Source organism: Phyllobates terribilis, unplaced genomic scaffold, assembly GCF_046119375.1.
Source record: "Phyllobates terribilis strain yellow unplaced genomic scaffold, ASM4611937v1 Scaffold_1__5_contigs__length_1240528914, whole genome shotgun sequence".
Taxonomy (NCBI): Eukaryota; Metazoa; Chordata; class Amphibia; order Anura; family Dendrobatidae; genus Phyllobates; species Phyllobates terribilis.
Window position 1 is genome coordinate 837,620,652 of NW_027362761.1, and position 72,089 is coordinate 837,692,740.

Sequence of the window (72,089 nt, forward strand, 5' to 3'; positions counted from 1 at the left end):
AAGAACAGACACAGCAGCAAGATACAGGAGCGGGTCTAGGTATGCGGCCCCTAGAAGGCGGAACGAACAGGCTAGGAGCGTGTTCAGACAGGAACAGGCAAGATACAGGAGCGTGTCTAGGTATGCGGCCCCTAGAAGGCGGAAAGAACAGGCAGGAGCGTGTTCACCATGGCCTGGAAATACAACCGGCTAGGAGATAGTTCAGACAGGACCTGGCACATTAAGTCAAGGAGCACACTGAATGATAGAGTTGCTCAGGCACCAGCTTGTATGTGGAGCTGGTTTAAATATCCAATGACTGACAGAAATAGGCTGAGGATGCATTAGGGGTGTGCCTACAGCAGCTACAAGAAACAGGAAGTGACAGGGCTGCCGCCCTAGGAAGCCAGAACAGAGGCAAGCAGACAGCATGGAAAGAAGCCAGGCTAGCAGACTGGACCGATGATCAAGTTTGCGATCTTGCATAGTGGGAGATGGTGCCCTATGCAAGAACGCCGCCAGGTATCTTACAAAGAAGCGGGATGGAGATACTAATTATGGCGTCATCGCCGCTCACCATCTTTGTGGAGTCCTCAAAGTTTTGGAGGATGGTTCATATGTCTGACATCCATGTCCACTTTTGAGGTATTATGTGTGGAGTCTGAACTGAATACCGACGGCATTGTTGATGCTGGCACTCAACAACTGCCCTATTCTGCTCACAAATCCTTCCCAACATCTGCAGTGTAGAGTTGCAACACGTGGGGACATCACACACCAGTCTGTGAGCCGGAAGCTGCAGACGCTGCTGAAACACGGCAAGGGCGGTGGAAGATGTAGCTGATTTTCTAAAATGGGCACACAGGAGGCGTACTTTTACAAGCAGATCCTGCAGCTCCGGGTAGGATTTGAGAAACCGCTGAACCACGAGGTTAGGCACATGGGCCGGGCATGGTACATGTGTGAGCTCGCCTCGCCTCAGAGCCACCTCCAGGTTCCGGCCATTGCCACACACGACCATGCCTGGCTGTAGGTTCAGCGGTGTGAGCCACAGATCTGCCTGCTCTTTCAGAGCTGTCCACAACTCTTCAACATTGTGCAGTTTGTCACCTAAGCATATTAGCTTCAGCACAGCCTGTTGCCGCTTGGCGGAGGCAGTGCTGCAGTGCTTCCAGCTTGTGACTGATGTGGTCATTTCGGAGATGGAGGCTGAAGAGGAGGAGGAGGATGAGGTGCAGGAGCTGTAGATCGTGGGGGAAACCCTGATTGACCTAGGGCCGGCAATCCTCAACGTCGGGAAGAAGTGTTCCGTCCCAATCTCAGACTGGGTCCCGGCTTCTACTATGTTAACCCAGTGTGCTGTCAGCGAGATGTACCGTCCCTGCCCACAAGCACTTGTCCACGTGTCCGTAGATAGGTGGACTTTCCTGATAACTGCGTTGTTGAGGGCACGGCTAATGTTTTGGGACACGTGCTTGTGTAATGCAGGGACGGCACACCGGGAGAAATAGTGGCGGCTGGAGATCGTGTACCGAGGGACGGCCACCGCCATCAGGTTGCGGAATGCTTCCGTCTCCACAAGGCTATAAGGCAACATTTCGAGCGCAAGCAGTCGTGAAATGTGGGAATTTAGTAGTGTAGCCTGTGGGGTGTTGGCTGCGTATTTGCACTTGCAATCCAAAGACTGGGGTAAGGACAACTTAAAGTTGCTCTGGGAAAAGGACATGGACGTGCTTCCTGATGCTGCTACTTGAGAGTGCGCAACGACCTGTGCAGGGCAGAAGGCAACTTTGCTTGGACCATGGACAGAGGATTGGCTTGCATGCACAACAGCGGAAGAAGCAATGGTGCCACCTGCAGACACTGTTCCTGGATCCTAGAGTTCGGCCCACAAAGTCCGGTGCTTTGCTGCCATGTGCCTGTTCATGCTGGTGGTGGTCAGGCTGGTCGTTTTGCCACCCCTGCTAATGCTGGCCTGGCAGGTGGTGCAAATGACCTTTTTGGGCTTATCGGCAGAGTCTTTAAAAAGCAACCAGACTCGGGAAGACCTAAGAGTAGTACTGGCAACTTCCTTCGTGTTGGTGTTACGGGGAATGGTTACCTCCCTTCTGTCTGTGGCCACCACACTGCTTCTTCCTGACTGTTGGGGTGCTCTGCCTCCCTCCCTCTGTATGCTGCTGTCGTCGCTCTGCATGTCCTCCTGCCAGGTTGGGTCAGTTTCTATATCATCCACCACATCATCTCCCACTTCCGCACCCTGGTCATCCTCCTGACTTTCTGGCAATTGTGTCTCATCATTGTTCACCTCTTGTTACACTTTCCCACCATCTCCTTCGTGTGACTGTGGCTTATCAAATATTTGGGCATCACTACACGTGATCTCCTCTTGCCCTGCATCAAGTGGACCAGGCGAGAGGCCCGAATTTATAAATGGATAAGTGAACTTCTCTTCAGAGTGTCCAAGTGTGGGATCTGTTGTCTCTGGGCACTCGGCATGGTGGGAGGAAGGAGGATCAGGGTGAGGAATATGCGGTCCAGACTCACGGCTACTGAGACTTGACCGCGTGGAAGACAGGGTGGTGGTGGTGGTGGCTAATTGACTGGAAGCATTATCCTCTATCCAACCAACAACCTTTTGACACTGCTCTGGGTTCAATAGTGGTGTGCTGCGGTCCCCTAGGTTTAGGACAGGAAGGTCAGGCGAGAAGATGTGGGTGTTTGTTGTGGCACAATTTCAGCTTGCCCACGGCCTTGTCCTCTGCCTCTGCATGCAACATCACCATCACGTCCAGTTCCCCGTCCTTTGCCATGTGCCTTGCCCATTTTAAATGGAGGACAGTATCTTCCATGCTCACTACAAATGACTGAGTTTGGAGCGAACTTATATGTGATCCGTGTGATGGAGAAAACAGAGTTTTAAATACCTCGCCTGTAGGTAAGTAGTTTGAACATCAAACTGGTGTGAATTGCTTCACTGACACACTGAAAGAAATTTTTAATGGAGGCCAGAAATGGCAGTATATTCTGACAACGTATATGTGATCCGTGTGACGGAGAAAACAGAGTTTTAACCCCTTTACCTCCGAGGGTGGTTTGCACGTTAAGGACCAGGCCAATTTTTACAATTCTGACCACTGTCAATTTATGAGGTAAATACTCTGGAACGCTTCAACGGATCTGCCTGATTCTGAGATTTTTTTTTCATGACATATTGTACTTCATGATAGTGGTATGACTTGCGTTTATTTGTAAAAAAATCGGAAATTTGGTGAAAATTTTGAAAATTTAGCAATTTTCAAAATTTGATTTTTTATGCCCTTAAATTAAGAGATATGTCACACAAAGTAAATAATAAATAACATTTCCCACATGTCTACTTTACATCAGTACAATTTTGGAACAAAACTTTTTTTTAGTAGGGAGCTATAAGGGTTAAAATTGACCAGCGATTTCTCATTTTAACAACAAAATTTACAAAACCATTTTTTTAGAAACCACATCACATTTGATGTGACTTTGAGGGGCCTTTATGACAGAAATACCCAAAAGGGACACCATTCTAAAAACTGCACCCCTCAAGGTGCTCAAAACCACATTTAAGAAGTTTATTAACCCTTCAGGTGCTTCACAGGAATTTTTGGAATGTGGAAGAAAAAAATGAACATTTAACTTTTCTCACAAAAATTTTATTTAGACCCAAATTTTTCTATTTTCGCAGGGGTAACAGGAAAAAATGGACCCCAAAATTTGTTGTGCAATTTCTCCAGAGCACGCAGATACCCCATATGTGAGGAAAAACCACTGTTTAGGCAAAGGGCAGGGTTTGGAAGGGAAGGAGCGCCATTTGACTTTTTGAATGTAAAATTTGCTTGAATAATTAGCGGACACCATGTTGCGTTTGGGGAGCCCCTGATGTGCCTAAACAGTGGAAATGACGCGCCCCCTGGGCCGTGGGGTTCCCGGAGTCGGGCCGGTAGACGCTGGGGGTTGTAGTCGCTTTAGCGGTGACCCGGTCCGTGACCCAGGTGGTCAATCCAAGGGTAGTAGAAGTATATAGGTTATATAATGTCCGACTACTCCACCTGAGGAGTGCGGTTAATAGAGACCGCTGCTGCGGAACAGTCCTCTGAAGCCGCTGGTATAGCAGCAAAGGTGGTATAACTCCCCACAGGAAGAGTTAGCTTCAGGGCAGTGTGTGTGGATGATGGTGGTTGTGCATGGTGCCGCGGAGCAGAAAAAAACACAGAGTCCGTGCAGTGCAGTCCCAGGGTCTTTACAAGGCCCGTATGTCTGGCAGCTCGGGCCTTGTGGATGCTTCGCTCCTCCGTGGTGGTACTGGTCCCTCTGTGCTGCTGAGCCTCTGGACGTCTGAAGGGGGCCAGGGGACCTGCAATCTCCTGCCCTGCGGTATCTGCTGCTGGGCCTGAAGTGTCCCACAGCCTCGGACTCCGGTGTCCGGTTCTTTGTGTGCTCCAGCTAGGATGAGCTATCTCCAGCTGCAGTCCCTAGCTTCTCTCTCCTCCATGTCCTGAACTCAACTCCCTGCACTAAGCTAAACTAACCCCGCCTACAGATCCAGTTGCCAAGGGGAGGGTCCTCCCCTGGCTGGTCTGGAGCCAGGTAGTGTTGCTTGTATTGTGTACCTGGCTAAAAGAACTCCTGCTTGCTTCCAGGTATGGCATCACCTCTTTTGAGGGAGGCAATGCCACTGTGGCAACCAGACCCTTGGGTGCCACAGAAATCCCCCACAAGTGACACAACTTTGGAAACTAGACCCCTTAGGGAACTTATCTAGATGCATGGTGTGCACCTTGAACCCCCAGTTGCTTCACAGAAGTTTATAACATTGAGCCGTAAAAATAAAATTTTCACATTTTTCCAACAAAAATGTATTTAAGCCCCCAATTTTGCAATTTCATAAGGGTAACAGGAGAAATTGCACCATGCAGTTTGTTGAGCAATTTCTCCTGAGTAAGCCGATACCCCATATATGGGGGAAAACCACTGTTTGGGTGCACGGCAGGGTTCGGAAGGGAAGGAGCGTCATTTGACTTTTTGAATGTAAAATTTGCTTGAATAATTAGCGGACGCCATGTTGCGTTTGGGGAGCCCCTGATGTGCCTGAACAGTGGAAACCCCCCACAAGTGACACCGTTTTGGAAACTAGACCCCTTAGGGAACTTATCTAGATGTGTGGTGTGCACCTTGAACCCCCAGGTGCTTCACAGAAGTTTATAACATTGAGCCGTAAAAATAAAATTTTCACATTTTTCCAACAAAAATGTTTTCAGCCCCCAATTTTGCATTTTCATAAGGGTAACAGGAGAAATTGCACCATGCTGTTTGTTATGTTATTTCTCCTGAGTAAGTCGATACCCCATATGTTTGGAACAACCACTGTTTGGACGCACGGCAGAGTTCGGAAGGGTAGGAGCACCATTTGACTTTTTGAATGTAAAATTAGCTTGAATAATTAGCGGATGTGCCCCAGATGTGCCTAAAAAAAACATTCGGGGATCGCTTGTGCATGGCAGGCAATCCTCGCAAGTTTTTTTTATAACAGCTGCAAAACATTTGGGGAGGAGACTCGAGCATGTCACTCGAGCACCCGCCATACTCAGTGCATACCCAAGCACCCGATGAAAACTCAAGTAGTGAGTACTTGTGCTCACTAGTCGCCATATCGTCGTCATTTTTTTTTTCTTTACTTCTGAAAAAATTCCAACCCCAACCCGAACCTTAGCCCAATCCTAACCCTAGCCTAACCCTAACCTTAGCCTAAACCTAGCCCAACCCTATCCCTAGCCCAACCCTAACCCCAGCCGTAGCCCAACCCTAACCCCAACCCTAACCCAAACCTAACCCTAGCCCAAAGTTAACCCAAACCCTAGCATAACCCTAGCCCAACTCTAACCCTAAAGTTTATTTTTTACGCCTTTCCTCGTGTGGTATAAGTGTTTAGATGATGTTATTCTTCGGGTCGGTGCAATTACAGCGATGCCAGATTCATATCGGGTTTTTATGATTGACAGCTGTCACACACTAAAAGACTAATTTTTTTGCAAAGACTAGTTTTTGCATCGCTATATTTTGAGATCTATAATTTTTCCATATTTCGGCCGAGTCACGTGATGGCTTGTTTTTTGCGGGACAAGTTGACGTTTTTATCGGTTTCATTTTCGGGCAAATTTAATTTTTTGATCGCTTTCTATTCCGATTTTTGGGAAGCAGAATAAACAAAAGCCAACAATTCATGAATTTTTTTTTTTTTTTTTTATGCCGTTCTGCGTGGGGTAAAATTGATAAGGTAGCTTTATTCTTCGGATCAGTACGTTTACAGCGGTACCGCATTTTTATTTTTTTTTTATATTTTAGCGCTTTTACCTAATAAAAACTATTTTATAGAAAAAAGAATTGTTTTTCCATCAGTTAATTCTGAGAGCTACAACTTTTTTATTTTTCTGTTGTTGAAGCTGTATTGCAGCTTGATTTTTGCGGGACAAGATGATGTTTTCAGCGGTACTATTTTTATTTACATTCGTCTTTTTGATCGCGTTTTATTCCATTTTTTGTTTTGGCTGTATGATGATAAAACATCGTTTTATGTTTGGTGTTTTTTTTTTTTTTTTTTTTTTTACCGTGTTCACTAAAGGGGTTAACTAGTGGGACAGTTTTATAGGTCAGGTCGTTCCGGACGCGGCGATACCAAATATTTGTACTTTTATAGGTTTATTTTTTTTTTTCATAAGATTATTTATTTATGGGTACAATATATATATTTTTTTATTATTATTTTTTTCATTTTTTTAAAAAATATTTTTACAATTTTTTTTCATTTATTTTTTTCGCTTTCTGACATTTTTATGACTTTTACACATTGTCCCACTATGGGACTTTCACTTTTTGCGGCCTGATCGCCTGCATGGCATAGAGAGCAGCAGCTCCCTATGCCATGCAGCCTGTCAGCACTGCACAGGGAGAAGTTACTTTGCTCATGCACTGCGCCTGACCAAAGCAACTTCCTGCCTCCTGGTGACCCGGATGTTGTCATGATGATGTTGGGTCACCATGGCAACATCCAGGACCGGATTCAGACGCCGCTGGACGCCGGCAGAGAAGGTAAATATAGTGCTTACCTCCTCTTGCCACCGGAATACTGCGATCGATTTCGATCGCAGAACACCGGTTGTCAGCTGTGACCATCAGCTGACACCCGGTGGCGATCTCGCCCGCACAGCTTGTGTGCGAGCGAAATCACCAGGGTGTATTAATACGTATCAGGCCCATAAGGCCCACGGCACAGATATGTACTAATAAGCCCTGGGTCAGAAAGGGGTTAAATACCTGTCCTGTAGGTAAGTAGTTTGAACAGCAAACTGGTGTAAATTGCTCCACTGACAACGTATACTGTATGTGATCCATTTGACAGAGAAAACACAGTTTTAAATAGCTGGATTTCTAGCGCTGTAATATGGAAAGGACCTGGCTGTATTCTGCAGTGCCAACAAGCAAATGACACAGAAAAACGCTGTTCTCTGGATCGCTTTTTAAGTAAATAATGAGGATTAAGATCCATAAAAAGTATTCCTGGCCCCTGAGACCTGGGCCTTTGTATTGAAATATCTAACAGCAGCAGAAGGCAGAATTGGAATGGAGCCTCTTGTGCTATATGCACTGCAGTCTGCTATATACACGGCCTGCCTGCCTACACACACTGCCTGACTGATATCTCGGCAGATGGATTAGTCCTCAAAAGGACTGTTTGTTGAGATGGATATGTGTAATGTACGGTTTTTCTCCCTACACTACCTAATACACAAGCAATTCTCTCCCTGACGCAGCAGCACCTCTCACTACTCTGCCTGATTCCAGAGTGACTGTGACGACCACAGCGGCGCAAGGTCTGATATAGACCTGATGACGCTGTGCGGCCAGCCAATCACTGTAATGCCACAACCAACATGGCTACGGCATTACAGTGAGTGGCAGGCAATACCTGCATGTTGATTGGCACTCTAAAGAGCGTCAAACATGCAGGGAGGGGTCCCGAGCTCCCACCGAGCAACCACAGAAATACTCGGCGAGCGCCGAGCATCTTGAGCAGTGAGATGCTAAGGCGAGCACCGAGCAGTAGCGAGCATGCTCCCTCATCACTAATGGATATATATCTTGCTGTAGAATACCTATATCTAACTATTAAACGACCAATTCTGTCCCTAGCTCAGCAGCATCTCTCCCTACTCTGCCTGTTTCCTGAGTTAGACTGTGACGAGCATATTGGCACCAGGTCTTATATAGACCTCATGACACTGTGCAGTCAGCCAATCACTGTAATGCCACAACCAACATGGCTACGGCATTACAGTGCATGGTAGTCAATCCCTACATGTTCATTGGCTCTCTAAAGAGTGCCAAACATGCAGGGTGGGTATCTGAGCTCCCGCCCTAGCAACTCGGAAATACTTGCCGAGTGCCGATCATGTTGAGCACAGTGATAATCGGGCGAGTACCGAGCAGTGGCAAGCAGGCTCGCTCATCACTATTGCCTATAAATTACATAACAGCACATATATTGTGAACAATACATGGACAGCCTGAAAATATAAAAAAAAATTGCTCAAACAGAAGATTTCAGAAAAACAGTACGTGAAAGGAAAATTTCAAGGGATATTCTCATGATCAGCAGCTCAAATTACATAACAAACACCCAAAAGTGTTCAGGAAGCAAAATTTTCGTTGCCCAATGGATCTTAGAGCTCCACTTACCCCTTATGGATAATCCTGACTGACGGATATTCCTTTGATTCATTATTGCTTCAAATCTTTTGACTACTATGGTCATATTAAAGAAAATATATACATATATATATATATATATATATATATATATATATATATACACTGCTCAAAAAAATAAAGGGAACACTCAAATAACACATCCTAGATCTGAATGAATGAAATATTCTCATTGAAAACTTTGTTCTGTACAAAGTTGAATGTGCTGACAACAAAATCACACAAAAATCATCAATGAAAATCAAATTTATTAACCAATGGAGGCCTGGATTTGGAGTCACCCCCAAAATTAAAGTGGAAAAACACACTACAGGCTGATCCAACTTTGATTTAAGTCCTTAAAACAAGTCAAAATGAGGCTCAGTATTGTGTGTGGCCTCCACGTCCCTGTATGACCTCCCTACAATGCCTGGGCATGCTCCTGATGAGGTTGCGGATGGTCTCCTGTGGGATCTCCTCCCAGATCTGGACTAAAGCATCCATCAACTCCTGGACAGTCTGTGGTGCAACGTGACCTTGGTGGATGGAGCAAGACTTGATGTCCCAGATGTGCTCAATCAGATTCGGGTCTGGGGATTGGGCGGGCCTGTCCATAGTTTCAATGTCTTCATCTTGCAGGAACTTCTGACACACTCCAGCCACATGAGGTCTGTAATTGTCCTGCATTAGGAGGAACCCAGGGCCAACAGCACCAGCATATGGTCTCACAAGGGGTCTGAGAATCTTATCTCGGTATCTAATAGCAGTCAGGCTACCTCTGGCGAGCACATGGAGGGCTGTGCTGCCCTCCAAAGAAATGCCACCCCACACTATTACTGACCCACTGCCAAACAGGTCATGCTGAAGGATGTTGCAGGCAGCAGATCGCTCTCCACGGCGTCTCCAGAATCCATCACGTCTGTCATATGTGCTCAGTTTGAACCTGCTTTCATCTGTGAAGAGCACAGGGCGTGAGTGGCGACTTTGCCAATCCTGGTGTTCTGTGGCAAATGGCAAGTGTCCTGCACGGTGTTGGGCAGTGAGCACAACCCCCATCTGTTGACGTCGGACCCTCATACCACCCTCATGGAGTTGGTTTCTAACCTTTTGTGAAGACACATGCACATTTGTGGGCTGCTGAAGGTCATTTTACAGGGCTCTGTGCAAGGAGGAACAGGAGGAGCACTGCCAAAGGCAGAGGTAGCAGTCCTGCTACTGGGTTGTTGCCCTCCTACGGCCCCATCCACATCTCCTGGTGTACTGGCCTGTCTCCTGGTAGAGCCTCCAGCCTCTAGACACTATGCTGACAGACACAGCAAACCTTCTTGCCACAGCTCGCATTGATGTGCCATCCTGGATGAGCTGCACTACTGTGGGTTGTAGAGTCCGTCTCATTCTACCACGAGTGTGAAAGCACAATCAACTTTCAAAAGTGGCCAAAACATCAGCCAGAAAGCATTAGTACCAAGATGTGGTCTGTGGTCCCCACCTGCAGAACCACTACTTTATTGAGTGTGTCTTGATAATTGCCAATAATTTCCATCTATTGTCTATTCCATTTGCACAACAGCATGTGAAATTGATTGTCAATCAGTGTTGCTTCCTAAGTGGACAGTTTGATTTCACAGAAGTTTGATTTACTTGGAGTTATATTCTGTTGTTTAAGTGTTCCCTTAATTTTTTTGAGCAGTGTATATCCCAGCTTGGGATATTCCTATTGTTACTTCTTTGTATTTTATGTTCACTATTTACAGTGTATGTTTGATAAAGGTCTGCTTGACTGAAACGTCACTGACTGTTACACTGATTTTGGACCACGGTATTAAAAGGAACTTCTTTACAACATGCCAATTTGAGTGCCGGATTCTTTATTCTATACTTTCAGGTGAATGTTAAATCTGCATGGATTGCAGAGGCATCTGCTGGTTAGTCGTGCGGGCAGCAAGCGTTTGCAGAGCAAGTAACAAAGCTTATCCTGAAAGTAAGTAAATTTGGACCTTTTTTAGAAGCTGGAAAAATTCCCCCATTTTGCTTTTATAGCAAGGGTCTAAAAGTGTAGCTATCCAATAGATACCCCTTTGCTGTATTGCTGTATGTTAACAATACACCTATCCCACTACAAAAATTGCAGCATATAGCACATAAGAAAAAAGAAAAAAGTACTTTTTTCTTATGTGCTATACTTTAGACTGATCTTTGAGCCGTGCACACCTTGTTTACATATTTATGTGGAGATACTCTTCAGGGATAAACTATTGCTATGGTGTGATCCTGTTTTGAGATCTCAGTGTACATATAATTAATTTATTTGTGGGTCAGCTTGTGACTGCCAATCCTGGACAATTATGTCTGACCATACTAAGGATAGAGCCCGCAAGGCGGCTCAGGTTTTTTCTAATTCTCCTGCAATTGAACCTATGTCCAATGCCATGATGGACATTTTGAGAAAACTGGAGAAACACACTATTTCAGAGATGAAAATCTAGTGAGATAAGACTATTCTCATTAAGTATGTGGATAAGGACATGATCCCAAGAAGACTGAGAATCAAAAAGATTCCTACAGCAATAGTATATAGCATATAGTACAATGTATAGATGCCAGATTATAGAACTTTTGACTGATACATCTATTTATACTAGTATCATGAATAGCCTTAGTCTCACCTTTGAACTAGAAACCAATCAATTGATACATGATGGGTTTTCATTGGGTATTTTCAATGAAAAAGAAAGAGATTATTTATTCGTGGATTATGCCTTACCAAAAATACATAAGGCTAGCCTACAAATCCCCCCCGACAATGAGACCCATCATTTCGGGAGTAGGGTCCATTACAGAGCGTCTTAGTGAGTGGTTAGATGCAGCTTTATAACCATTGGTAAGCAGAACTTATGAATTCCTCCCATGTATTAAAGCTGTCAAACAGTTGCAAATCATGCACACGGGAGTGATTCAAACATATCACCGAGCATCTGTAAATACTCGGCGCTCGCCCGAGTATACTCGGCGAAAGTGTTAACAAAACATACTCGCTCATCACTAATTATTAATTGTTCACTGTGTCAGAAATAGTGATGAGCGAGCATGCCTGGCCAGGTATTTAAAACTCTCTTTTCTCCGGATCACATATACGTTGTCAGAAAATACTGCCATTTCTGGCCTCCATTATAAATTTCTTTCAGTGTGTCAGTGAAGCAATTCACAGCAGTTTGCTGTTCAAACTACTTACCTACAGGCCAGGTATTTAAAACTCTCTTTTCTCCGTCACACGAATCACATATACGTTGTCAGATACTGTCCTCTATTTAAAATGGGCAAGGCACGTGGCAAGGGATGGGGAACTGGACGTAATGGTGATGGTGCATGCAGAGGCCGAGGACAAGGCCGTGAGCAAGCTGAAATTGTGCCACAACAAACACCCACATCTTCTCGCCTGACCTTCCTGTCCCAATTCCTAGGAGACCACAGCACACCACTATTGAACCCAGAGCAGTGTCAAAAGGTTGATGGTTGGATAGTGGATAATGCTTCCAGTCACTTAGCCACCACCACCACCAGCACCCTGTCTTCCACACGGTCAAGTCTCAGTAGCCGTGAGTCTGGACCGCATATTCCTCACCCTGATCCTCCATCCTCCCACCATGCCAAGTGCCCAGAGACAACTGATCCCACACTTTGATACTCTGAAGAGCTATTCACTTTTCCATTTATAGATTCAGGCCTCTCACCCGGTCCACTTGAAGCAGGGCAAGAGGAGATTGTGTGTAGTGATGCCCAAATTTTTGAGCAGCCACGGTCACACAATGGCGGCTGTGGGAAAGTGTCAGAAGAGGTGGCTGATGATGAGACACAATTGCCAGAAAGTCAGGAGGAGGACCAGGGTGCGGAAGTGGAAGACGATGTGGTGGATGATATAGTAACTGACCCAACCTGGCAGGAGGACATGCAGAGCGAGGACAGCAGCACATAGGGGGAGGGAGGCAGAGCACCCCAACAGGCAGGAAGAAGAAATGTGGTGGCTGCAGAGAGAAGGCAGGCAACTGTTCCCGATAAGACCAACACGAAGGAAGTTGCCAGTACTACTGTTAGGTCTTCCCGAGTCTGGTTGTTTTTGAAAGACTCTGCCGATAACCACAAAAAGACCATTTGCACCACCTGCCAGGCCAGCATCAGCAGTGGTGGCAAAACGACCAGCCTGACCACCACTAGCATGATCAGGCACATGGCAGCAAAGCACACGACTTTGTGGGCCGAACCTCAGGGTCCAGGAACAGTGTCTGCAGGTGGCACCATTGCTTCTTCCACTGTTGTGCATGCAAGCCAATCCCCTGTCCATGGTGCATGCGAAGATGCCTCCTGCCCTGCATTTCTCACTGTGCACTCTCAAGTAGCAGCATCAGGAAGCACGTCCATGTCCTTGTCTCAGTGCAGTGTTCAGTTGTCCATACCCCAGTTCTTGGAACCCAAACGCAAATATGCAGCCAACGCCCCACAAGCCACACTACTAAATTCTCACATTTCACGACTGCTTGCGCTCAAAATGTTTCCTTTTAGGCTTGTGGAGACGGAAGCATTCCGCAACCTGATAGCGGCGGCCGTCCCTTGGTACTTGGTCCCCAGCCGCCACTATTTCTCCCGCTGTGCCGTCCCCGCATTACACAAGCACGTGTCCCAAAACATTAGCCGTGCCCTCAACAACGCAATGACTGGGAATGTTCACCTAACCACGGACACGTGGACAATTCCTTGTGGGTAGGAATGGTATATCTCGCTGACGACACACTGGGTTAACATAGTGGAAGTCGGGACCCAATCGGACCTTGGGACGGAATACATCCTCCCGACGCCAAGGATTGCGGGCCCTAGGTCAATCAGGGTTGCCCCCACGGTCTACAGCTCCTGCACCTCATCCTCCTCAGCCTCCACCTCCTCTTCAGCCTCCATCTCCAAAATGACCACATCAGTCACAAGCTGGAAGCACTGCAGCACTGCCTTGGCCAAGCGGCAACAGGCTGTGCTGACAAACCGCATAATGCTGAAAAGATGTTGACAACTCTGAAAGAGCAGGCAGATTTGTTCCTCACACCGCTGAACCTACAGCCAGGCATGGTCGTGTGTGGCAAAGTCCGAAACCTGTTGGCGGCTCTGTGGCGAGGCGAGCTCACACATGTACCATGCATGGCCCATATGCTTAACCTCGTGGTTCAGCGGTTTCTCAAATCCTACCTGGAGCTGCAGGATCTGCTTGTTAAAGTACGCCTCCTGTGTGCCCATTTTAGACAGTCAGCTACAGCTTCTGTCGCCCTTGCCGTGTTTCAGCAGCATTTGCAGCTTCCAACTCACAGACTGGTGTGTCATGTCCCCACGCATTGGAACTCTACACTGCAGATATTGGGAAGGATTTTTGAGCAGAAGAGGGAAGTTGTTGAGTACCAGCATCCACAACGCCGTCGGTATTCAGTTCAGATTCCACACATAAGACCTTAGGAGTGGACATGGATGTCAGACATATGTACCATCTTCCAAAACTTTGAGGACTCCACCAAGATGGTGAGCGGCGATGACGCCATAATTATCGTCACCATCCCCCTTCTCTGTCTTCTGAAACGCTTTCTGCTCACAATCAAAGAGAATGCATTGCAGGCAGAGCACGATGAGATGGAGCAAGGAACCATACAGGGTGATTACACACTGCCAAGCCTCATCTCATACCAATGTGTATTGGGTGACAATGAGGAAGAGGAGGAGGAGGAAGGACAGGAGCTAGTTTCTTGCACTATAGACGGTAGTACCTGCACAGCTGTTATACCGTCTGTTCAGCGTGGATGGCCTGAGGACAGAGAAGAGGAGGAGGAGAAGGAGGAGGAGAGCATGGTCAGTCATTCTCTTGGTGAGGACTGTTAGTAGTCTGGCAGGCATCGCTGAGTTTATGTTACGCTGCCTTTCCCATGACCCTCACGTTCTCAAAATTTTGGGTCACAGACATTACTGGGTGGTGACACTTCTAGACCCATGCTACAAGGAGAACTTTATATCTCTTATTCCTGAGGCGAACAAATCTACAAAAATTGGGCTGTACCAGAAGGCCCTTGTTGCGGAACTATTAAAAAAATTCCCATTTGAAAATGCTGGCGGCAGAGGGCACTCTTCGTTGGACAACCAAGGAGTACAGGTGAGAGAGACACAACTTCAATCCAGCAGAGGCAGGGGAACACTGTCAAATTTCTGTGAGAGTTTTCTCAGACCCTCCCATCGCACAGGCCCTGAGGCGCGGGGTACTCTCACGAGGAGTGCAAAGTTTTGGAAGATGCTGAGGAAGTACCTTGCCGATCGCACCAACGTCCTCCGTGATTCCTATGTGCCTTATAATTATTGGGTATCCAAGCTTGATACGTGGATTGAACTGGCTCTCTATGCCTTGGAGGTCCTGGCCTGCCCTTCCGCCAGCGTTTTATTAAAGCGGGTTTTTGGTGCCGCTGGTGGAACTATGACTGATAAGTGCATCCGCCTGTCAACTGAAAATGCTGACAGGCTGACTCTTATAAAAATGAACATGGGCTGGATTGGGCCAAACTTCTCAACACAACTGAATGATAGCAGCGTAACATAAAATCAGATCCATTGTCCTTTCTTGGGAGGTGTATTCCCATGCACCTTTTCACACCCACTCATGGGTATACGCTTCCTTATTTTGGCTATTTGCTCTTGTCCTCCTCCTTCTCCTCATCCTCCACCACCATATCTCCAGGGTGACCGTGGTCCGTGATGTAACACCCACATAATTTTTTTAAAGGGTGTTTATAATGCCCATAAAGAAATATTTTTATACAGTATGTTCACGTATACCCCCCAGGGGTAAATGTTTGTCAGCCCATATACTTGTGCATGGGCATTACAAATATAGGAGGCCCGCTCCTTTCTAATGGGAACATTTTATTATGAGGCCCTTCTCCACGTCTCTTCCAAGGGGCATTGAAGTGCCTCCAAATTTTTGCAGCCCTTGCATTCACTGCATAGGTGTTATGCACACGCCCGGACTGACTGGCGTGTGCGGGAGTAGTGGTTCCACTGGACCGTGCCGGAGAGTGAATGCCTGGAGGGGCGTAACTAGGTATTCACCCGATCCAACCAGGGTCGCACGACGGCATACGACGCCAGTGCACCAAGGAGGAACCGAGCAGAGGGACCAGGTGCTACTCCAGGACAGACCCCGGACACGGCTGTTGACCCACACAGGGGAATGCAGGAACAGGCTGGTTAGGCTGGCGCACAGACTGGTGGGTATAGGCAGGCACGACTGGCATGCAGGCAGGCGGGTATGCAGGCAGGGGGGTACAGGCAAGCACAGCTAGAGTGCAGACAGGGAGGCACTAGCAGGTAGGAACACAGGCGGGATAGGACCCAGTACACACTGGGACTCAGGAACAATACAGGCAGAGGGGTACAGGCAAGCACAGCTAGAGTGCAGACAGGGAGGCACTAGCAGGTAGGAACACTGGCGGGATAGGATCCAGTACACACTGGGACTCAGGAACAGAACCACAGATGTGGCGGACAAACACAGCAGAGTGAGGCCGCCCAGAGAGGTGAGCGAGAACAGGGCAGGACAAGACCGCCTGGAGCGGTGAGCAAGAGTAGAGCAGGACAAGGCCGCCAGGAGCGGTGAGCAAAGGGTCAGAGCTGAGCGAGACTGCCGGAGCAGTGAGCAAGAGTAAAGCAGGACGAGACCGCCTGGAGCGGTGAGCAAGAGAGGAGCAAGACTGCCGGAGCAGTAAGCAAAAGGATAAGAGCGGAGCGAGACTGCCGGAGCAGTGAGCAAAAGGGTAAGAGCGGAGCGAGACTGCCGGAGCAGCGAGCAAAGGAGTCAGAGCAGGCTAGAACCGCCGGAGCTGTGAGCAAAGGAGTCAGAGAAGGCTAGAACCGCCGGAGCGGTGAGCAGAGGAGTCAGAGCAGGCTAGAACCGCCGGAGCGGTGAGCAAAGGAGTCAGAGCAGGCTAGAACCGCCGGAGCGGTGAGCAAAGGAGTCGGAGCAGGCTAGAACCGCCGGAGCGGTGAGCAAAGGAGCCAGAGCAGGCTAGAACCGCCGGAGCGGTGAGCAAAGGAGTCGGAGCAGGGAGGACAGGGCTCTGTTCACACGGAACAGACAGGAAGAGAAAGGCAGAGCCAGATACCCACAGGGTACTTGCAGTGAAGTAGCGAGTGGACCACAAACTCACAAACGGGAGTACAGAGACAACAAGCAGGAGTAGGTACGAGTTCAGACTCTGCAGAAAAATGAAGGGAACGGACATAGAGGCAAAACAGGTAAAGGATAGGAGAGAGTTCAGACTGGAACTGAGTGTACGGAGGAGACCGACACTGCAGAGGGATACAGGAGCGGGTCTGGGAATACGGCCCCCAGAGAGGCGGGACGAACAGGCAAGGAGCGTGTTCAGACAGGACAGACAAGATACAGGAGCGGGTCTAGGTAATCGACCCCTAGAAGGCGGGAGGAACAGGCTAAGAGCGTGTTCAGACAGGACAGACAAGATACAGAAACGGATCTAGGTAATCGGCTCCTAGAAGGCGGGAGGAACAGGCTAGGAGCGTGTTCAGACAGGCCTGGAAATACAGCCTCCAGGATAGGCAGACAACAGAACACAGACAGGACTCAGTTCAGACACGGGAACTGATACCGCAAGGCAGGAGACATAGACAGGACTCAGTTCAGACACGGGAACTGATACCGCAAGGCAGGAGACATAGACAGGACTCAGTTCAGACACGGGAACTGATACCGCAAAGCAGGAGACAAAGAACGGGACCTGGCACCTTCAGAGTGCAAGCACACACTGAATGAAACACTATGCTCAGGCAGGGATAGATGGGAGCAGCTGAGCTATATACCAGGTGACAGACAGCAATAGGCTGGGGACGCACAAGGGGTGTGACCCACAGCAGGTACAAAAAGCAGGAAGTGATCGGGCGCCGCCCTTAAGCAGCAGAAACAGACACAAACAGACAGCATGGAGGGAAGCCAGAGAGACATTCTGGACTGGAGATCAAGTGCGCGCTCTTGCACAGTGGGAGATAGACCACCATGCAAGGACGCCGCCAGGTATGTTACAGTACCCCCCCTTACGCCCCCTCTTCTTCAGGCCTGCCAGAATCTTCCGCAGGGAATTCGAGGACCAGTCGTTCACTTCAAGGAGATCACTTCCACTGTCCACAGGAAAAACTGATCTCATCTGGTTAGCTAGGATGCTACCTCCTATCGAGCCATCCTCAGCAACAGACGAAACGGGTGGAGTACCAGGAACAGCACACAAGGAAGTCTCTCTCCACATATTTTCAGGTGGCACCCCAGAGGGTACAGGAGACAACTGGAAGTCCTTCACCGGGTTGGAGGGGGACAGAGACTTGGGGGTAATCTCTGCTTCGAGGTACATCTTGTCAAGCTCACAGGAAGAAATAGACGGGTTATCAGGTACATAATGAGGAAAAGTCACTGTCTCTTTGTTATCTGGTGGTACCCCGGAGGATTCAGGAAACAACTGGAGGTCCTCCGCCGGGTCAGAAGAGTGCAGAGGCTCAGAGAAAACATCTGCTTCAGAGTACACTAGGTCGGACTCACTGGACGAAGCAGGCGAGGTATCGGGTACCGTGTATAGGAAAGTCTCTGTCCATTCACCACCAGGTGGCACCCCGAAGGGTTCTGGAGACAACTGGCGGTCCTCCGCCTGGTCAGAGGGGTGTAGAGACTCACGGGTAACCTCTGCTTCAGAGTACACTAGGTCGGACTCACTGGACGAAGCAAGCGAGGTATCAGATCCAGGATATAGGAAAGTCTCTGTCCATTCACCACCAGGTGGCACCCAGAAGGGTTCTGGAGACAACTGGAGGTCCTCCGCCTGGTCGGAGGGGTGTAGAGACTCGGGAGTAACCACTGCTTCGGAGTACACTAGGTTGGACTCAGTGGACGAAGCGAGCGAGCTATCAGGTACAGAGTATAGGAGAGTCTCTGTCCTTTCGCTACCAGGTAGCACCCCGAAGGGTTCTGGAGACAACTGGAGGTCCTCCGCCTGGTCAGAGGGGTGTAGAGACTCGGGAGTAACCTCTGCTTCGGAGTACACTAGGTTGGACTCACTGGACGAAGCGAGCGAGGTATCAGGTACAGAGTATAGGAGAGTCTCTGTCCTTTCACTACCAGGTAGCACCCCGAAGGGTTCAGGAGACAACTGGAGGTCCTCCGCCTGGTTGGAGGGGTGTAGAGACTCGGGGGTAACTACCACTTTGGGGTACCCATTGTCAGGCTCACAGGACGAAGCGGACAAAGTATCGAGTACCGGGTGTAGAGAAGTCTCTCTCCATTTGTCATCGAGTGGTATCCCGGAGGATTCAGGAGGCAACAGGGGGTCCTCCACCAGGTAGTAGAGGTGCACAGACTCTGAGGTAACCACAGCTTTTGAGCATCCTTGGACATGCACACCGGTTAAAGTGGGTGAAGCATCTGATGCCGGGTGCAGGAAGTTCTCCTGTGTGGAGTCTGGATGGGCAGAAGTCTCTTCGGGCAGGAGAACTGGTGCACTACCCACGCACATTACCCGTTGGGGCTTCTCCGGGATACAGGGAGATGAAGCTTCAGTAGGGACTTCAAGGTTGGGGTCAGGAGGTCTCAGGGAGGACAGACCCTGGCGTGACGGCTTGCCTCTACGTCTAGCACGTCTGGACTGCCTCTTGAGGTTGGGAGAAGTATTCTGGAAAGCGTAGTCACCCTGTGAGGATTCTGGGTGGGCAGTAGTCTCATTGGGCTGGAGAACTATTGCGCTACCCACACACATTACCTGTCGGGGCTGCTCCGGGATATTGGGAAGTGAGGCTTCAGCAGGGGCTTCAGGGTTAGGGTCCTCGAAGACCATACGAAAGGCCACCAGGAAGGCCTGCAGGTCAAGGACGACAGGATCCCATGCTTCCCATAGGGGGGTGACCCATTTCAAGGCATCACCCGCTAGGTAGTCAATCATAAAGGCCACTTTAGCCCAATCGGAAGGAAAATAGAGAGGGTAGGCCTTAAAGTGTAGCATGCATTGCTCCACAAATGCACGACACTGTCTTGGATCCCCATAGTAACGTGGCGGATCCGCAGGAACGAGAGCTGATAGATCCATCTGGACGGTGCGTAATTCGCCTGGTACTCAGCTAAGGAAAAAAAAATTTATTTATTTATTTTAATGCATGTATTCGCTGGAAAACTTCTCAGAGAGCGAAGGCCGTGGGGCTCAACGGGAACCATGGCCTGAGCATGCTGTTATGCACACGCCCGGACTGACTGGCGTGTGCGGGAGTAGTGGTTCCACTGGACCGTGCCGGAGAGTGAATGCCTGGAGGGGCGTAACTAGGTATTCACCCGATCCGACCAGGGTCGCACGACGGCATACGACGCCAGTGCACCAAGGAGGAACCGAGCAGAGGGACCAGGTGCTACTCCAGGACAGACCCCGGACACGGCTGTTGTCCCACATAGGGGAATACAGGAACAGGCTGGTTAGGCTGGCGCACAGACTGGTGGGTATAGGCAGGCACGACTGGCATGCAGACAGGCGGGTATGCAGGCAGGGGGGTACAGGCAAGCACAGCTAGAGTGCAGACAGGGAGGCACTAGCAGGTAGGAACACAGGCGGGATAGGACCCAGTACACACTGGGACTCAGGAACAATACAGGCAGAGGGGTACAGGCAAGCACAGCTAGAGTGCAGACAGGGAGGCACTAGCAGGTAGGAACACTGGCGGGATAGGACCCAGTACACACTGGGACTCAGGAACAGAACCACAGATGTGGCGGACAAACACAGCAGAGTGAGGCCGCCCAGAGAGGTGAGCGAGAACAGGGCAGGACAAGACCGCCTGGAGTGGTGAGCAAGAGTAGAGCAGGACAAGGCCGCCAGGAGCGGTGAGCAAAGGGTCAGAGCTGAGCGAGACTGCCGGAGCAGTGAGCAAGAGTAAAGCAGGACGAGACCGCCTGGAGCAGTGAGCAAGAGAGGAGCAAGACTGCCGGAGCAGTAAGCAAAAGGGTAAGAGCGGAGCAAGGCTGCCGGAGCAGCGAGCAAAGGAGTCAGAGCAGGCTAGAACCGCCGGAGCGGTGAGCAAAGGAGTCAGAGAAGGCTAGAACCGCCGGAGCGGTGAGCAGAGGAGTCAGAGCAGGCTAGAACCGCCGGAGCGGTGAGCAAAGGAGTCAGAGCAGGCTAGAACCGCCGGAGCGGTGAGCAAAGGAGTCAGAGCAGGCTAGAACCGCCGGAGCGGTGAGCAAAGGACCCAGAGCAGGCTAGAACTGCCGGAGCGGTGAGCAAAGGAGTCAGAATAGGGAGAACAGAGCTCTGTTCACACGGAACAGACAGGAAGAGAAAGGCAGAGCCAGATACCCACAGGGTACTTGCAGTGAAGTAGCGAGTGGACCACAAACTCACAAACGGGAGTACAGAGACAACAAGCAGGAGTAGGTACGAGTTCAGACTCTGCAGAAAAAGGAAGGGAACGGACATAGAGGCAAAACAGGTAAAGGATAGGAGAGAGTTCAGACTGGAACTGAGTGTACGGAGGAGACCGACACTGCAGAGGGATACAGGAGCGGGTCTGGGAATACGGCCCCCAGAGAGGCGGGACGAACAGGCAAGGAGCGTGTTCAGACAGGACAGACAAGATACAGGAGCGGGTCTAGGTAATCGACCCCTAGAAGGCGGGAGGAACAGGCTAAGAGCGTGTTCAGACAGGACAGACAAGATACAGGAATGGATCTAGGTAATCGGCCCCTAGAAGGCGGGAGGAACAGGCTAGGAGCGTGTTCAGACAGGCCTGGAAATACAGCCTCCAGGATAGGCAGACAAGAGAACACAGACAGGACTCAGTTCAGACATGGGAACTGAAACCGCAAGGCAGGAGACATAGACAGGACTCAGTTCAGACACGGGAACTGATACCGCAAGGCAGGAGACATAGACAGGACTCAGTTCAGACACGGGAACTGATACCGCAAAGCAGGAGACAAAGAACGGGACCAGGGATAGATGGGAGCAGCTGAGCTATATACCAGGTGACAGACAGCAATAGGCTGAGGACGCACAAGGGGTGTGACCCACAGCAGGTACAAAAAGCAGGAAGTGATCGGGCACCGCCCTTAAGCAGCAGAAACAGACACAAACAGACAGCATGGAGGGAAGCCAGAGAGACATTCTGGACTGGAGATCAAGTGCGCGCTCTTGCACAGTGGGAGATGGACCACCGTGCAAGGACGCCGCCAGGTATGTTACAATAGGCCAACACTATGGGAGACTCTGCTTTCTAATGGGAATTTGTCATTACTGTGGCTGTGCTCTATGTCTCTTTAAATTTGTGAGTGGGGATTTTCCTAAATTTGGTCAGCCGTTGTACTCACTGCATACCCTATAACTGTATAGCAGACTCTCTCCTTTCTAATGGGAACATGTCATACTTGTTACTGTGGCCCTACTCTGTGTCTTTAAATTCTTAGTGGGGTTTTTACTATAATTGTTCAGCCTTTGGACTCTCAGCATACCCTATAACTGTATAGCAAACTCTCTCCATTCTAATGGGAATTTGTCGTTACTGTGGCCCTGCTCTATATGTCTTTAAATTCTTAGTGTGGCTTTTCCTAAAATTGTTCAGCCGATGGACTCACTGCATACCCTATAACTGTATAGCAGACCCTCTCCTTTCAAATGGGAACATGTCATACTTGTTACTGTGGCCCTGCTCTATCTGTCTTTAAATTCTTAGTGGGGTTTTTCCTAAAATTGGTCAGCCATTGGACTCACTGCATACCTTATAACTGTGTAGCAGACTCTCTCCTTTCTAATGGGAATTTGTTGTACCTTGTTACTGTGGCCCTGCTCTATTTGTCTTTAAATTGTTAGTGGGGTTTTTGCTAAAATTGGTCAGCCGTTGGACTCACTGCGTACCCTATAACTGTATAGCAGACTCTCTCCATTCTAATGGGAACATGTCGTACCTTGTTACTGTGGTTCTGCTCTATGTGTCTTTAAATTCTTAGTGGGGTTTTTAATAAAATTGGTCAGCCTTTGGACTCACTGCATACCCTATAACTTTATAGCAGACTCTCTCCTTTCTTATGGGATTTTGTAGTTACTGTGGCCCTGTTCTATGTGTCTTTAAATTCTTAATGGTTTTTTTTTCTAAAATTGGTCAGCCTTTGGACTCACTGCATACCGTATAACTGTATAGCAGACTCTCTCCTTTCTAATGGGAACATGTCGTACCTTGTTACTGTGGCTCTGCTCTATGTGTCTTTAAATTCTTAGTGGGATTTTAATTAAATTGGTCAGCCTTTGGACTCACTGCATACCCTATAACTGTTTAGCAGACTCTCTCCTTTCTTATGGGATTTTGTAGTTACTGTGGCCCTGCTCTATGTGTCTTTAAATTCTTAATGTTTTTTTTTTCTAAAGTTGGTCAGCCGTTGGACTCACTGCATACCCTATAATTGTATAGCAGACTCTCTCCTTTCTTATGGGAACATGTCGTACCTTGTTACTGTGGCCCTGCTTTATGTGTCTTTAAATTCTTAGTGGGGTTTTTCCTAAAATTCGTCAGCCGTTGGACACACTGCATACCCTATAACTGTATAGCAGACCCTCTCCTTTCTAATGGGAACATGTCATACTTGTTACTGTGGCCCTGCTCTATGTGTCTTTAAATTCTTAGTGGGGTTTTTCCTAAAATTGGTCAGCCCTTGGACTCACTGCATACCCTATAACTGTATAGCAGACTCTCTCCTTTCTAATGGGAATATGTCGTACCTTGTTACTGTGGCCCTGCTCTGTGGGTCTTTAAATTCTTAGTGGGGTTTTTCCTAAAATTGGTCAACCTTTGGACTCACTGCATACCCTATAACTGTATAGCAGACTCTCTCCTTTCTTATGGGAATTTTTCATTACTGTGGCCCTGCTCTATGTGTCTTTAAATTCTTAGTGGTTTTTTTCTAAAACTGGTCAACCGTTGGACTCACTGCATACCCTTTAACTGTATAGCAGACTCTCTCCTTTCTAATGGGAATTTGTCATTACTGTGGCCCTGCTCTATGTGTCTTTAAATTCTTAATGGGGTTTTTCCCAAATTTTGGCATCCCTTGCAGTCACAGCATGGGCATTACCACAATAGGAAACACGCTCCTTTATATGGGAACATTTTTTTTACTGAGACCCTCCTCTATGTCTCTTCAAAGGGGTATTGAGTTGCGTCCAAATTTTTGGCAGCCCTTGCAGTCACTGGATACGCAATAACAGTATATGAGACCCACTTGTTAATAATGGGAACAACAAAGCATAGCTGGCTGATGGCTCTCTAACAATAGCGAGGGTCGACTGCTGGCCTTTTAAGAATAGTAAGGGCCGTCTGATGGCCCTATAAAAATAGGCTTTATGACTTTCAGAGTACATCCATCATAAATAAAAAAGGATGTGTCTGCTGATGTGTCACACACCACATTGCCACATAAGGTTGTAAAATGTTAAAATGACATTTCCCGGTAAATGCATTTGTCTTAAAAAATAGCATATAAAAAACAAAACAATAGGATCTTTCTTTAGTATAGAAAACAGCGTCACCAATTTAACCTCAATGTAGTCATATTGTTAAGCTCCTGCACCTCCTCCTCCAACTCCGAAATGACCACATCAGTCACACGCTGACAACACTGCCTTGTCCAAGCTTCAACAGGCTGTGCTGAAGATAACATGCTTATTGCTTAATTGACAAATCGCCCAGCGCTGCAGAGTTGTTGAAATCTGTAACACAGCAGCCTGATCTGTGGCTATCACCGCTGAACATACGGTCAGGCATGGTCGTGTGTGACAATGGGCGGAAAATGGTGATGGAGAAATGACACCCAGAGTAGATACGGTATGCCTCTATGCCAGTCCTTTCACCGAGTTAAAAACAACTCTCAGCAAAAAAAGCTGTGGACAGGCTCCGTACCGTCCCTGGCCACCTTCACCTGTCTACGTGTTTGTGGTTAGGCGGTCCTTCCCAGTAAGTGCACTGGGGAGGGCACGGGTAATGTTGTGGGACCCATGCTTGTGGAATGCGGAGACGATAACGGGAAAAAAAAAGGGCGGCTGGGGATCGAGTATGGATACCCAGTCGCAGCAGCCATAAGATTGTGGACAGCTTCCACCTCCACGAGCCTAAAAGGCCACATTTCAAGTGCAAGCAGCTGCCCATAAATCTGGCAGTTTATTGTTGCAGCCTGTTTGGCTGGCTGCATACTTGCGCTTGCATTCCAAGTAACAGAAAACTAAGCAGATGGTGGGCTCTACCATCATCATGGCCTCACCTCGGCACTATTAACTGTCCTGAAGGAGAAGCCAGGGCCCACCGGAGTAGTCTCCGGTTCTCTGGTGGGCCCGTCCAACCCTGCCGAGAAGCAGCCCTGGCTAAGAAAAGTGTGGGGGAAGGTTCCCGGACACTCTATGGCTGCTTTTTTAATGTGGATCAGACATGCTTATGTTATTTCTTAAACTGCATTGCAGATCAGGCCATTGTCCAACTCTGTATTCATTAAATTAAATGCGCAAAGAAAGATGTTTGTGTGTCAAATCACCACCGACAAGTGCGAGTTGATATTGGACGGGCTGCCATTGCTTCTGCAACAAGCTGCATTAGAGGACTTCCTGGGAGAAATGAAACCCATGGTAGATAAGGTTTCCCTCTATGCCCGTCCTTTCACCGAGCTAAATACAACTCTCAGCAGAAAAAGCTGTGGATTGGCTCTGTACCGTCCCTGGCCACATTCATCTGTCCACGTGTTTGTGGTTAGGCGGTCCTTCCCAGTAAGTGCACTGGGGAGGGCATGGGTAATGTTGTGGGGCCCGTGCTTGTGGAAGGCGGAGACGGGAGAAACAGTGGCTGCTGGGGACCGAGTATGGACACCCGGCCGCCGCTGGCATGAGGTTATGAAAAGTTTCCGCCTCCACAAGCCTAAAAGGCCACATTTCAAGTGCAAGCAGCTGTCAAAAATTTGGCAGTATAGTATTGCAGCCTGTGGGTGGGTGGGTGGCTGGCTGCATACTTGCGCTTGCATTCCAAAGAATGGGATAGGGACAACTGAACGCTGCACTGGGACAAGGATGTGGATGGTGATTGTTGCAAGTCTGCAATGACAGGTGCATGGCAGGAGGCATCTTCGCATGCGCCAAGGATCACTTATGATGGGCACACTTTTAGGCAGGGACCTGGAAGTCAGAAATGCTTCCAGAGGTCTTCTCCATGCTGTTCCCATGTCTTTTCAGCACTGTATGCATGTTTCTGATGATGTGTCACACACCACATGGCCAGATAAGGTTGTAAAATGTTAAAATGACATTTCCCAGTGCATGCATTTGTCTTTGTTGAAAGCAATGCAAAATTGCAAAAACGTATCAAAAATTTCTACGTGTGAACATTGCCCAAGGTGTGGAGGAGTATTTTGGTTTTGGTTATTTATTTTGCCTTATATACAAGTCATTACCATGGAAAAGATGTTCCTTAATATATTTCCCAGGAAAATCCATTTTGTTTTTGTTTTTTTTATGTTTTATTGTGAGTCTGTAAAAGTGGCGTAATACTCTGACAACGTTGTTGACAGCAGTGACCTGGGAGTCAGAAATGCTTCTAGGGGTCTTCCCCATTCTGTTCCCATGTCATTTGAGCACTGTTCCCATCGATTTGGGCAATTTTTAGGCTCTCTGCAGACCGCAGGGGGGAGCCACCTGAAAAATGCTCGAGTTTCCCATAGACTTACATTGGGCTCTTTGCTCGGGTCGAGCACCCGAGTATTCCAATTTGCTCGACCCGAGCAATGAGTACCCGAGCATTTAAGTGCTCGCTCATCACTAGTCAGAAAGTTTGTGTTGGATGCACCTCATGCAGATTAAAAATCCGTATATCAGAACATATTACTGGCATACTATCTACTAATACTGCCAATTGCAATATATCTCAGGCATCTAAGAATTTCATTTCTCAACATAATAGACAGATTTCATCTGTACATGTGATGGGTATAGGAAGAATTATTAAATCTTACAGGGGTGGTGATCATATGAGACGACTGTGCACCAAAGAAGTGTACTGGATCTTTAATTTGGGCTTGTGTGTTCCACAGGGTCTAAACCTACGCAGAGAGGTAATGTTTCACTACTAAATAATCGAGAGAGATATGTATTTCTCGTCTTGTCTCTATGTTTCTCCTTAGATGGTGTTTTTGGATTTTTTTATACTCATTCTTATTTTTAAATTGTCAATTGTGTATTTGTATATATTAATAATGTTTGAGTTTTCTTCTATCAGCGATGTCGATTCATACTTTGATAATGTGAACTAATTATTTCACCCGTCTTCAATTCTTTGAGAGAATTCAGGATACGCTTACATACTGTTCCGAAATCCATGCTGATTTCTTTTCAGCGATGATGTCTGTGGACGCGCCTAACCATGTGATTAAATCAGCACATTGGTTTTTAATTGTCAATGGAGTTTAAGATGCACTGACCCACTGTTCCAGAAGCTGTGACAAAGAATGCCAGATCGTTCGAAACACTTAGCACTGTCCACCTACCCCCTACACCCTTTCCTCATGGATGTAATTTTTAACATGGACTAATTAAATGCATGTTTTTACTTGGAGCTGGATACCACATTTTCATTGCAATGTCTGCAAGCACGACCAAGAGCCCCTTTGTTTCATTGTCATAACTCCACTGCAATGGTTGATTGTCATGGCCAGCATCAAAGTCATCATTTTCTAACTGACTGTCTGCCTCATTCCCAGTTTGTGCCTAGTCTATGTCCTTATCCACTTCCATATGCTGCTGCTACTCTTCCTCCTATTCTTCTTCATCTTTCTACTCCAAAGCTTGTTTTTGCCTTACCATAAGTCATCCAGAATGTTTCTGACATTGTCGCTCACAACAATTCCAAGTTCTATTTCATGGAGAGCAAGCCAGCAGGTGAATTGACACATGATGCACCTTAGCAACTCTTCCACCCTGTGACTTTTTTCCCCCAGGGTGTCAATTTGTGAAACTGTTTGGTAGTGCTTTGCCTTGCATGGGCAAAAGAATGGGGGTGGTTTCTTAAATCAATGATGTACCCTGTGCTTGTTTAGGAATAAGTCACATCAGCTGAGAAGAATTCAGAGGAGATGTACGAGGAGACAGATAACCCCTGTGCAGTGTCCTTTTTAGGACATGATCAGGTATCAAAGTCAAACATCAGAAAAACGTCACTTTGAGGCTAAATACCCTGTCTGAGGTCTGAATTTGATATATAACTTTGACATCTGACTTTGATGTCTGACTTAGATATGTGACTTTGACAAGTTACTTTAAGTTATGACTTTAAGTTATGACATTGAGATATGACTTTGATAACTGAGTTTGGTGTCTGAGTCAGATATTAAAGTAAGATGTCAATCAAATGTCAAACTTAGTTATCAAAGTCATATCTCAAAGTCAGATGTCAGAATCACATATCAAAGTCACATATCAAAGTCACATATAGTCAGATGTCACAGTCAGATGTCACAGTCAGATGTCACAGTCAGATGTCACAGTCAGATATCAAAGTCAGATATCAAAGTCAGATATCAAAGTCAGATGTCACAGTCAGATATCAAAGTCAGATGTTAAAGTCAGATGTCAAAGTTAGATATCAAAGTCAGTTCTCAGACAGGGTATTCAGCTTCAAACTGACATTATTCTGATGTTTGACTTTGATATCTGATCATGTCCTAAAAAGGACAATGTACCCCAGCCTGGAGATGGAAACAGATGTAGTTCCCAGTCACAGAGGTCTTCCCACCTTTGACTTATGCAATTGTGTATTGTTGCTAAAAAATACATTAATCCAGTAAGCTGTGAAACTCAAAAAGTATGTTATCCCTGGCCATAGTTGCTACTCCAGTTATCTATAGTGCAGCAATCTTTGGAGCTCAAAGACAAGTTTAAAGAACAGCTAAGTTCTCCTGCACGTGAAAACAGAGAGCAGGTGCCCCTTTTCTACAAGAAACAATGGTGGCTGGTTATCTTCCAAAGATGCTGATTGCACACCATCATATCTTAAAAGGCAGGAGAATCAACATGCTGATAAGGCAGTGACTGCACCACCAGCAACTTAACAAGATGTGAGTTTAGTTGGCAGACCAGCCTGGGAGCATATGGTTGATTAGGAGCATACGGCTAATCCTAGACACATAATTGGCAATGGACATTTGCCATTTTGATGAATAAGGAGTAGAAAGAGGCATACTTAAAGTATGACATGCATTAAAGAAGTATGAAAATGATAATTGTGGTGATGAAGACACCGAACAGGTGCTACCTAAGGGTGACTTAGATGACAGAAAGCGTGGTGAGAAGGGGGAGGAGGTGTACTCTGTTTTCTGGCTTGCTTGACTCTGCCAAGTGATGTCGCCTCATGTGCTGATGGAGAGATCTAGGTCATAGTCTATAAGAGCAAGGGCATCCACTACTTATTTCCTTTTGTAGAGCCTGCAGAATGCCAAACAATCATCTGGCTGTGACATGAAATTGAACTCCCACACTCAAGATGCCTGCTTGTATGACTGGCCACCACTGAGACCAGACCTTTCAAGTTCTGTAGAGCCTCCTCCACAAACAGTGCCTGGCCACCACTGAGACCAGACCTTTCAAGCTCTGTAGAGCCTCCTCCACAAACAGTATAAGTGGCATTTCCTGCTCCAAAGCTAACAGCAGGAAAAGCTTATTTGGCTCCAGAAGATGATTTTGATGCATGCTGTGTATCATCGGCATCTGTAACCTTCTCCTCTATTGACCTTAACTCCTTGTCAACCCTGTCCGGTTACTACGTTTTGTCCAACACAAAATCATCATCATTATCTTCAATTAATTGACTTATCATCAATTAATCATCAGTGTTGCCTGACAGTGCCTTGGAGTGATAAATGGCCAGCACTTCTTGCCTCACCTCTCGCACCTGATTCTCACGTTGACATTTTGCTGGCTACTTCCATGTACAGTATCTGTACCACCTCGGCTTGAATAACCTGCATCACAGATTGGCTTTGGAATCATTTTATCCATTTCCTCTGACACAATGTCTTCTGAGAACAAAAGCTATGGAGGATAAGGCATCCCCAAAAAATGAGACAGTCAACACTAAATAAAGTAGCAGAGGGATAAGTCGAATAGATATAATGCACTGGTTTAAACCTTTTGAAATCCAAGTACTGGGAAGCAGCCATTATGCCCTATAGACAGCTGGAGGCAGGGTCGGACTGGGGCACCGGGACACCGGATAATTCTCCGGTGGTCCCGGGTTCTCAGCAGGCTCCCGAGCAGGACGAACGGGGCCCCTGGTTAACATGTCCACTGGTGGTCCGCACTGCAAGGGCCCTGAGAGTCAGGAGGGCCCTTGCAGTGTAATTGATGAGGGCAATCTTGTGCAGTGGGCAGGGAGCGATCCTTCCAGCTCTGCTGCTGACAGGAGGAGAATGGCAGCGAAGCTGGAGGGATCCGTCCTCACCTCTGCTTCCTGCCCGGCGCTTCCTCCCTGACACAGGCTCTCGCTGCTTGATGACGTCATCATGCAGCGTGAGCCTGTGTCAGAGAGAAAGATGCTGGGCAGGAAGCAGAGGACGATGCTGCGAGGGAGCGTGCTGAGAGGTAAGTGTTTTTTTTTAACTAATACACTGGACTGGAAATGGGGGAAATCAGTGGTGATGTAGGAGGTGGGGGGAGATGAGGGAGAGCAATGGTGATGGTGGGGGGTGGGGGGAGATGAGGGAGAGCAATGGTGATGGAGGAGGCGGGGGGAAGAAGAGGGAGAACAATAGTGATGAAGGAGGTGGGGGGAGATATTGCATGGCAATGGGGTAGGTGAGGGGAATATGTCACAATGATGGAGGAGGTGGGGGGAGATATGGCATGGTGATGGAGGAGGTGGGGGAGATATGGCATGGACATGATGATGGAGAAGGTGGGGGGAGATATGGCATGGTGATGGGGGGAGATATGCATGGCATGGGGATGGAGGATATGGGGGAATTATGCATGGCATGGTGATGGAGGAGGTAGGGGGAGATATGCATGGCATGGTGATGGAGGAGGTGGGGGGAGATATGACATGGAAGTGATGATAGAGCAGGTGGGGGGAGATATGCATAGCATGGTGATGGAGAAGGTGGGGGGAGATATGCATGGCATTGTAATGGAGAAGGTAGGGGAGATATGCATGGCATGATGGAGGAGGTAGGGGGAGATATGCATGTTATGGTGATGGAGGAGGTGGGGGGAGATATACATGGCATGGTGATGGAGGAGGTGGGGGAGATATACATGGCATGGTGATGGAGGAGGTGAGGGGAGATAGGACATGGCAATGATGATAGAGCAGGTGGAAGGAGATATGGCAATGATGATGGAGGAGGTAGGGGGAGATATGGCAATGATGATGGAGGAGGTGGTGGGGGGAGATATGGCAATGATGGAGGTGGTGGGCGGAGATATGGCAATGATGATGGAAGAGGTGGGGGAAATATGGCAATTATGATGGAGGAGGTGGGGAACATATGGCAATGATGGAGGAATATGACAATGATACAGGAGGTGGGGGAAAAAAGACAATGATGGAGAAGGTGGGGGAGATATGACAATGTTTGAGAAGGTGGGGGAGAGCAATGATGGAGAAGGTGGGGGAGAGCAATGATGGGGATTTTGAGGGAACAATGATGGAGGAGGTGGGGGAGCAATGATGGGGATGGGGAGAGCAATGATGGTGGTGGGGGAGAGAAATGATGGGGAATTATTTGTACCCTATATGCTGTTAATATCTGGTCTGGTCACAGTGTGGTGGTATTTCTCCCTTGTATGTGGTCTTAATCGGTCACTATGTGGTGGTAATATGGGGTCTGGTCATGGTGTGGAGGTATTTCTCCCTTGTATGTGGTATTATTCAGTCACTATGTGGTGGTAATATATGGTTTGGTCATGGTGTGGTGGTATTTCTCTCTTGTATGTAGTATTATTCGGTCACTATGTGGTGGTAATATGTGGTTTGGTCATGGTGTGGTGGTATTTCTCCCTTGCATGTAGTATTATTCGGTCACTATGTGGGTGGTAATATGTGGTCTGGTCAAGGTGTGGTGGTATTTCTCCCTTGTATGTAGTATTATTCGGTCACTTTGGGGTGGTAATATCTGATCTGGTCAAGGTGTGGTGGTATTTCTCCCTTGTATGTAGTATTATTCGGTCACTATGTGGTGGTAATATGTGGTCTGGTAATGGTGTGGTAGTCTTTCTCCCTTGTTTGTGGTACTATTGGTGTTGGTATAGTGGATTTTGTTGTGTATGACGGTCATTTGTTCTCTCTGATATTAATTAGGAAAAGATTCTTTATTTCCATTAGTGATTAAATACTTAAAACAAGATGCACAGGGGTTCTCCGGGGAAAACAAGTAATCACCTCTCCACAGGATAAGTGATAAATTATTGATTAGTGGGGGTCTGACTGCTGGGACCCGCACCGATTGGTAGAGTATGGAGCTTTTATCCCCTTTAGACTGGAGCTCATGTGCGACTTGACCACTGATCCATTCATTCCCTCAGTACCTGTTTTTTTTTTCTGGAAGTCCCAAAGAGAATGAATGAGGCTGCGGTCAGACATCCCACCTGCTGCTGCATTTTAAAATAGGGATGACTGTCCTGTCAGGGATAAAATGTCCCCATTCTTCTGATTGGTGCGTTTTCCTATGTTCGGACCCAAACGATCAATCAGTGATCACCAATCCTGTGGATCCCATGGATTTGTGATAACTTGTTTTAACCAAAGAACCCCTTTAATGCAAACTACCGTAATTCTACATCCCAGTTATAGTATGCCTGTGATTTACAGTCTGCGCTCCAGTATAACCGGGATATCGGCTTACAGTTATTTGCATATTGCTGTAGGGTGGGCCCTGAGGATCAATTCTTACTGTGGACCCCAGGCACCCCAGTCCGACACTGGCTGGAGGAATTCCCAATGTGGCAATGTTAGGTCTAAATATACATTGAAATCACTATTAAGATAGTATGAGTGAATTTACATATACTGTATTTATACAGGTCTACGTGAATGTACGTCGTAACAGGGTTTTTTTATTGCTTGACTTTGCATCAGCGGCATGCAAAAAGGTGATTGGATTCTAAAAATGGGATTGTTTCTGAGGCTAAATAAGTCTACCAGAACTCACCAAACGAGAACTTAAAGGGGAATTTTGTACAGGCATAAAAAAATCATCGGGCTGTGCCTGTAATGTGTCCCTAAACCCTTGTCACTAGAAATGAGCAAGGAAATTAGAGATGAATATAATTCTACTTAAATTTTTTCAAAATCAGCCTTTGCCAAGATGCAGATATTTTTGTAATTTACTTCTGCTCAGATAAGACCTGCCCACAGGCCACCCCAAAACACAAGTATGTTCCTCATCATAGAGACAGACAGACAGAGAGACACATAGGGGCGGGCCTGTGGGCAGGTCTTTTCTTGCTGATCCGGCCTAGAGCACCAAGGAAAGACCCTGCCTACAGTCCCGCCCCAAAGCACAGGCATATCATTAACTCATAACTGCAAACACTGATTACACAAGAACCACAAGACGGATTTCTTCACCTCAGGTATCATATTAATCAGTGCAGCAGCCCCAACATGACACTGCAGGTAGTTTACTTAGCAAAATCTTTCTGACAGGCTCGCTTTAAATGTGTATATGATTTGTTCTATACACCATATTGAGAACTGATTTTCATTTAAGGTGAAATTAGTTAAACTGATTTTAATACTGTGTATTTATAAGAGTGTCCCAAGAAATAAGCCCTCAATAAACATTGTATGCAGTATTATAATCATAAGTTAAAAGGATCCTGAGAAATACTACCATAGCACGCACCGAAAATTATTTGTTTAAATTTATGGATTTTTGCCAAATGACTTCTGAAACTACAAATAAGTAATATGAAGGAAAATAATTATCCATTGTCATACTTTTTAATTTCCTTCTTCAAAAACACCTGTTCTCTGATTACCTGCTGGAAAATAGCTTTGCTCGTTTTATTGCAGTTTTTCTTCCGAGACAGTTTTAATCCCATTTGGGATTTGTTCAGAATTGAAAGCAAGCTTATTGTGTTCTGTTTACTTGTCAATTATTGATCTGGTCATAGAGTTCTCTGCATAAAACATTATTCATTGTGTTTTGGACCATTTTCAATTGACAACATATAAAAAGTAATGTAAAAATAAATATTTACTTACATTTTTTAACCCTTCCTCAATGTCCACTGTATATTTAGTATATGTACAAAACATGTCACATATATGTCAGATAGTATATGCAGAAAACATGTTTCTAAAGGGGGTGCAGGAGTTAAATATATTACACCTGCTTCCAAATGCCATAATGTAAGCCAGCTCCAAATGTGGCAGTTTAAACCTTTGATGCTGCAGTCAAAAGTAACTAAATGCATCAAACTGGTTTGATTTGGGGGGATTTTGCTTCTATCACACATTCGATCCTTTGTAGTACACTAAAGGAGAGTCGTAGCAAATAGGGGCTTAAATATGTGTCTGTCATGTTTGTGGTACAAAAGGGCTACATAGGAGATGCTAAAAATTTTAGTAAGTATGTATTATATTAGTCATGTACTGCTATGTAATAATAGGTGTTCAAATGATAACACAAAATTATTTAAAAAATACATTTATAAAAATATATTTAAGAAAGGTCAATAAAAACTCATAGTAACTCCATTTTTCAGTTTCATAAAAAAAATCTATACATATGTACATTTAGCAATTCCACATTTGCAAAGTTTGAAATCTTTAAATATTTTATTAGTATGTTGATAGATTTACAGTCAACATCATAATAATAATCAAGAATTGTTTGTTTTCTGCAAAAAAAGTCACCAAAAAACACCTGAAAAAATGATCCAAAAGAAGGCACAAACTAATAACAAAAAAAAGCTTGATGAAACATGCCCCAAACAAGAAAACAGTCTACAGTAGCACAAAGAGAATTTACATTTATTTAACAGTTTTTATCTTTTAAAGGAATAAAATATAATCTTATATACCTTTATGTATAAGATAAAGGTAGTATAAATTTCTTATTACTGTAATCATACTTTCATAATAAATTGATGTAATTTTTACAGCACAATGTATGATGTAATTCAAAAACCAGAACAATAGTGACATTGCATTTTTTACTACATTTGTCCCCAAAAGTATATTTTTCATTTTCTTCAATATATTATTTGGTGAATTATATAGCAGCATTTAGCACAACAATTTGTCTACCAAAAAACTATCCCTATGCGCCTATGTTAATGGAAGTATATAAAGCTTATCATTCTCGGAAGAGACAGTGGAAAAAAAGAAAGTGAAAATATGAAAATTGCCAATGGTAGGAAGTGAAACACTAGTGCTAAAAAGGAACAACCATATAATAATACAACAAATTTTTATCATATAATGTATCAGCTATAAATAATACTTGTTTTACTATGGAGACCATCTTCTTACAACACCCATTTTTATTTTTTAAAACTTTTTATAAGAATGTATAGTACTGTACAAAAGTTTTAGTTAGATGTGGAATATTAATAGTTTATTTTTATCAATTACCAACAAAATGCAAAACGAATGAACAATAGAAATATTTAAATCAAATCAGTATTTGTTGTGACCAGTAGTGATAATTGATTTTTTTGAAATTCAAATTTAAAACTCAAGGCTACAAACCCTCTATTTGCCAAGAAAAGACTTGTGTAACATTGAATTCTCCTAGGACTGTATTAAATCCCTTTCAAGCACTTAATGAAAGCATAGTTGGTTATATGTAAAAGAATGGCAATGGTTATGGTACCCAACAGCCTATTTAATAATACGCTTGAAATACAGACATTTTAGTCTTCTAAAAGGGGACCTGTCACAAGAAGAGGAAACAAAACAATATGGGTGAAATGGTTCTGGTAAGCAAGAGCTGGAAAAACATGCCGGCACATGCGCTGTTAGATTTTAGGCTCTGCACACAGGAGGACAAAGCAAAATGCAAGCTGATGATGTCCATGCACAGGCGTGGGATTTCTTTCAGCTATGTGAATGATTCAGAATGTGTCATCCATATCAATCACAGTGGGAGGACAGCGTTTAGCAAGGGAGAGAAGGGACAGGTGCCTCTGTAATCTTACCCATTGGACAAGACAATTTTTAATTTGCATACCTAGCTTGAGCACTTCAAAAGGTTTTTTTGGGAGTCAGGACATAATATATAACTTTCTGGAATGCAGCACAGGCACTGAGGAAGGTGGTGGCATATGTTCTTAAAAGAACTGGTGACAGGTTCCATTTGAATTGTCAAAATGGTTCAAAAATGATCTCTACCATGGTGTTAATTATACACAAGAAGTAGTAAAGGAAAAAGCAGTGGCTTTTCTATAAGGGATGGTGTTAAAATTATCACTGGAGAATATCAAGATCTTTGTTCTTTGCTAAATGAAATTATGATAGTTTTTTTACAAATCATCCAAGAAAAGTAGCCCTTTATTTATGAAACAGAAACAAGTTTGCTGTTTTGAAAGTAAAGAAGCAATGGCTTCTCAATTAAAAGTGAAAAAAATATATACAATTTTGGGGTTCTGAAACAGGTTTGCTATTCTCAAAATGACTACACAACTACAAAGGCTCTTAATCAATCTATCCAAAAATGATTACATTATTTAGAGGACAGGAACAGGTCAGCTAATTTCAAGGTGAAGAAGCAATAGCTTGTCAGTATGCTGTGAAAAAATTATCCTTATTTTGGGAACCATTTCATGTTTGTGTAACCTGAAAAGTGTTCACTTCCAAGAAGCAGTACAATATAGCTATAAAAGACACTGGACAACTATAAGAGATATGTATGAGTGTCAGGCAGGAGTGGCAGTATCTGCCCTGCATAAAAAAAGACAGGACAGACAAGGAGATATCTGACAGTATAGGGCTAGCAACGACAGCCCCCACAGCATCAATACAGTAAAGCACTTTAAAACATTTTAAAAGTGTGCAGATAGGAGATGCATGGGTGGCATGACTGTGCAGTGGCTTTGGCAGTGGCAGAAATCACACAGTAGAAAAATATGGTGGGGCTGATAACAAGATGTCTAGCAGTGAGAAGCCATCAGCGTCAACACCGAGAAAATCTGTATATTATAGATGACATGATGAACAGAGATAAAATGCCCAGCTGGGTCTGTGATTTTGGCATTAGTGGCAGCAGAACAGTGAGGAAGATAATAGACAGGTGGGCAAATGTTATGGCCAATGTAATCATTGGTATTAGCCATAGGATAATTAAAGTTGACAATGATTCATACCTCATGCATTTTGACAAATTTACACTTGAGGAGGAGAACCTGGCCAGCTTGGGTGTGAGGGACTCACCGTCAACAATGAATATTTTTTCTGAAAGTACTTTGGAGGCTGGACATTACAGTACTCCAATAAAGAACTAGGCCAGTTTTATGCATGAGATTAATCTCATCTAAACTTCTTTTCACTGGTCCAATCTGCTGAGCCAAAAGTCTACGGCATCATGGCTTATCGTATCTGCTAGAGAAAAGACAAAGTTTTGGCACAACTGGACCTGTCTGTTTAACCATTGCATCTCTATTTGCTGAAGTGCATCAGGCAGATATTGTTGATCATGTCAAATATACTGTAGTTGTTACTGCTGCCTCAACTATTTGTTGTAGCTCTAAAGCTGGTGTCTGCTCTGCAAAAATTTTGCTGGGCATGGAACACAGCTTTAAAGTAGGCCAATTTTTACTCCGTTTCAGAAGCTGTAAAAATTCTCCCATTTTGCACAAAATATTGAGGGTCTGAAAGCATGGCTAATCAATAGTCATAACTTTACTTAAAGGGGTTGTCCACTACTAGGACAACCCCTTCTTGAACTAAATGTTGGTCCCAATAAAATAAAAAAAACCTTTACTCACCTCCCGTGCCAGAGCCGTTCCAGTGATGTTGGCACTCGTGGTCCCGGGGATGTGTTGCGGTGAAATGAAACATAATGCCCGGTGCCCAATCAGCGCTGTAGTCACTGTTCCCACCTTAGTAGAGATTGAATATGAAGAGGAAGTCAGAGATCAGCTTCAAATTGAACAAAGGCAGGGACAGTGACACCAGCGCTGATTGATGGCCGGGCACCACGTGGCATTCCACCGCATCACAGTCCTGGTACCATGAGTGCCGACACCGCTGGAATGGCGCCGGGAAGGAAGGTGAGTATAAGCTTTTTTATTTTATCGGTGCCAAACATTTAGTTTAAGAAGGGGTTGTCCTAGTAGTGGAAAATGCCTTTAATAGTAATGATACACCTGTCATCCCACAAGCATTCTAGCATACAGCATGCCATGCTCACCACCATGATTGAAGTCTCCCTGTTTCATTTTTCACTTTATTTAGTCATTTTCACTTTGACTGTCACGCTCAATCTCTGCTTGAGTAAATGTAATGTCCCCCTCCATATCCAACTGTGATTGCTCCTCTCCCTTCTCCTCATCCACATTCTGCTGCATTTAACATAGACCGTCAGAGTGATCGCCGTGATGAACATGCACAGTTGGGAAAGTAAGTATTTGATACACTGATGGTTTTGCAAGTTTTCCCACCTTCAAAGAATGGAGAGGTCTGTAATTTATATCGTAGGTACACTTCAACTGTGAGAGACAGAATCTAAAAGTAAAAACCAGAAAATCACATTGTATGATTTTTAAATAATTAAACTGCATTTTATTGCAAGAAATAAGTATTTTATCACCTACCAACCAGCAAGAATTCTGGCTTTCACAGACCTGTTAGTTTTTCTTTAAGAATCCCTCCTACTCTGAACTCATTACCTGTATTAATTGCACCTGTTTGAACTCGTTACCTATATAAAAGACACCTGTACACACCACTCAATCACCCTCCAACCTCTCCACCATGGTCAAGACCAAAGAGCTGTCTAAGGATACCAGCAACAAAATTATAGACCTGCACAAGGCTGGGATAGGCTACAGGACAATAGGCAAGCAGCTTGGTGAGAAGGCAACAACTGTTGGCAGAATTATTAGAAAATGGAAGAAACACAAGATGACTGTCAATCTTCTTCGGTCTCGGGCTCCACGCAAGATCTCCCATCGTGGTGTAAGGATGATTCTTAGCAAGCTCAGAACTCAGCACAGACCTACATGGGAGAACCTGGTCAATGACCTGGAGAGACCTGGGGCTACAGTCTCAGACATTACCGCTAGTAACACTCTACACCGTCATGGATTAAAATCCTGCAGGGCACGCAAGGTCCCTCTGCTCATGCCATCACATGTCCAAGCCTGTTTGAAGTTCACCAATGACCATCTGGATGATCCAGAGGAGGCATGGGAGAAGGTCATGTGGTCAGATGAAACACAAACAGAACTTTCTGGTATCAACTCCACTCTCCGAGTTTGAAGGAAATAGATGGATGAGCACAACTACCATGATTGTCGTCCCAATCGTGAAGCATGGTGGGGGAAACATTGTACTTTGGGGTGCTTTTCTACAAATGGGAAAGGACGACTGCACCGTATTGAAGGGACGATGAAGCGCAAAATTTTGGCCAACAACCTCCTTCCTTCAGTAAGAGCATTGAAGATGGGATGTGGCTGGATCTTCCAGCATGACAATGACCCGAAACACACAGCCAGGGCAGCTAAGGAGTTGATCATAAGATGCATTTCAAGGTCCTTGAATGGGCTAGCCAGTCTCCAGACCTGAACCCAATAGAAAATCTTTGGAGGGAAATGAAACTCAATGTTGCCCAGCAACAGCCCTGAAACCTGAAAAATATCTGTATGGAGGAGTGGGCCAAAATCCCTGCTTCAGTGTGTGCAAACTTGGTCAAGAACTACAGGAAATGTCTGACCTCTGTAATTGCAAACAAAAGTTTCTGTACCAAATAATAAGTTCTGTTTTTCTATTGTATCAAATACTTATTTCATGCAATGAATTTAAAATTAATTATTTAAAAATCATACAACTTGATTTTCTGGATTTTTTTTAAGATTCTTTCTCTCACAGTTAAAATGTACCTATGATTAAAATTACAGACCTCTCCATTATTTGTAAGTGGGAAACTTGCAAAATCAGCAGTGTATCAAATACTTATTTTCCCCACTTTACAAGTGTGTATTATAATAAAAAAAATGTCAATTTTCATAGGTTGGTTGAAAAGTATGCAAAAATAATAATATTCAGCTTGTAAGTGCATGAAAAAGCACTCTGTGTGTGAACCGTCGATAGGCTATTGACCTTCTGATCTTCTGAATATCACTAATTTTGTATAGCTCTCGACCATGAAAAGTGAATAAACAGCTGTTTTATCATACTATGTGATGAGTGACAATTTACCTTTTGATGTATTACATTTGAACATTCTCAGACATTGTGCACCACACATGTGAATAGTGCCTCTATCACAATGATTTTACTCTGATTTTAGGCCACAAGCACATTTTGAGTATTTGATGAGTTTTTTAACTTAGTATTTGTAAGCCAAAACCAGGAGGTGAACAATCAAAGGAAAAGTAGAATAGAAACACATTCCACAGCTGCATTTTTTGATCACTGCTGGTTTTGGTTTACAAATGCTGAGGTATAAAACGCATCAAAATTCTCAACTTGAGAACGTGGCCCTAGGAGTAGTGCTAACCTTATTTTGTATTATACAAGCATGTACAACTTGCTGATTTTTCTTCAACACCCTGTGAGATTTTATGCTTGCTGAACCTCAGCATCTCTTTCGCTGCATGGCTTTTGTCTTTTGTGTTTTGAAGCTGTAAATCCCCAAAGCAACAACTTACCTTGCATGAATGAAAACAATGGGGGCAGTCAGTGGAGCTGTGGAATTGTGAAACCTGTGTCTGTTGGGGATAGTGTCATGTAGTTTGAGTAGATGTAAACAGAGACAGAGAACACTGTTTTACAGCCAACATATGACACCTTTCATGCAGGCTATAGAAAAATTGCATCTTTATTATTTCATCATCATTATTATTGCATTGTTAGAAGCTAGTCTATTACAACATCTATTTGGTGTAGTCTATTGAGCCTTCAGTATCCTATCATCTAACAAGCAACACACACTTTCAAGTCAGCCCTCACCTCTGCTAAACAGGCCTACTTCACAACCCTTGTATCTTCCTTATCCTACAACCCAAACAGTTATTCAACACTTTTAACTCCCTCCTCTGCCCTCCATTGCCCCCTACAACCCCCATTATCTCTGCTGAGGACTTTGCCACATACTTCAAAAATAAGATTGACCAGACAAGGCAAGTCTTCATTGTTCAACAACCACAACCCCTTTGTATACCAGACCAATACCATTCCCCTATACACTCCCTCTCCAACATCACTGAAGGAGAGCTTACTCGCCTCCTCTCTAAATCACACCTCACCATTTGTGCACTCGATCCCATCCCATCCCACCTCCTCCCCAAACTCAATACCATACTTATCCCTGCCCTAACCCATCTCACCAACCTGTAACTAACCTCTGGCACCTTCCCTTCTGCTTTCAAACATGCCACAATCACTCCTATCCTCAAAAAGCCATCCCTCGACCTGACCGCTATGTGAAGCTACTGCCCCACTTCGCTGCCCCCATTTTATTCCAAACTCCTTGAACAACATGCTCACGCTTAAATTTCTTCCCATCTCTCATCTAACTTGCTCTTCAACAACCTATAATCTGGTTTCCGTCCCCATCATTCTACTGAAACGGCCCTAACCAAAATTACTAATGACTTACTTACAGCCAAAGCTAACAGACAATTCTCTATACTCCTCCTTCTAGACCTGTCCTCTGCCTAAGACACACTTGATCACTGCCTCCTGCTACAGATCCTCTCTTCCTTTGGCATCAAAGACCTTGCCCTATCCTGGATCTCCTCATACCTTTCCAACCATACATTTAGCTTCTCCCACTCTCACACTACTTCCTCACCTATCTGTTGGAGTCCCTCAAGGCTCTGTCCTAGGACTCCTACTCTTCTCCATCTATACCCTTTGCCTGGGACAACTAATAAATTCGCGTGGCTTCCAGTATCATCTATACGCTGATGACACTCAGATCTACCTCTATGGCTAAGATGTCACCTCTCTGCTGTCCAGAGTCCCAGAGTGTCTATCAGCCATATCCTCATTCTTCTCCTCTCGCTTCCTCAAGCTCTATGTGGACAAAACTGAGCTTATCATCTTTCCTCCATCTCACGTATCTTCCGTACCTATCTATCACAATAAATGACATCACGCTTTCCCCTGTACTGGACATTGGCTTCCTCGGAGTAACCGTTGACTCTGCCCTGTCCTTCAAACTGCACATCCAAGCTCTTTCCACCACCTGTCGCCTCCAGCTGAAAAATATTTCCAGAATCTGTCCTTTCCTCAACCCTCAAACTACTAAAATGCTTGTGCATGCCCTCATCATCTACCACCTGGACTACTGAAACATCCTCCTCTGTGGCCTACCTGATAACACTCTCGCACCTCTCCAGTTCATTCTTAACTCTGCTGCCCAACTAATTTATCTCTTTCCTCATTACTCCTCTGCTTCTCCCCTCTGCAAATCTCTGCACTGGCTCCCAATTCCCCAGCATATCCAATTCAAATTACTAACACTGACCTACAAAGTCATCCATAACCTTTCTCCTCTGTACATCTCTGAACTAATCTCCCAATATTTTCCCTCATGTGATTTCTGGTCCTCCCAAGACCTCCTTCTCTCCTCCACACTTATTTGTTCCTCACCCAATCGCCTCCAAGACTTCTCCCGAATATCCCCCATTCTCTGGAATTCTGTGCCCCAACACGTCCGACTATCCACCACATTCGGATCCTTCAGATGGAACATGAAAACCCATCTCTTCAAGAAAGCTTACAGCCTGCCATGACCCCACTGCCTCCTCAATACAACTGGAGCTGCTGCCTTAACAACACCGGACCTGCGCCTCACCAACACCGGAGCTGCTGCAACCCCCCACCTACTGTCTCCTTGCCCACCATCCTGTAGAATGTAAGCTTGCAAGGGCAGGGTCCTCTTCCCTCTGTACCAGTCTATCATTGTTTATTTGTTACTGTAAGTGATATCAGTATTTTGTATGTAACCCCTTCTCATGCACAGCACCATGGAATCAATGGTGCTATATAAATAAATAATATTAATAATAATCTATGGGTGACCAATCAAAAATTCCAACTCAGCTCTGATGATGTGTTCCTAGTTAAAGTTGCATCATCTACTTTTATAAAAGCTCTCTGTGTAAGGTGTACAGTTTTATTATTTCTTAGCTTAGTTTATTATAATATTGACATGTTTCTATATGTTTTTTCAGATTTTAACCATTCTTGCATTAACAAAGCAGATTGTTTTTGCTACATATGCGGAGAAGTCACTTTTGCATCACAAAGGCGAGCCTTAACTGCCATGATAAGAAAAGCCTACAACCTGTATTTTGGCTTCAGAATAGGAGATCAGGATGAGAGTTGGGCTCCATACATATGCTGCAATAGATGTGCATCACATCTTACCCAGTGGTTACATGGGAAGAGGCAATCTATGCCTTTTGCAGTGCCTATGATCTGGAGAGAGTCAACTAATCACACTGCCAATTGCTATTTCTACATGGTGCCCCCATTAGGAAAGGAGTTTCAAAGAAGAAGTGTACTTCACAGTATCCAAACATTCCATCTGCAATACGCCTAGTATTATATACAGAAGAACAGCTTTTTCCAAAAGCACTAGAAACATTTTCAGTCGAGCCAAGTGAGGAAGAAGAGGACACTTGGTGTCATGAAGCATCTTCTTCTCATGACCTAGACTTTCTGTCAGCAGCTCAACTGAACCAAACCTTATAACACAAAGTGAATTGAACGATCTTGATAGAGATTTTGTTCTACCCAAGAGTAAGGCTGAGTTCTTAGATTCCAGGCTACAACAGTGGAATCTCTAAGCGGGCGATGTTTCTATTTCTTTGTACCGCAATTATGATAAAGATCTTATCCAGTACTTTATTGAGGGCGATCTTGAGGCATGCAAGTACATGAACAGTTTAATTGAAGCTCTAAAGATAAGTCATATTCCAGAGGAATGGAGGCTAATCATCGATTCATTCTAAACAAGCCTAAAAGCCATCTTGCTGCATAATGACAATGTGCTACGTTCAATTCCAGTAGGTTATGCAGTCCATATTAAAGAAACCTATGACAACATGAAATAGCTGTTGAGGTGCCTGAACTATGACCAACATTTATGGTCTCTACGTGGTGACTTACAGGTGATTAGTGTTGATGTGAGTGGGATTGTCGTGCAATAGAATATCGTTATAATAAAAGAGACTGGCCACTCTGACATTCACTTCAGTCAGGGAAAAAAATGTCCTACATCCAGCACTTGTTGACCCACATAAGATTTTGTTACCACCATTGTGTATCAAGTTGGGCATAATGAAGAACTTTGTAAAGGCAATGGATAAAAATGCAAACACACTCAAGTATCTCATTGATAAATTTCAAAGCTTGAGTGAAGCAAAGATAAAGGAAGGAGTCTTTTTTGGACTTCAGATTTGTAAGCTTCTTCAAGATGAGGAGTTTCTCCGTTTGTTTGCACAGCAAGGAAAAGGCTGCATGAGTAGCATTCACACTAGTGGTAACTAATTTTTTGCTAAACTAAAGAGACAGCAGGTAACTATGAAGAGTTGGTGGAAAATATCCTCAAAACATAAGGATCTTGGCTGTAATATGTCCTTAAAGATTCAATTATTACATTCACATATAGACTGTATTCCACCTAACTGCGGAGCAGTGAGCGACGAGCATGGAGACAGATTTCACCAAGATATTGCGGCTGTGGAGGAAAAATATCAAGGAAAATAGAATCCATCAATTCTTGCAGATTACTGTTGCACAATTCTAAGAGAGGATCTGATTCAGGAGTACAAGAGACAAGCAAAAAAGAGCTGTCACTGAATGAGGACCAAAATTTGTGGTGCAATTTCAGTAACTGCTTATAATTTGCAATAGTGTTTAGACATGTTTTAGTTATTTGAATTGTTGCTAAGTTTTCTCTAAATAAATATCAGAAAATTGTCATAAAATATGCTGCATCTTTATATTTTCAAAAATAATAATATTTTACAGTACTGAAACTTTTATGCATTAATTATATGTAGCAGAGAAAGGAAAACTCTTTGATATCATTGAAACAAGAGTAGGGATGTACAGACCTGTGGATGTCCGGGTTCAGGCGAACTTTTTTTAAGATCCGGTTCGGGACCAGAACTTGACCCTGGATCCCGGACCAATGCAAGTCAATGGGAACCAAACTTCAGTGCTGTAAAATGGTTTCAAAATGGTCAGAGTAAGGGCTAGAGGCTGTGAAAGGAAGCAAAATGTGGGTAAGAGCAGGACAATTACTCTGCAAACAAATGAGGAAAGGGAAATGACTTAAAGGGGTTCTATTTCCATAGAATTCATGGTAAAATAGGAAGTAAATGAATAACATAAAAATTTTAACAGGGCCCCCACAGAGAGTGAGGCTTTTACCCCGAGTCCAGTTAAAATTTTCACCCACAGAGCATGAGGAAGAGTACCCCCACAGAAGCAGCTTACAAATTTCATCCACAGAGCATGGGGCAGAGTACCCCCATAGAAGGTCATTAAACATTTCACCCACAGACTATGGGCACAGTACCTCCACAGAAGCTGATTTAAAATGTCACCCACAGAGCATGTTTTACATTTTCCTTACAGCTCCAAAATTTCAGCTCCCATAGCGTATATTACAGCAGCCGCCGATGAAAAGCTGGTGGTATTATTTTCGATCGAGATGATGGTCCACTGTGAGGATTGCTACTGGCAGTCCAGTTAAAAACTTCACCACTGAGCATGGGGCAGAATACTCCACAGAAGCAGCTTACAAATTTCATCCACAGAGCATGGGGCAGAGTACCCCCATAGAAGGTGATTAAAATTTTCACTCACAGAGCATGGGGATGAGTATTCCCAAAGAAGTTGAATAAAAATTTCACCCCCAGACCATGGGGCACTGTACCCCCACAGATGCTGATTAAAATGTTACCAACAGACCAGGGTGCAGAGTACTCCCACATATTTCACCCACAGACCATGGGGCAGAGTATCCCCACAGAAGTTGATTAAAATTGTACCCACAGAGCCAATGGGGGTCTGAGATTTTGTGCTGTAAAGTGTAGATTTATTTTTTGTCACACTACTCATATAGACACAGCGGTACAGTAAAATTATTTCAAAATTTTTGTTTGGCCTGCAAATAGCAAAGACACGGCTGCTGAAATTTATTTATTTGCCACACTACTAGAAAAGACGCAGCAGTCGAGAATAACTATTTGTTTGGTCTACAAATGGCTGCTGAGATTTATTTATTTGCCACATTACAAGACACAGCAGTCCAGAAAAATTATTTGTCTGGCCTACAAATGGCAATGAGATGGCTGCTGAGCTTTATTTATTTGCCACACTACTAGAAAAGACGCAGCAGTCGAGAATAACTATTTGTTTGGTCGACAAATGGCTGCTGAGATTTATTTATTTGCCATACTACTAGAAAAGACACAGTTCAGAAAAATGATTTATTTGGCCTACAAATGGCATTGAGACAGCTGCAGGGTAGAATTATTTTTTATGCAAACTGCTCATTCAGACACAGCTGCAGAGTAAACACAGCGGCTTTTGGCACAGTACTCCCACAGGCCAGGTGGTAACCTTGTTAACCTCGTTAACCTCCTGTGTGGTTGTGCATCAAGCCACACCCACGCCTGCTTCCATTGGTTACCCCTACTTTTTAAACCTCCATTCTTGTAGATGGCACCACCCCCCGATGAAGGCAGACACCAAAACGCATGTCAAGGTGGACGTTAACATCTATACTGATATTAACGTTTCATATAGGTCTATTTGTTGGTTATTATAATTGGTCCTGATATCCATGCTCTGTTATTGATCCATGCACTGCTGCACTTTTTTGTGAAATATTTATTGCACTTGCTTAGGGTAATCATAAAGATATATTCTTATTTCTTATTCTATTTTGGTATACATACTGTATATATATATATATATATATATATATATATATATATATATATATATATATATACAGTACAGACCAAAAGTTTGGACACACCTTCTCATTTAAAGATTTTTCTGTATTTTCATGACTATGAAAATTGTACATTCACACTGAAGGCATCAAAACTATGAATTAACACATGTGGAATTATTTACTTAACAAAAAAGTGTGAAACAACTGAAAATATGTCTTATATTCTAGGTTCTTCAAAGTAGCCACCTTTTGCTTTGATGACTGCTTTGCACACTCTTGGCATTCTCTTGATGTGCTTCAAGAGGTAGTCACCGGAAATTGTCTTCCAACAATCTTGAAGGAGTTCCCAGAGATGCTTAGCACTTGTTGGCCCTTTTGCCTTCACTCTGCGGTCCAGCTCACCCCAAACCATCTCGATTGGGTTCAGGTCGGGTGACTGTGGAGGCCAAGTCATCTGGTGTAGCACCCCATCACTCTCCTTCTTGGTCATATAGCCCTTACACAGCCTGGAGGTGTGGTTGGGGTCATTGTCCTGTTGAAAAATAATTGATGGTCCAACTAAACACAAACCGGATGGAGTAGCATGCCGCGGTAGCCATGCTGGTTCTGTATGCCATCAATTTTGAATAAATCCCCAACAGTGTCACCAGCAAAGCACCCCCACACCAGCACACCTCATTCTCCATGCTTCACGGTGAGAACCAGACATGTAGAGTCCATCCGTTCACCTTTTTTGCGTCGCACAAAGACACGGTGGTTGGAACCAAAGATCTCAAATTTGGACTCATCTGACCAAAGCACTAATTTCCACTGGTCTAATGTCCATTCCTTGTTTTCTTTAACCCAAACAAGTCTCTTCTGCTTGTTGCCTGTCCTTAGCAGTGGTTTCCTAGCAGCTATTTTACCATGAAGGCCTGCTGCACAAAGTCTCCTCTTAACAGTTGTTGTAGAGATGTGTCTGCTGCTAGAACTCTGTGTGGCATTGACCTGGTCTCTAACCTGAGCTGCTGTTAACCTGCGATTGCTGAGGCTGGTTATTCTCAGAAGCAGAGGTGACTCTTGGTCTTCCTTTCCTGGGGCGGTCCTCATGTGAGCCAGTTTATTTGTAGCGCTTGATGGTTTTTGCACCTGCACTTGGGGACACTTTCAAAGTTTTCCCAATTTTTCGGACTGACTGACCTTCATTTCTTAAAGTAATGATGGCCACTCGTTTTTCTTTACTTAGCTGCTTTTTTCTTGCCATAATACAAATTCTAACAGTCTATTCAGTAGGACTATCAGCTGTGTATCCACCTGACTTCTGCACAACACAACTGATGGTCCCAACCCCATTTATAATGCAAGAAATCCCACTTATTAAACCTGACAGGGCACACCTGTGAAGTGAAAACCATTTCCGGTGACTACCTCTTGAAGCTCATCAAGAGAATGCCAAGAGTGTGCAAAGCAGTCATCAAAGCAAAAGGTGGCTACTTTGAAGAACCTAGAATATAAGACATATTTTCAGTTGTTTCTCACTTTTTTGCTAAGTATATAATTCCACATGTGTTAATTCATAGTTTTGATGCCTTCAGTGTGAATGTACAATTTTCATAGTCATGAAAATACAGAAAAATCTTTAAATGAGAAGGTGTGTCCAAACTTTTGGTCTGTACTGTATATATATTTATATATATATATAATTCAATTTAAATAATCATAACAACTTGGTCAGATAACTGCATTAATTGTTAAACTGTCATTTGGAATTGTGTCCGCTTTTCTACTTGGTCATTTGTTTTCCACCCCTTTTTATCATTAATTTTAAATATTTTTACTAATAAAAATGTATTTTAAGATTTATACTTATCATGGACTCTTTTTGTCGGTTTCTTTTTCGTTTGTGTTTCTCTATATCTCCACCTCTCTTTAAACAGCCTGCGGTACACATATGGTGGTAGTAGGGCATTTTCCCAGGATACATTTATCTATGATATGTAATTCTTATACTACCCTTATGTGTATTATTCTTTCCTTTTGAGTTTTTTTGTGTGTTAACCACAGGTCAGGTTGCAGAGTTCACACAGCGGCTTTTAGCACAGTAGTCCCACAGGCAGGGTTGCAGAGTACACTCAGCGGTTTTTGGCACAGTACTCCCACAGTTATGGGTTGCAGAGTACACATAGTGGCTTTTGGCACAGTACTCCCACAGGCGGGGTTGCAGAGTGCAAAAGTGACTTAAAGGCAAAGTACACTCATAGGCGAGGTTGCAGAATACACACAGAAGCTTTAATGCATAGTACTTCCACAGGTGGGGTTGCAGAGTGCACACACCGGCTTAAAGGCTCAGTATTCCCACAGGTGGAGTTTCAGAGCACACACAGCGACTTTTGGCACAGTACTCCCAGAGGCAGGGTTTCAGAGTACACAAAGTGGCTTTTGGCACAGTACTCCCACAGGCGAGGTTGCAAAGTACACACAGCGGCTTTTGGCACAGTACACTGACAGATATGGGTTGCAGAGTACAGACAGCGGATTTTGTTACAGTTCTCCCACTGAGTCAAATGCAGAGTACACAGCGGATTTGTGGCAGTGTGCTACCTAACACTGTCCCTCAGTTCAGCTGCATCCTGTCCCTACACTAAGCCGAGCAGAATGGCGGCGGCGGCAACTATGATCCGGCATTTGGTGCCCTGGCCAATCACAGGCATGCCAATACAGCCTAAAAGCTTGCTGATTGGCTGCGCTGAAGCCTTTCAACAAACTTTATTAGGTATCCAAACCCGAGCAGTAAACCAGACATACTGTGAAAAGTCTGTGTTGGGGTTCGGTACCGGACATAAGGACCCCGAACGTTACAGTTCGTGGTTAGCTCATCCGTAAAAAAGACCCAGCTAAAAATTTTCACTGACAGATTTTAATTTAGGAGGTCAAAATAATTAAGAAATGGCTCATTTCATAACTGAACCTGACAACTTTTGAAAATATGTAGAACAAATAATTATTAATTTATTCTGGTTTACTAGCAGAAAATATAAGGAAGCCTATGTTGGGAACGTTCATATTAGATATTTGTGTTGATGGCATAATTTTGCCTTTTTACCCTCCAGTGGAGATGTCACTGCTTTAAGCAGCTACATCCTCACCTGCTATCTCAGATTTTACAGATTGGTCCAACTCCTTCCTCGTTCCCACATCCCTTCTTTCTTGTATAGCAAAATGATTTTGGGACACTGCATATGACGAATAGAGAAAATTCCTTTATTCCTTAAAAAGAAATTGGATCAGAAAGTGTGATAAGGATCAACATTCTATAGGATTTATACATTATAGCTGCCACTGCACTATCAACATAAATAGTATGCCTTTCTTTTTTTGCCAGTAATTGTTTTTGAATGGAAGTACTTCCTATTGGTTGCTACATGGAGCGCACATCCCTTTGTCATAATGAGAGTCCTGATCTGCCTGGGAGATGAAGGACGTGGCTAGAGGTGTCATAGGGAGGGGTGTTCATATTGGGTTTATAGTAATCTGAGAGGCATGGCTATATGTGTCACTGGAGGGGGCAGGTATGGTGGATCCCTGTTGTGGATGAATTATATTTATTCAGAACGCATCTCCGGGTGCTGTAGTTGGACTTCTGAGAAGTCTTATTTCACCGGAAGATGGCCAGACACACTGTCGATAACGTTGAGGTGGGTGTGTCTAGCCATCCCTGGGATATGTGGGCCTGTCAAGTCGATGCACCCATAGTGGATATTATGCGAAAGCGAAAGTGATTTTTTCTGCTCTATCCTCTACCTGCGAGTGCCAGATTCTTTGTCATAGTAATATTTTTTTATGAAAAAGCCACAGGTTCTTTTATTTGCACCACCTTTGGAATAAACACAAGCAGGGCAGAAATCTACCTCCCAAAAGGGATAATTTTTGGACATTTTTATAATTTAAGTATGTTAAAAATTTTATAACTGCAGTGTACTGCTAAATAAATTATTGGTTACCACCAGTTACTATTTGTTTTCCCCTAGCCTGATAGGTTATATTTTCTTGGACATTATTAAGGATGCATTTGTGCTAAAGAGCTCAAACCCTGTTCAATATAGTACTGGGAGACCTCCAATCACTTTGACGCTTTGCAGTATTGATATTAGTTTTAGTAGTGTCAAATTATTTTTTTGTGAAAATTTTTACAAAGCTGGTGAATTCAAATTTTAAAAAAATTGCTTATTTCTACATTTCATTAACTTGTTACACTATATAATTTTTGACTTTTGCTAAAATAATTTGCAAATCCTTGATTTGGCTGATGTTAACATAGTTTTAGAAGACTGTAGATTTTTATCTGTCTGAATATTTTTTGTTATTTACAGTAGTCTTTTCCTTAAAATAAGTACCATGAGGAAGGGTCAATTCTTCACATCAGAAGAAGAATCTTTTAAATGCTTATATAGGTCTTTACAGAGACGTTTTTATGATGTCAGCAGGATTTTATTCCATTCAATGAAATTAATGGACCATTAAATAAGGACCAGAAGCCGTGAAACATGAAATAAACGCACATGCACTTTTGCTTTTGTCATGTGACTATTGCACGGACACCAATAATGTGATTAAATGACGTTGTCTAAGATACTGTACTTTTAAAGCATTCTTCACACAAAAATGTATATATTATTTTACTGGTAATGAAAAACTACATAGAAGGTACATTAGGTTAGGAAATATGTTTAACAGCTCATGCCACAATTATATGTTGCTCCATACGAGTTTAAAAATTTTTCGAATTGTAATGCCACACACATACTGTATCTATGGGGCCATTTGTGAGCCATATGACTTTTAATTATAACAAAGTTGTAATAGGATTTTTTTTCACCATGAATCAATATTTTATCTAACAGAATAAAAAACATTTACAAGTGCCATTACTGAAACATTATCTATTCGGAGCATTGATTTTTGAGATAAACTAAAGCTGCAATGTAGAGCTACAGTGGTGGCCAAAAGTATTGGCACCCCTGCAATTCTGGCAGATAATACTCAGTTTCTTCCTGAAAATGATTGCAATCACAAATTCTTTGGTATTATTATCTTCATTTAATTTGCTGGCAAGGAAAAAACACAAAAGAGAATGAAGCAAAAATCAAATCATTGATCATTTCACACAAAACTCCAAAAATGGGCCAGACAAAAGTATTGCCACCCTCAGCCTAATACTCGGTTGCACAACCTTTAGCCAAAATAACTGCGAACAACCGCTTCCTGTAACCATCAATGAGTTTCTTACAATGCTCTGCTGGAATTGTAGACCATTCTTCTTTGGCAAACTGCTCCAGGTCCCTGATATTTGAAGGGTGCCTTCTCCAAACTGCCATTTTGAGATCTCTCCACAGGTGTTCTATGGGATTCAGGTCTGGACTCATTGCTGGCCACCTTAGAAGTCTCCAGTGCTTTCTCTCAAACCATTTTATAGTGCTTTTGGAAGTGTGTTTTGGGTCATTGTCCTGCTGGACGACCCATGACCTCTGAGGGAGACCCAGCTTTCTCACACTGGGCCCTACATTCTGCTGCAAAATTTGTTGGTAGTCTTCAGACTTCATATTGCCATGCACAAGGTCAAGCAGTCCAGTGCCAGAGGCAGCAAAGCAACCCCAAAACAACAGGGAACCTCTGCCATGTTTGACTGTAGGGACCGTGTTCTTTTCTTTGAATGCCTATTTTTTTTCCTGTACACTCTATGTTGATGCTTTTTCCCAAAAAGCTCTACTTTTGTCTCATCTGACCAGAGAACATTCTTCCAAAATGTATTAGGCTTTCTCAGGTAAGTTTTGGCAAACTCCAGCCTGGCTTTTTTATGTCTCGGGGTATAAGTGGGGTCTTCCTGGGTATCCTACCATACAGTCCCTTTTCATTCAGACGCCGACGGATAGTACGGGTTGAGACTGTTGTACCCTCGGACTGCAGGTGCAGTTTGAACTTATTTGGATGTTAGTCGAGGTTCTTTATCCACCATCCGCACAATTTTGCGTTGAAATCTCTCGTCAATTTTTCTTTTCCGTCCACATCTAGGGAGGTTAGCCACAGTGCCATGGGCTTTAAACTTCTTGATGACACTGCGCACGGAAGACACAGGAACGTTCAGGTCTTTGGAGATGGACTTGTAGCCTTGAGATTGCTCATGCTTCCTCACAATTTGGTTTCTCAAGTCCTCAGACAGTTCTTTGGTCTTCTTTCTTTTCTCCATGCTCAATGTGGTACACACAAGGTCACAGGACAGAGGTTGAGTCAACTTTAATCCATGTTAACTGGCTGCAAGTGTGATTTAGTTATTGCCAACACCTGTTAGGTGCCACAGGTAAGTTACAGGTGCTGTTAATTACATGAATTAGAGAAGCATCACATGATTTTTCAAACAGTGCCAATACTTTTGTCCACCCCCTTTTTTAGGTTTGGTGTGGAATTGTATCCAATTTGGCTTTAGGACAATTCTTTTTGTGTTTTTTCATTGAAGACAAATTAAATGAAGATAATAATACCAAAGAATTTGTGATTGCAATCATTTTCAGGAAGAAACTGAGTATTATCTGACAGAATTGCAGGGGTGCCAATACTTTTGGCCACCACTGTATATGGAGATACCATAAGGATACATATGCAGTGCTTTTAGTTTCAATAAGTATTTATGTGCTGTTTTACTATTCCATTAATTGAGCTGTGCCATTTGATCATGTTAGCTTTTTATTCTGATTTAATGAAAACTTCTATTGAAATTAGAGAGCAGTGATTCAATATGTACTGTCTTGGTTTGGGATGCAGTTTGAACTTCCGTGGCAGCCACTCTTCACTTTTTCACGTGGCATCTTTGGCCGAGCATCCCGGATGCCTCTTGAATTTTGCTAGGCCAATCAATGTCATAACATCCCATTAGGCCTTGAGGCACCTAAGATGCCAGACCAAGGATGCTGGGAGCAGAAGTGAAGTCTGACTGCAACAAAGAACGAAACTGGAGGCTGAACCAAGGCTGCGTGATTCATATAGCTCATTCCTAACTAGTACATTTGTACAACAGAGCGGATGTTTTTATTTTTATTTTTTTAGTTCAGAATACTGCAAAAAATGTCTGCTCATTTGGATTATTTGGGCAAGTTTCTCTTGTCATTTGTTCCCTAGACATGCACAGTACATTTTATGAACATATAAATAGACTTTCTTTATGCAACACTGCTGCTCTTTGTAAGGCCTCCTTCAGACATCCGTGTTGCACGTATGTGCTCTATCTGTTTTTTTGACAGATAGAACACATGCCAATTATAATCTATGGTGATATACAGATGGCTGTACTTTTTCACGAACCGTGTGTCCATGCAAAACTCACTGAGACATGTCGTTTTTTCCAGTATCAAGAATGAAAAGGGCCAATGCAAGTCTTAAAAATGGGACTATAAACTGGTCTGTGGCATGCAATGCTTAGGACTCAACCATTATGCCTCGGCCCTACTATCAGCGTTTGGTCAGTATTCGGTCAGTATTCAGACAGTTTTTTTTCTCAGGAGTGGAAGCCAAATCCAGGTGACGATCAATCAGAGAAAAGGTATAATAGAAACAAGTCACCAATTCTGCATTTATCACCCACTCCTGGTTTTGTTTCCTACTCCTGAGAAAAAATGCTGACCGAATACTGACCAAATATTGATAGTGGTCCTGTGGCCTAAGTGTATTTATTTATAAAAATATGTTTTGTATTTATACAAAAATAAAAATATATTGTACGCGCAAAGCGCAGTAAATCTACAATTTACATTTATGAAGATGTTTATTTTCTTCACAAGTAAAACTACATTTATATATTGGAGATGTATATGGTGTTTAGAGAAGTTTATAAGGTATTTTAACTTTATTGTTACAGTGACTTAGCTGAACACTACATAGCAGTTAGGAAAAAAATTATATTTCATGGACAGACACAGGAGCATGGAGACTGAAAAGTGAAAAACTGACAGCATTAACAGATGAGTACCTTTAAATTTGTTAAAGTATTTTATAAGCAAATCAGTTGGTTCTATTGAATTTTACAATTTTAGGGCAAAATGTTAAGTCTTTCGTAGGGGAAACAAAAAAAATATACAATTTGAAAGGTAGCCAAAAATTAATGAGAATATAGCAAAACTTAGCAATGTTGTAGACTATTCCTCCTTCCAACCATTAAATCAAAATGCCTGTAACCATCTAAGTTCTTCATTCACTTTATAATAAGATTGTCAAAAATATATTGAAATGAGTAATCCTAATGGCAGTTGTATTCATTTTGAGAAACTGATGTTTCTTCTTAATTAATGAAAAAGCTTAATATGATGAAATATTTATAGGGATATACTTGAGTTGCATCACTAGAAGAAAAATAATTTTTAACACTGGACTGATTTGATCTGCGGTCTGATGGTTTGTAGGAAAAGATATATCAATTTGGAAAATTGATATAAGCAAATTTAACCTCTTCATGCACCCTGCTGTTAGTCACGAACAGGGTAAGCATATATGGACAAGGCTTATGTGCTGTGCCCGCTCCATACAGGACAGATGGCAGCTGTATTGTATAGCCAGCATCTGTCCATAATGGAAGAGATCAATGCAAGCGCATTTGTTGCAGTTTTACTATTTAAATTCCACTGTCAATTACTGACAGGAACATTTAAATAGCGTGATTGCCAGTCAACATGTTCACTTGTTCCCACCGCCCCCCACGATGATGTTTTACTACAGCAGCAAGAGGTGCACTTGCATCTGCAAATACTCTGGTTTCTAATGCGCTAATGCCGTGTTGTTGTAGACAGGTAGATAGGTCTATTCCCTTATGTCAGTAACAACTTTCTGAACTGGAAAGCAGTTCTGTGTACTTCTCTAAATTCATTAACAAGCATAAACCCACAGTATACACATGTACCCACATTTGAACACTACTAAAAGTTATTTTTTAGGGGTCAATTTTCCTTTTGGTTTTCAAATATATACAGATTTAATTCTAAACACAAATACATCTACATTAATGTAGGATTTCTGCATGCAGGCATAATCAAGAACCTCATTCTCCTCTACGTTTTATGTCCTGACTGCAGAGCTGTATCACATTGCAGCAGCAAGAGTAAGCTCTGTTGCAATACAATACAGACTTGATAGAAACCAGGTCCCTTGTAAGTTGTTGAGGATAGAAAGAGGTTTTTGAGGTTAACCACAAGGAGTGGTATAAACCCCTTCCCATCCTTGCGATTTTTCATTTTTTTTGTTTTAATTTCTTCCTCTTCTTCTTCCAAGAGCCAGAACACTTTTATTTTTCCATCTACATAGCCATATGAGAACTTGCTTTTTCTGGGATGAGTTGTACTTTTGAATGAAATTATTTATGTTATCATGTGATGCGCTGAAAACAACAAAAAAAATTCCAAATGCGTTTCATTTACCATGATTAATATATGATAATATTGAACAACATGATTCTCCAGGTCAGTACAAGCATGCAGATACCAAACATGTAAACATTTTTTTTTATTTAAGTGATGAAAAAAAAAATTCCGAAATTTGTAAGTAAAGAAAAATTGGTAGTGTCGCCGTTTTCCGAGACCCGTCACATTTTCATTTTTTGGATATGGTACTGTGTAAAGGCTTATTTTTGTGCCATTTGGATTCTTGCTGCTGTTTACTGATTGCGTTAATATATTTTACATTTTGATAGATCAGACTTTTACGAATGCATCGATACCAAATATGTGTATTTTTTTAATGGTTTTATTTTTAATGTAGCAAAAGGAGGGTTATTTTAACTTTTGTGTTTTTTTATTTTTTTCATAGTTTCAAAAACTTTTTTTCCTCACTTTTTACTGTATTTGTTTGTACCCTTAGGGGACTTGAAGCTGCGATCGTTTGATCGCTTGTGTTATACATAGCAGTGCATTGACACTGCTATGTATTGCTAAACTCATGTTCTCCTATGAACGCCAACTACGGGCTGGCTTTCACAGGAGGAACGTAATGTCAGGCACAGTGGTCTTTAGCAGACCCCTGGCTTTCATGGCAACCAATCAGCACCCCATGATCCCTTCTAGTCATTCACCATCAGATAGATCAGTATGGGTTTACCTGGATCTTTGATCGGGAGACACACAAAGATGCACACAGCAGGTTGTATTCAAGACAGTCTTATTTATTATGACATAGGCCCATCTTTTTATATTTTTTTATAGGGGGCCTATTTACATAAGAGATTGCATAACAGTTGCATAGCTATTGCAAAAATATTTGTAAGGATGATGATCTGGCAGAGACAATGACTCGATGACATGATGAATTGCCTTTATGGGGCCTTCATGGCGTCTGGACTATGTCTCAAAAACCACTGTCCTTGTTTGTCCTTGGCAGATATAAAAGTTTGGACTTTCCATCAAAAGGGCATTTTTATCTCCACTTGAACAGCCAAAACTCTTAGCCGGTCAAGGCCGAATATTGATGAATATTGCACAAACAAAGATGCCATGGAGACTGATGATAACTCTATAGAACATTAAAAAAAATTCAAACTCAGAAAGAAATGTAGCTAATTCTTTCACGGGAATGTCTTCACCAAATGCAGCCCCTTTGGGCATGTGGCCCTGGACAGTTGTACAGTTTTCTCTCCCTTCCCAATGAAAGCCCTGCTAATAAGATAAGGTGACAAAAAGATTTATTGAGGTTTACTAATTACAATTGTTTTCTTTAGGAAGTTGTTCCTTGTCTTCTACCCATTTGGTGAAATTTAATACATCTGTGGTCTTAGCCAAGTTATAGTGTTGAAACTACTCTCACAGTACAGGTGACCAAACATCCTTTTGAGGGTATTAATTCCAGTTATGCTTTTTAGAACAATAATGACTATGTTTGATATTGTATATCCTACCAATTGCAGTGAAAATTCAAATGGATCTATCTTCCTAATTGCGAAACATAGCGTTAACAATACTCTATAGGGTGAGGTGACCAAATATCTATTTGTGTGCACTAATTTCAGCTGTACTCTTTAGGAAGCTAATCACTGCCAATTTACTTACTGAGTACAATTGAATTCTACTCAAACTTTTAAAAAAGGACTATCAGCTGTGTATTCATCTGACTTATGCACAACACAACTGATGGTCCCAACTAGTGTTGAGCCACCCCCGTAGTGTTCGAGTTCGGTTTGGTTCGTCGAACACCCGTATGTTCGACGAACTGTTCGACGAACACCTTCGAACACCATTAAAACCAATGGCAGGCAAACAAAAACACATAGCAACACATAGAAAACACATAGAAAACACAAAGGTGTCCAAAAGCTGACAAACTGCTCAGAAGACACAACTAACACATGGAAAAGTGACAAGTACATATAGTCATGCGAAAAGAAAAGAGGTGGAGGAGTAAAAGGAGGGGGAGACACAGATATAGGCATGTCATGCCCTTCTAAAACCAAAAAAGTGCGAAGCTGACACGGCCAGTCCGTTCCTGCCCGTGCCACCTCCTTGTCGCTGGGTTTGTGCCAGAGCCGCGGTGGACCCTGACAGCCAGCCCCACCCTCCCAATACTGGTGCCTGTCTGCTGGTGGGTCGAGCCCCCCCTGCGGTGGGGGGAGTAACATCTGCAGAAGAAAGACCATCTTCCAGCCAAACTAAGCGTAACGGGTCCGGGAGGCGGACTGAAACGGGTCCGGGAGGCGGAACCTCTGAGCTACTATACAAGGGGGCGGCCCTTGTAAGGGAGCGGGTGGCAGTCTCTGGGTGAACGGACAGGGAGTTACGGCAAGTGATCAGGGCAGTCTCTGGGTAAGGGGTAGGTACGACCTGTGATGGCAGAGCCTCCGGGTAGGCTAGCAGGCAGGTGGTAGATGTGTGCTCCCAGGTGAGCAAGCGAGAGTCTCTGGAATAGCAGGTGGTCACGGCACGTGACGGCGGAACCTCCGGGCTGGCAGGCAGGTAGGTAACGGAGAAGCGCTCCCAGGTGAGCGGGCAAGAGTCTCTGGAATAGCTGATGGTCACCGCACGTGACAACGGGACCTCCGGGCTGGCAAGCAGGCAGGTAACGGAGATGCGCTCCCAGGTGAGTGGGCAAGAGTCTGGAGTAGCTGGTGGTCACAGCACGTGACAACGGAGCCTCCGGGCTGGCAAGCAGGCAGATAACGGAGAAGCGCTCCCAGGTGAGCGGGCAAGCTGGTCCATAGACAGACTGACCGGAGTAGTAAGGCAGACCGTCGGACCTCAGGCAAGCAGGCAGGTAGCTGATATGCGCTCCCAGGTGAGCGGGCAGGCTGGTCCTTTAGACAGACTGACAGGAGTAGTAAGGCAGACCGTCGGACCTCAGACTGGCAGACAGGTAACAAGTATTCAGGCAGGAATCAGGCAGGTAACTGGCAGGTACTGGCAGGTAACTAGCAGGAAACTGGCAGGAAACTGGCAGGAAACTGGCAGGTAACTGGCAACGGGACCTGAGGGCTGAAGCACAGGTGAGACACAGGTGCAAACAACATTGCTCGGGCACCTCCATTTTGGAGGAGGTGCCTTATATATGATGAAGTCCTCCGGCCATTGGCCGGGGACTCTTTAGGGCGGCGCGCGCGGCCCCTTTAAGAGGAGGGGAGCGCGCGCGCGCCCTAAGCACAGGGGCCGGGAAGGAGCGCGCGCTGAGAGCAGAGCAGGAGGAGGACGCCGGGACGGAGCGCGCGCTGACAGCAGAGCGGGGGGAGGAGGCCGGGCACGGAGCAGAGCGGTGAGAGGAGCAGCGTCCCTGCCTAGCAGAGGGCAGGGACGCCGGCACTACACTAAGATGTCTACTTCTTTTCGTGGACAATGTGATACGATCCCTTTCTTACGGACACGCCCATCGCTACAAATTCCAGATGAGGCACAAAAACAGCAGGTGCTTCAATGGATATCAAGTGCTCCTTCAAGTGGGCTCTCCTCCACCTCAACTTCAACATCACAAATACTCCAGTCCTCAGAGGTGTCACCCCAATCGCACTTGCTTCCTCACAGCTCCCAAGTCTCCAGCTGCCAGTCTGAGTATGGGGTAACACAGATGGTTGAGTCTGCACAGCTGTTTACTCATACTACAGCCTGGGAAATGGAGGTCTGCTCCAGAGCTTCTGTTAATCCAGATGAGGAAATGATCTGCACTGATGCCCAGAATCTTTATAAGTCGGATCCAGGACCAGATCAAGAATGTTCTGAGCATAATGTAGACCCTCGTTCCCAAACTGTAACTCCTGTTGGTGGAGATAATGATGAAGACGATGATGAAACTCAAATACCTGATTGGAGCGACAACTTGACTTTTCGGTCAGGGCAGGAAGAGGTTGGCTCTGAGGATGACGGGTGTGAGAACACACAGGGTGATGATGACGAGGTTGGAGATCCCACTTACTGTCATCCCACAGTCAGCCAGTCGATGAGGTCAGCAGAGGAGGTGGAGGAGGATGTGACTAGCCCAGGGGATGGGGATGACCGGTACCCGGGCCTTTGCCTGGCCTCGGGGATGTCGCGGTGGTCGGCTCCCGGGCCCGTACCCAGGGGTCACTCTTTAAAAGGGTGGATAATTGTTAATTTTATAAGAGTTTGTGACGCCACCTGTTGTTTCTGGTGAGAAGCACCAGCGCTGCATCAGTCCACTGAGGCCGGTGATAAGGCCTCAGAAAAGCATATGCAGGGGGAATGCAGGACAGGAGAGACCCAGCAGGGTCAGAGCAAGAACGGGAACGGACATGGTAGTCACTTCAGTACCTTTTACTGGCGGAAATTCAGGCACATCCCGGAGCACTGTAGGGTGGAGGTGCATATCAGGATCCTCCCCAATGAGCGGGTGTAGGGCCTCCTGTTTCTTGCCTCTGCGTAGTAAGTTTCTGACCTGCCTGGAGCTAGGCCTAACTTTGTCTCTGTCCTGCGCTGGCTGACCTTGTGGTAGGGCCTTGTCCAGTATGCGGGGCCTAAGCGTCTCCTGGCTCTGTTACGTATCAGCACCTTAGTGATCCTGGGACTTGTAGTTCTCCAGGGATTCCGGTTATGCCTTACTGGGTCATAGAGATCCGGTAAGCTTGGATCCGGTGTCCAGTAAATGCTTCGGGGTGAGCTGGTTAAGCTTCTCTGCCCCTTATGTACTAACTCGACAATCGCCTTCGGCCTACTCGGGCCCTCACTAGGCTATACACACTAATGGCAGCTTGCCGCGCTTCACCGATCTTATGGCGCCGGCACACCTTAAGCTCTAACTGGGCTCCCTGAATCTAGCTAGCAGGAGCCTCTGGCTCCACTGCTGAACTATTAACTGAGTTCTCTAGACTAGACTGAGCTCCACTGCAGACTGACCTCTCTTTGGCTTCTCTACTGCAGGAACTCTTCAGAGGAACTGAACTGCCTAGCTCCACCTTCCCTATTTTTATCCCTAACGGGCTTCCTCTGCTGGTCTGAGGTGGAAGGTGGAGATGTGTGAATGTTTATGGGGGCCTCTTGTGGAGGATTCCATCAATGCACTCTTCTAGGATCTGTGATACCAAGTGCAGCGGGGCATCACAGATGCTATTGATGACGAGGTTAGGTTGCACCTTCCTGGACAGAGACGGAGTACTGGAAGCATGTCAACAACTGCATCCTCAACCACAACTCTGCCTCTGACCACAAGTCGTAGTGGCTCTTCAGGTCACATGGGCTCTAAGCCTTGCAAAGCCTGGGCATTTTTTCAGATCTATAAGGATGACCCAACTCGTGTTATCTGTAATATTTGTCACCAAAAGCTAAGTAGAGGCCAAAAAATCCATAGTTTGAGTACTTCATGCATGAACCGTCACATGGATATGAAGCATAAGTTGCAGTGGGAAGCTCACTGTGCTACAATGCGGCCTAGCGAGCCGGGCCAACCACCGTCTGCCCCATCTTGTGCATCCGCGGCCTCTTCATCCTCTGTGGCTGGGGGGACAGCAGTCACACATGATTTTGGACGCAGACCTGCCACCTCTTTACGCGCAACAGCCAGTGTGATTGGCAGGTCGTCAGTTCATTTGGAAGTGGAAACACCTGCTAGTGTTGAGCGCTCTCCGACATCGAGAGCACCACCTTTGGATCAAGGCAACCTAACATGTCCGACTGCATCTTCCTCACAGACCGGCAGTTTGCCGGGGACACCCTACTCAACCTCGACTAAGCACAACAGCCAGCCCTTGGTCCCTCAGATGTGGACAAGTAAAAGACCATTTCCTCCTAGCCCTGACAAAGCTAAGAGGTTGAATTTCACCATCTGAAAGCTGTTGGCTACAGAAATGCTGCCTTTCCGCCAGGTGGACACAGAGGATTTTCGAGACCTTATGTCCGTCGCAGTGCCCCAGTACCAGATGCCCAGTCGGCATTACTCCTCAAAGAAAGGTGTGCTTGCGCTCCACCAGCACGTCGCACACAACATCACCGCTTCTTTGAGAAACTCTGTGTGTGACAGGGTGCATTTCACCACAGACACTTGGACAAGTAGGCATGGACAGGGACGTTACATGTCGCTGACTGGGCACTGGGTAACTATGGTGACAGCAGGACAAGGGGCTGCTGTCCAAGTCTTACCATCCCCACGAGTTGTGCATCAATCCTCTTTATCTCGAAGTTCCTCCACTGCTTCTGCCTCCTCAACCTCCTCTCGGTCCTCCACCTGCACCCAAAGCCTGTCTGGTAATGCCACCTGCTTTATAACTGCGCAGAAGGAATCCTGCACACCTCCTTACTATGCTGGCAGCAGGGCTCAACGGCATCAGTGTTTACTTTTAAATGTCTGGGAAATGTGGTCAGCTCTGGAGACCCAGTTTCATGAATGGTTGTCTCCACTGGACCTGCAACCAGGGAAGGCCGTGTGCGACAATGCTGCAAACTTCGGTGCGGCCCTTCGCCTGGGAAATGTCACATACGTGCCTTGTATGGCTCACGTGTTGAACCTGGTTGTCTATCAATTTTTAGCCCTCTATCGCCGACTAGATGGCCTTCTCCAGAGGGCACGTTCGCTGTGTGCTCAATTCCGCCATTCGCATCCCGCAGCTCAATGACTTACATCTCTACAGAAGTCGTTGGGCCTGCCAGTTCACAGGCTGAAGTGTGATGTGCCGACATGGTAGAATTCAACTCTGCACATGTTGCAACGACTGTGGCAGCACCGACAAGCCCTTGTGCAATACGTTCTGACGTATAGCCTGGGCCAACGAGATCCAGCGGTGGGGCAAATCACGCTGGAGGAGTGGTCTCAGATCAGGTACCTATGAAGTTGACGCGCCCCCTGGGCTGTGGGGTACCCGGAGCCGGGCCGGTAGACGCTGGGGGTTCTAGTCACTGTGGCGGTGACCCGGTCCGTGACCCAGGGCAGTCAATCCAAAGGTAATTTGTATATATGGGTTTTATAATGTCTGACTACGCCACCTGTGGAGTGCGGCCAAAGGGGCCGCCGCTGCGGAACAGTCCTCTGAATCAGATGGTTTTGCAGCAATGGTATTATTACTCCCCACAGGAAGAGTGTAGCTTCAGGGCAGTGAGGGGGGATGATGGTGGTTGTAGTGCAGGGAGTCAGTAATGAACACAGAGTCCGTTTGATGCAGTCCCAAGATCTTTACTCACAGTTGTTGGAGTCCAGATTACAGGTACCAGAGCAATCTCCCCCGTAGTGCTGTGCGTACTCAGTGAGGGGCTCAGTCCACCCCCAGATAGCTCCAGAGTACTTAGCAGGACTACCTTCTGTGTGTCCTTTCTCTGGCCTTCTCCCTGCACCTCACACCCAGTGACACTTCTATCCGGTATCCTCGGGCCTTGGCGGGCGATGTGTGTTCCGTCCCCTGGGTCCTATGTGGCTACCTTCTTAGTGAGACTGGTGTGGACTTTGGCCTGCAGTACATGAAATGCTGCAGCCTCTGGTTTCTAGTTGAGCCTTGCTGTTTCTCCGCTAGTTGAGGGACCGGTTCCCCTTATCTGGCCTGACACCTCTACCTCCTGGTAGCAGCGGGCGTACGGGTGGCCTTCTGCGCGGCTCGTACCCCTAGGGTCCCTTCGGTTCCTGGAGCATTCCTGCTCCCACTCCTCTCTTCTCTCCTTCAGTCCTGGGCCTCCCAGGCTAGGCCCACCTCCGGATCAGAGCTCATGCAGAGCCTCTGCCCCTGTCACTTCTCCTCCTTTGACTGGCTTGCTTTTTCTAAGATGGCTTCCTACTTATACTCTCCCTGTCATGTGCTCCCCTAAGCTGCTCCCCTAAGCACCCACTACATAAGACCCTCCTGCCAGCTAGGGACCTGGGACTGTGCTCTCCCTTAGGAGCAATGTCACCCTACCCCCACTGCGCGTATGTGTTGGATGCAGGTGTTAGGGTCCCGAGCCATACTCCTTCCTTACCTGAGGGTGAGATACCTCACCTCTGGGTGAGCTGCAGTAACTCTGTGGCGACTGAACCCTCAGGGGTGCCACACACCCTTCTGCACAGTTTTGAAATGGTGACGAATATGTTTAGTGCTGACGACTATGCCATTATCAGCATGACTATTCCGGTGATTTACATGCTGGAGCACACATTAAACAGAATTCAGAGTCAGGTGGTGGGACAAGAGGAGGTGGAGGAAGTAGAGGAGGAGTCGTATGTGGAAGGGATAACATCTCCAAGGTCCAGACGGTCGGCAGCACCAAGGCGGCAGGCATGGGAGGGTGGGGGAGAGGGATTAACCAGGACGCATGGTGGCAAGCCAAACTGTTGAGGAAGGTGCAGGAGCCGAGGAACAAGTGGAGGACGAACTGGTGATGGGCATGGAAGACTCATCAGATGAGGGAGACCCTTGATCACATTTCTGTTGTGCGAGGTTGGGGGGAGAGGGCAGAGGAAGGAAGCATGATTCTTACCTCGCTACCAACACAACAAGGACATGGTCCTCCTGGATGTGCAAGACACATGAGTGCCTTCTTGCTGCACTACCTGCAACATGACCCTCGTATTGTCAGAATTCGAAGTAATCCCGACTACTGGGTTGCCACACTCTTAGATCCCCGGTACAAAAGTAAATTTGCCGAAATAATTCCTGCCATAGAAAGGGATTCACGCATGCAGGAGTATATGCAGACGCTGTTGCAGAATCTTGCATGTGCTTTTCCAGAAAACACCAGTGGTGCACGTAGTGAATCTCACAGTTCTATCTTGCCAACTGTGGGACTGTCGAGTCTTCCTCACTCAAACCGTAACAGTAACACAGTATCTGCTGGTAACAGCAGTTTTGTGGAATCGTTTCACCACATTTTTAAACCATCCTTTGCAAGGCCACAGGAGACAAGAAGTCTGACCCATAGTCAACGCCTAGAGAGGATGGTACAGGAGTATCTCCAAGTGAACATCGAAGCCATGACTGTGTCACTGGACCCTTGCTCATTTTGGAATTCCAATCTGGATAAATGGCCGGAGCTCGGCACTCATGCCTTGGAGATCTTGTCATGCCCTGCAGCCAGCGTTCTCTCTGAACGTGTGTTCAGCTCTGCTGGTGGTGTGCTGACAGATAAGCGCATGCGGCTGTCCACTGAGAATGTAGACAGACTCACGTTCATAAAGATGAACAAATCATGGATTCGCAAGGACTTTTCTACCCCTGTGTCATCCTGGGGAGACTAAAAGCTTGAGGATTTGGTAAAATCACCTCACCAACCGTTTTAAGCAACTGTGGGGCAATTGATGCCACTTAACCCTAGAACGCATGACCATAAAAATCTACACTTTCACATACCTGGGGCCTTTTAGGCCCATGTGCAAATAACATGGAATAACTCAAACTCAAATGACAAACAACGATATACATGAAGAATACCTAGAGTTTCAAAATTCTAACTAAAGTAATTTTGCAGAAAATAGAAAACAATTAACAGGGCGGGCCTGCGAGGCCCCAGGTATGCGTTCTAGGGTTAAGTGGTATCTGTGCCACAATTTTGGGAAAAAATGGAGACTCTTTTTGGAGTCCACTTGCTGTGTCTTACGTGACGTTGGCATCGTCAATTCCAGGTGGGTTGGGTAGCCCCCACCCCCCTTTTAACTGTAAGAAACTATATACACTATGGCTTTGGGTAACACAGATGGTTGAGTCTGAAGAGCTGTTTACTCAGAGGTCTGCTCCAAAGCTTCAGTGTCTGTTAGTCAGCGTAGAATTTTTAACTGCATCTAGCCTAGGCAATACTTTGGGCGTAGTAGCCCAGCTGCGAAGCAAGCTGCACCGCCTGTGTATCTAATAAGAATTTTTAAATGCATCTAGCCTAGGCAGACTGTGGGGACCCCCAACCAAACCCAAACGTTTAGCCCACCTACCGCCCCCCTTTCCTTGACAATACAATAATGTAACTCTTACAACTGGATGGGTGAGGATCAGTCACAGCTTTATTAACTCTTTATACTCTTTCCATTAGAAAGGCATTTTATTTCTAAAATAATTCAGCTTGTTGCAGCATGCCCTGGGTGTCCACTCCGGCAACTTGGCCAACAAGTGTAACTCTCCAACTTGTCCTTTCTATTTCCAGGCCACGAAGGATCCTGCGTACTCGTATGCAGGACTCTGACCCCCACCCATCACTCTTAACGCTTGTTCCACTCCGTCCTGGAGTCCTGACAGGAATATGTCCAGTCCAATACCCATTAAGTGAACACCGTCGGGCCGTATGAGGTCTGCTTTATCTCCTTCCAGTTGTCGGTGTCGTATCACTACACCGCCTCTGTCTCTTCTAAATTTTGCCATCCGAATTTTTATTACCCGCCTTGTCCGTTCGATGCCCGTGATGTCTCGCGCACCTTGCCATTCCGCTATCGGCACAATCTCTGACCATACTATAGTTAGTTTTGTGAAAAATTTTCTGAAGCGCTCAGTGTCTAGTTTCATTTTTGCCATTAGTTATGTGCTCTTGTGATGACCTAGGTTGTTTCCCCCGGCCTGTATAACTAAGATGACCAGACCTCTTGCCTCTCTCCCTACCTTGATTATCTCCATTAGTACCTTTGGCCATAGCAGGCCTCTAATACCTCTCCAGTTGAAATATGTGTTATGAAACGCTAACTTCCTCCCGCCTGGGCGGACTTTCGCCCTTTTTTCTGCCCAATATATATATGAGTGGCCTATCACCCACACTGTTGGCTTAGCGTCACCTGTAAAATAAACAAACCACACTAAGATAAATAGTCCGGTCTTATGTATCTCGCCAAACACGTGGATCGCCATCTCCCTATCCTCTGAACTACCGTTTCTGACAGTCCTGCTCTTGCTGCTTCCGTGGCCGTGCCTATGCGTAATGAGTGTGTCCCGTAATCTTTGGGGTGGTCCCCTGCCGATCTTATGCATTTATTAAATATAGCTTGGAACTGGAGTCTTGATAATGGCGTTACATCAATGTGTGATTGGAAGAAATTACTTTGTGATCTGATGGTTATATATGTTTTTACTATTGTTACCCGACTCAGTGTACCGTTTGTGGGTTGTAGAAGTACCCAAGTGCCCCTGCCCATTGGAACCGTTTTCGATTGGCGTATGTGTAGACGTATTGCATTATTGGCTATGACTACGTCCTGGTGTAATAAGCCTCCACTGGTGGTAATTTTGGATTGAGGGACTAATTCGCTTATGCATAGCGCCCCGAAGAAGGCGATCGCAAATGCAGTAGACAGTAGTGTTGCTTCAAATTGTGAGTGTCATGTTAATGGTGTTAGGAATATGATGTGAGAAATCAGTTTTAGTGACACGGGACGGGACGTCTACACTCCTGACTTGGCTGACCCCTTTTCCACCCTTTTATGGATTGTCTGATGATGAATCTTTGTCACATCTCCCCAATTCAGTAGTTGGAAGTGAAATGCTACTCAGGTCAGACACCGCTGCGCTGACACCCCTGATATGCGCCTCATCATTAGCTGGTGGAGAAATTCTATGGTTACTTGTGATCTGGCTTGTTCACATTGGTCAACCCGTCTGCCTGCTACTAGTCATGTCCACTCTTCCCATGCCTTACCGTATGCTTGCCACGTCGACGGGGCAACTGACGCTCTGATTAATGGTATCAACTATTCGCCACTAGATCCCATAGGGAGGGTGGGTAACTGTTGCCCGATGGGTGGGCGTTGGGGTAGAGCTCTGTGGAAATCAGCCAATTGAATTGTGATAAAGCGTTAGCAGCAGTTTTAGACCCCTCAGCATCGTGGCTAGCGCGGACCCATACATTGTGTTTTAGGCACAGGAATGCAAGCCGGCGAAGTAGGCCTAGCACTGGGAGAGACGATGATGCTATCTTATTAATGCAGTGTGCTAGGTAGTGATGAGCCACCCCCGTAGTGTTCGGGTTCGGTTCGGTTCGTCGAACACCGGGATGTTCGAGGAACTGTTCGTCGAACTGTTCGTCGAAAACCTTAGAACACCGTCGAACACCGTTAAAACCAATGGCAGGCAAACAAAAACACATAGAAACACATAGAAAACACCTTCAAAGGTGTCCAAAAGCTGACAAACTGCTCAGAAGACGCTCTCTTTAAAAAAGCCGGCCGGCAATTCAGCAGCGGCATACACCGGTACCCGACAATTTAGACAAGAAGGAATAGAGCATCACACATAGATTAGATAGATAGAAACATGTCAGTCACACATATAAGAAGCACAGTGACAGTGTTGCTTACTGTACTTGTCATTTAGTGTAAAGGATTTATTAAAAAAAATAATAGTGTTTTCGTGCACCGTCTCTTTAAAAAAGCCGGCCGGCAATTCAGCAGCGGTACCCGACAATTTATAACAGAAAGAATAGAGCATCACACATAGATAGATATAAACATGCCAATCACATATATAATAAGTACAGTGACAGTGTTGGTTACTGTACTTGTCATTTAGTGTAAAGGATTTATTTAAAAAAATAATAGTGTTTTCATGCACCGTCTCTTTAAAAATGCCGGCCGGCAATTCAGCCTCGGTACCCGACAATTTAGAACAGAAAGATAGAGCATCACATATAGATTAGATAGATAGAAACATGTCAGTCACATATATAAGAAATACAGTGATAGTGTTGATCACTGTACTTGTCATTTAGTGTTAAAATAAAGGATTTATTAAAAAAAAAATTGGCGTGGGGTTCCCCGTAATTATAGTCTCTAGCGGAGGTTAAGCAGACGGCTGGGGCAGATGTTTGAAGCCTGGGAAGGGGGTAATACCCACGGAGCTTCCCAGGCTACTAATATCAGCCCCCAGCTGAATACCTAGCCTTTACTAGCTATTAAAATGGGGGACCCCCCCAAAAAAATGACGTGGGGTCCCCCCTATTTAAATAGCTAGCAAAGGCTAAGCAGACAGCTGGGGGCTGATATTAATAGCCCAGGAAGGGTGTCATGAATATTGGCCCCCTCCCAGGCTAGAAACACCAGCCATCAGCTGTCCCAGAAATGGCGCATCCGTAGGATGCGCTAAATCTGGCACTTAGCCTCGCTCTTCCCACTGCCCTGTAGCGGTGGCAGTGGGGTAATAGGGCTGGGGTTGATGTCAGCTTATAATGCCAGCTGACATCAAGCCCAGGTTAGTAATGGAGAGGCGTCTATAAGACACCCCCATTACTAACCCCATAGTCAAAGTTAAAAGAAAGCACAAACACCCAGAATAAAGTCCTTTAATTGAAATAAACACACAATTCTTTATTGTTCTAAATTAAACCATACTTACCATCACGCCCATTCCAGCTGAAGCCAACGATCTCCTGCAATAAAAGTAAAATAATAAACCAACATCATCCTTACCTTTCCATGGTTCCCACGACAGCTTCAGCTCTGCTACATCGAGATGACAGTCTGGACTGCAGCAGAACGCTGCCATCCAGCCTGTCATCCCGCAGACACTGAGAAGCGCAGGCATGCTTGCGCTTCTCAGTGTCTGGCTGTGACGGCATAAAGATGAGCCGAGGTCATGTCCAATGAGCTCGGCTCACCTCATGCACGTCACTGACAGCGTGGGAGAATTCTCACGCTGAAGCGCTGAGTGCAGGAGAATTTTCCCACGCTGTCAGTGACGTGCATGAGGCTGATATTTAAATTTGGCGCACAAATCGGTGATTGGTCGCGGGCAGCGTCCGCGACCAATTAGCACAGTAGTGTTTAACTTTGGCGGCAAGATAAGTGATTGGTCGCGGTCAAGACGGCGACCAATCACCGATTTGTGCGGCACATTTAAATAGCGGCCGCGACCAATTGGATGTCAGCGCCGCTCCCCGGTTCTCCCTTCACGCCCTAGCCGCATGGATGTCAGCGGCGCTGCCTGTGCGCATACTTCCGCTGCGAGAACCCGGGACATGAGCGGGCGCTCGGAGCAGAAGTATCCCGACCCGCAGCGCCGCTCCCCGGTCCTCCCTTCACACCCTAGCCGCTGATGTCCCCACAGTATCCGCATGGTGTTACAAAGGTCCGGACATTTGTGTTAAAAATCGCTGATTGGTCGCGGGCGCTGCCCGCGACCAATCACCGATTTGGGCGCCAAATTTAAATATCGGCCGCGACCAATCACCCATCTTGGCTCCACATTTAAACACCGCTGTACTGATTGGTCGCGGACGTTATTTAAATGTGGCGCCAAAATCGGTGATTGGTCGCGCCCAGCATCGGCGACCAATCAGCACAGCGGTGTTTAAATGTGGAGCCAAGTTCGGTGATTGGTTGCGGCCGATATTTAAATTTGGCGCCCAAATCGGTGATTGGTCGCGGGCAGCGCCAGCGACCAATCAGCGATTTTTAACACAAATGTCCGGATCTTTGTAACACCATGCGGATACTGTGGGGAGATCAGCGGCTAGGGCGTCAAGGGAGGACCAGGGAGCGGAGCTGCGGGTCGGGATACATCTGCTGCGAGCAGTCGCTCATCTCCCGGCTTCTCGCAGCGGAAGTATCCGACCAGGCAGTGGCGCTCCCCGGTCCTCACCAATACGATTCGCTGATTGGTCGCGCTCTCCGCACGCGACCAATCAGTGATCTTGGCGCTAAAGTTAAACACCGCTCTGCTGATTGGTCGCAGAAACTGCCCGCGACCAATCACCGATTTGGGCGCCACATTTAAATAGCGGCCGCGACCAATCAGTGAGATTGGCGCCAAATTTAAACAACGCTCTGCTGATTGGTCGCGGACTCCAGCCGCGACCAATCAGCGAGATTGGCGACAAATTTAAACCCCACTCTGCTAATTGGTCGCGGATGCCGGCCGCGACTAATCAGCATTATTGGCGCCAAATTTAAACACCGCTCTGCTGATTGATCGCGGTCGCCGTCCGCAACCAATCAGCAGTATTGGCGCCAAATTTAAACCCTGCTCGGCTGATTGGTCACGGTTGCCGGCCGCGACCAATCAGCAGTATTGGCGCCAAATTTAAACCCCGCTCTGCTGATGGGTCACGGTTGCCGGCCCCGACCAATCAGCGATTTTGGCGCCAAATTGAAACACCGCTCTGCTGATTGGTCGTGGCCGGCGATTGCGACCAATCAGCATTATTGGCGCCAAATTTAAACCCCGCTCTGCTGATTGGTCGCGACCGCCGGCCGCGACTAATCAACATTGTTGCCGCCAAATTTAAACACCGCCCTGCTGAATGGTCGCGGTCGTGACCAATCACCGTTATTGGCGCCAATTTTAAACACCACTTTGCTGATTGGTCGCAACCGCAACCAATCAGCATTATTGGCGCAAAATTTAAACACCGCTTTGCTGATTGGTCGCGACCGCGACCAATCAGCATTATTGGCGCAAAATTTAAACCCCGCTCTGCTGATTAGTCGCAACCGCCGGCCGTGACCAATCAGCGATATAGTCGCCAAATTTCAACACCGCTTTGCTGATTGGTCGCGGTTGCTGGCCGCGACCAGTCAGCGATTTTGGCGCCAAACTTAAACACCGCTCTGCTGATTGCGCCGGGTCTGCCGCATACATATTCTAGAATACCCGATGCGTTAGAATCGGGCCACCATCTAGTTTCATGAAATAATTAAAAAAAAAATTGACGTGGGGCTTCGCACTATATTTGTGTCCAGCCAGGTACAGCAGGCAGGAACGGGCTGCCCCCAACCACCAGCTGCCTATTTGTACCTGGTTGGACACAACAATATAGGGAAGCCCTTT